The sequence below is a fragment of the Phallusia mammillata genome, chromosome 1 (assembly GCF_965637545.1).
Source record: "Phallusia mammillata chromosome 1, kaPhaMamm4.hap1.1, whole genome shotgun sequence".
NCBI classification, from domain to species: Eukaryota; Metazoa; Chordata; class Ascidiacea; order Phlebobranchia; family Ascidiidae; genus Phallusia; species Phallusia mammillata.
In genome coordinates, this window is record NC_137252.1 from 712341 (window position 1) to 784429 (window position 72089).

Sequence of the window (72089 nt, forward strand, 5' to 3'; positions counted from 1 at the left end):
AAAAAACAGTACAAAATAAACTTTATGTTTCACATTCTTTTTAATAGACAATAAGTTATTTTTCTGTTTAACCACTTCTAAAGTAGCTGACCTGGAATTCGTAGAAAGTGGAGTAAGTAAGATCTTCTATATACGTGGAATTGTCTGAATACGGAACAGATATTGTCAGATTAAAATCCCTGACGCGAATCTCGACCTGCATGTTTGTGACATATTTTTCATTTGATAAGAAACAACGACAAAAATGTATGTTTTACTACCTGAGCTGTTAGATTGTTAATGTTGATGAATTGGTCAAGTCCAGTCCAACTGACAAGCACAGTAGAAGCGTTGCATGGAAATATCTTTGCAGTCGCGTTTACTATGAACAACGTTGTTAAAGGTGGAAGTAGTAAATAGTTCCTTATAAATAATTGGAATTGAATATTCAACATAACACGTTGGCTTGCACAGAATCGCTTACTAAAACATATTTCCTATGCATGTTACTAATTTTAAACGAAACTTGAATCCATAACAGTAATAGGAAAACCACAATCCAGGCTGGGTAGTGAGCGATTACAGGTTTTGTTGTTTTATAATTACTTACGTTTTACTTGACAAGCGTAGTAAGCCGGTTCACCACTGCAGTTCATGCTTGACTGCTCCCATCCGATCCCATAATGCAATGCTCCTTGCTGGCAAGTTGTAACGTTGGAAACGGGAAAGTTTGCCGGAGATCCGTCGCCCCAATACCAACCATTTAACGAAGTGTTGTAACGAGCTCCGATCAGAACATTGATATCTTAAAAATGCTTGTGTTGGTGTACCCAAATCATCATGGTTGTTTTTGCGTTTTTTTTTAAAAATATAATCGCTTACTTGGTGTCAGAAACGATCCTTTGGAAATGTTAAAACTTTCATATGACGCATTAACACTTCGCAATTTATACGAATTTATGCCACCGTTGTAGTTAAATATTTCTTTTTGGCGTTTCCTCTTGGTAGTGTCGGAAAACAAAGAAAACTGTAAGGTCCATCCTGCAAATATCACATATTGTAACAAATGTGTCTGTTGTTGCTGACTAAATGAAACAGCTAAAACTATTAATTTGCAATCGGCTTCTTTGCGATATCTAAAGTAACTGATTTGTTTCAACTCACACCGTTCCATTTTCCTTCACTATCCGGCCCTTCACATGTTGTCCCAATATCTACTCTCCACTTGTAATCCGGTTCTGTCCAAGCATCGCAGAAATAAATGGATTCCATCGTATTTTTGACATTACTGTTGGACAAAAGTGGTTGTGTTAATTTTGACAAACAAATTTGAAACATTATTTGTCGTCAAATAATCTGATAAAGTTTTTAACCTTTCATACAAATCGAAATACCACAGATGTCCAAGAGATTTTGTACTTTTCCAAGGATACACTTCATTCAAATTATACGAGTATTTGTATCGCCTATTTTCGTCTTCGTAAAAAATATAAACCCGCTGTAAATCTGAAACAAATGTTTATTCAATATATTAAAAATTACAATTAAAAATGTTTTTTTATTTATAAAAAGCCACCACAAACCTGTTGTGTATTTGTCTGTCATGAGTTTAGTGAGAGTTGCGTTGATCTGTGGGTCATCAGTCATTGCAAGATTTCCACCCAGCAAAGAACACTTCTCCTGTGCAGTGTTTGCATCCACAAGATCGTCAGATAATATTAACACACTGTCTTTCACTGCCTCCACAGTGTTATTGCAAGCTAAAAAATCAATTCGCGGTTAGTTTACATTTTTCCTAAGTAATGATTATGTACTTTGTAATCCAGAGTGATTACGCTCTGAAGCAAAAACACAAACACTATTTATGATTTTTACTGTTACTAAGAAGGACGAACGTGACTTTGAACAACAATACTATGGTCCATCCCAAACTGTAATTCGGAAGCAAAGATACTTCAGATGCTTTTGTATTTGTTTCATGACACCAAAATGCGTAACGTTGGTTTCGTGAGCAAAACGTTTCTTTGTCGACCAAGTTAAATGTCCGATGTCTATTTTCATAATAACTTTCTTTAGTTTGTTTAGAGCTCAAACAGGGCTGGGTTACGCAACTACCGTACGATGATTTATAACAAGGATGATTTTAACAGATGTAACCAACTTCCATCGATGTAATCAGCTGAATTTAAAAAAATCGCAAAACTTTTGCTAGAAATGCCAATGCCAGAAACAATTCATTTTTGTTGGAGAACATTTGTTTAATTCCTGAAGTATGAAAGTAAAACACTATTTTTGTACAGTAAAAAATACTTCAAAAAACTTTTATTTCATGTATTTAACGCTAGTAGGCTACTTACTGTTTGCTTGTCCCGTCGAATACTGAATAAAAGTTAAAACCAAAAATGTCCTCAAGTCATTACTCTTTATAGCTGAGAGCATTTTATTCAATTCCCTGGTGAACAAGATGTTTGAAAAACAATTTTTGCGTAAATCAAAGCAAACTTCATTTATGACAGATGACAAGTATTTGTTTCTTTTAGAAGAATAGGTTATTCCTGAGATCGCCTGAAATCTTTTTCACCTTCCAGCAGTCTTATTTAACTGACCCCATACACTGCACATATGCAAGTTTGCTACTCCTGATTAACAATGCCTTGTTGCTTTGCCTCTGAGTCATCGTCTACATAGCAGTTTCCTGTGCCTAGTTGAAATCATCTAGTTGCGTTGCACAAGGGCTACGTGGAAAGCATGACATAATGCTGCATTTATATTCAAACGTTTATCCATCATTAACTTCGAAATGAATTTATTACTTGAATATGCTGTAAAACTGCATTGTTAAGCACAGTTTAGTGTATACTGGTGAAGACATCACAACCAACAAGTTAACTTCGTATTTCCTACGTATTTCTGTGCAGCAACATCGCATAGTGTGCTTTATGACAAGCGTACTTTTATAGGCTGTAGGCAACTATTTCCGGCTTGGTAATATTTTCTGTATAATTGTTCTTCCATGTTTTTTCACCAACAGAAATAATGCAAACTAAACTTAATCTATTGATCCCACTATCCCACAATCTACTTGTCTAAGTCGAGTTTCACTAAATTCTCTCCCATGCAAGATTTCGACAAACAACTCATTGCAATGACGATGTTGCTGCCACGCTTTTTGTCACGATCTAGCAACTGTGGCTTCCACTTTTCTCGCTTTCCAAACTTTAAGCTTACGGGTCTGGTAATTGCTTTAGTGAAATTTTGCAACAAAACCTGACTTTCATTAACTGCTCTTAGTGTATCTGTTTTCAAAACACCATCTCCATCCCTACTGTCTGTTGACCGGATATATGGTCAATAGTTATAAAATGGATTCATTGATGACAACATCGGTCGGACAAACCCGTTTGTTTGCTTACAGAATGAAAGTGATTTAAAACAAATCTTACCATCTGTGATTTCTGGCCCAAACTAAGACGATAATTAAAAGTAACAGGAAACTGAAAGTGGCAGTGGTCATTAGAATCTGGCGATCATCAAATAAAAGGACGATTTGAAAAAAAAATGCCGATGACGATTATGTAACGGTGTCATGTGAGATGTCAAATACAAAAGAAGGTGATATCAATATGATTTTATCTTTTTCATGTTCTATATCGTATTTTTGATGGTGATTGGCGTCAAGCAAGCATGCTTGCAATACGTCAACTTTAAGTGGAGTTCACTTAGCTAATCGTCTACATTAGATTCCACTTTCTTTTTTGTGTAACACTTTATAGTTTAAGCGTAAACGTACTGTTTTATTGCAGGAAATTTTATATTTTGGTTCTAAGCGTTTTCGGCTATCAGATTAACTGGGTTTTCGAGGAAACGTTCATTTCTATTTGAATAAGGTTGATGTCGGCATAGGAATTTTAAGCCATAAGCTCTAAAGTATCAAATTAATTTGTGCATTTTGAATATCTGATTTTGCTAAAAAAGAAATATGGGAGGATCAACAACTGCCACTAAGATGGACAAGATGTTAAAAGCTCTGGAGGAAATAAAGATTCGCCAGGACAAGTTTGAAACCAAAATGGAACAGGTTGAATCTAACCCCGCTACTACTTTTTCAAAAGGTGCTCCTGCGGAAGATCTGCAAAAGGAAGTGAAGGCAATGCGCTCTACCCTTTCTGCCCTCGAACAGGAGATGAAAAGCTTCAGAGAAGTGATCTCAGACTGCCAACAAAGTGTTGACGACCTGGAGCAATATGGAAGAAGGAATTGCCTAATCCTTCATGGAGCTAAAGACATACCCAAGGGGAGTTACTCTGACTTGGTAGAATATACTTTAAAGTTTTTTAATACAAAACTAAAACTTAAGTTCCAGGTAACTGCCATGGACATTGACATTGCTCATGTCCTGCCGGCAAAAAAGGGTACTCCATTGATAATTAAATTTGTCAGAAGATCAGTCAGAAACTCCATATTTTTTAGTAAACGACAACTTGCTCGAACCGGGTTTACCATCACTGAGTCGCTGACGAAGAGACGGCTACAGTTGCTGAGAAAGGTCCAAGAAAAGGTTGGAATGAGATCAGCTTGGACCAACAATGGTACAATTTTCATTTGTGTCAATGACAAAAAAAAGGTAATACGTAGCCTAGATGACTTACAATCCGTATCCTAAAATGTCATACTAATATATCAATGTCATATCGAAATTAGCACATAGTGTGGTATTTTCCTTCCTTTTATGTAATAATGCACTGATACTGTTACAAAAATTGAGCTCTGGCTACTCTGTATGCTTACAAAAAGAACGCCTAAAAAACCTCAAGGAAACGCTCAATGTAAAGAACAACCTATCCCCTGTAAAAAATCATTGGATACAAACACCCAACTGCCATATTCCTCCCTAACACATATCGAACTGTCTAATCTATTTGCCACCCATGATACAGACACCATCAACTCTATTTTTAACTGCAATGAAAATTTGAACCCTGTTGATCAATGTGACAATGATTGCCTAAATGAAGAAAACTCTTCTGCCTGTCACTATGTTTTATCAAATAGTATCCCAGCAAATGCTCCTTCCAAAGGTAGTTTCTCAGCAATGTGTATTAATATTAGATCATTAGTAAATCCTAGAAACTTTTCAAAGCTTGAATGCTTGATCAACAACATGAATATTAAACCAACAGTCATCTGTGTAAATGAAACTTGGATTAAGAAAAATGCTCCTGGTGTTCATTGTAATCTCCCTGGCTATAATTTTATATCAAACAGTCGTACCATCAGCAATGGGGGAGGAGTAGGTTTATATGTTAACAATAATGTATCATATTCTATATGTGATAATCTTACCATTATGAAAGAAAAAATATTTGAATCTATTTTTATCCAAATTGCTTTTCCACATACAAAAATCATATGTGGAACCATTTACAGGTCACCAGGACAGGACCACAAAAGCCAAACTGACTTTCTGGATACATTAACTACGTCACTTTCAGTAATACACAATAAGAAATCTCCTACTTATATACTTGGAGACTTTAACTACAACTTACTAGACGCAAACAACAGTCATGTTGATAGTTTTACCATGTCACTTTTTGATAAATCATTTATTCCTCTGATCAACAAACCTACACGAATTACAGACACATGTAGTACATGCATTGACCATGTATGGACAAACAACCACAAACACAAAACCACCAACAGTATATTGCTAGATTCCGTGTCAGACCATTTGCCTGTCATAACGTGCACAGATATAAAAACAATAAAGAGTGCGGAGGCCGCTAGACAACGAAATTTTTGTAAGAAAAACATTGATAGATTTAAATTGCTACTTGAAGAAGTCGATCTTTCACAACTTATGACCCAAAATGACCCCAACATTGCTTATAGTTTATTAACTGGGATAATTGACAAACATTTTGCAAGTTGTTTTCCATTTAAATTAGCAAAACCACCACATGAAATCAACACATGGTTTGATCAGGATCTACACAGTTTACACCTTTTTAAGCAAAACTTATACAGAAAGTACATGAATAAAAAGACAGATTGTAGAAAGGAAAAATACAACAAAATACGTAACATTTACACACATATGCTGACTAAGAAAAAACAGGACCACTATCACACATTGTTTTCTACTATAAAACAAAACAGCAAACAGACATGGGCCACAATCAATAAATTGCTTGGGCGGGTCAAAACAAAATCATCCAGTCCAATATTAATTGATGGATATGCTACTACTGAAGCCAAGGAAATAGCCAATCACTTCAACCAATACTTTGGCACGGTTGCTAAAAATCTAGCCGCAAAATTAGATCCCCCAAACAAACCATATCATTCTTACATGACAAAAGTCTGCCCGGATTCCATGTTCTTATACCCAACCTGTCCTGGTGAACTTGGTCAAATCATACAATCCATGAAACCTAAAATGAGTTGTGGCTTCGATGAAATTCCTGTAAAAGTTATAAAAAGTTTTGGTGAAAATGTAAAACTTGGACTAAGCCATGTTTTTAACTTGTCACTCCGGTCTGGTACATTTTTAAGTGGTTTTAAAGAGGCAAAAGTAATTCCAATACATAAGAAAGGTGATAGGAAACTAGTATCAAACTATCGACCAATAAGCTTGCTCTCAAACCTATCCAAAGTACTAGAAAAACTAGTTTACAATAGAGTATATTCTTTCTTAAGGTCAACAAACTTTTTCACTGACTGCCAATTCGGCTTCAGAAAACAACACTCAACTTGCCATGTTACAACCAAATTAATAGCGGATGTTACTGAGAGTTTAAACAATAAGCATCATACCATGGGCATATTCCTTGACTTATCAAAAGCTTTTGACACAATTGATCACAATATAATGATAAATAAACTGTATTCTTGTGGGATTAGAGGTGTGGCACTGGATTGGTTTGAGAGCTACCTTAATGGTCGATCACAACGAGTTTTTTATAATGGTTCTATATCATCTAATAAAATGGATATTCCACTAGGAGTCCCCCAAGGCTCTCTGTTAGGTCCCCTACTTTTTATTATATATGTCAATGACCTTCCGAGTTGCTTGCAGTATGGCTCTCCTCTAATGTTTGCTGATGATACGACTATCATAATAAGTGCAAAATCTAAAAATGAACTGGAAAAAAGGGCTAACTTAGAAATGGAAGCTATATATAATTGGTTGGTTGCAAATAAACTCACCCTAAATATAAGCAAAACCAAAACAATGGTGTTTCATTCAAGTGGACATCATACTGTAAATGTGGCCATCAAAGGTAAAAATCTTCAACAAGTACAATCTCTGTCATTTTTAGGTGTAATCCTCAATGAAAGGCTGTCTTGGAAGGAGCATATTAATAAACTTTATCAAACATGCAAGCGTAACCTTGCAATTGTGATAAAAATCAAAAACTATTTGAATAGAGACACCTTGTTAAGTTTGTACCATTCACTGATTATGCCTCACATTCGTTATTGCATAACAAACTGGCATCATGGTCAATCTGTACTAATTTCCAAATTACAGGGTATCTGCAGTAAATTCATTAAAATCATTTTTGGTGTTAGGGGCTCTCACAATGTCGAAAATGTGATGAGAAATAATGGCTTGCTCACAATTAACCAGCTTTATATGCTTGAAATATTAACTTTTATGCACAAGCATAACAATAACATACTTCCAGCTATTTTTGCTGATTTCTTTAAGACCAACGTTACAACTATTTCGACACGTTCCAATTCTAACTATTTGAAACCTTTTGTTAGTGGTAGTGTCCATCAGCAATCTATGCGATATATTGGCCCAAAAGCCTGGAATGACATTCCGTCAGATCTTCGAAATGCCAGTTCAACAAGACAATTTATTGCAAACGTCACTTCGTTTTGTTCACACGAGTTTTAAATATCACACTACCCTAGACTCTCGCGCATCTTAACAATTTCAGGCGACTAAATCTAGAGAGTATTTTTAGCCTGTTTTCACATCACAGTAACTTAACTGTCTATTCATAAAAATACAGCGTCATGATTTTGCCAACGCCGATGCCTTGCTTGGTGCACGTTTTTTTTTTTCTTTCTTTGTTTGTTTACAAATCCACTAGCACCGGTTCTGGTAGCGCTGTCTTCATGCATGTTGTATGTGCACTAAAATGGATTGTATGCCAATATTAACCACTCACACTCACAAGTTTGCAGTGTTTTTGTTTTCATTAAGATTTCACAAGCTTTTATCACATTAGTTTTAGACAAACACAGCAAATCGTAAAGTAATAAGTTAGTCTTGTATATGTGCTGATTTATATTGCATAGGCTACAACCTGGAACTGGTAAATTGCTGCCGTGTTGTGTTTTTTATTGTTGCAGGGTAATTACAAGTTTGAAGCGTCCTTTTGCCATGCGTCCCGAGTAAGCTGGGCTGACAACAACCGATTCAAATGCATTTCTTTCGGCATTTTTTCTTTTTTTTTCTTTTTGCTTTTTTGTGCTTATTTTCTGTTCTTTTTTGTTTATTTCTGTTTGTTCTTGATGTGTCTCATGAATAATGCTTTTATTACCATTTCAAATGGTTTAAATTATTATTAATCCTCATTTTCTGTAAATGATTTAATTACTAACTCTGTTAAAGTAACAAACTGCAGTTAGTTTAAAGTATACTATTACTGTAAAGTGTTATTCCCTATGTGTGTGTGTGTGTGTGCTCTTCCTTCCGGCGCTTGAAACTATCCGGCAGGGTTTCTTTCGGTGGTTTCTTTTCCTGTCGAACCCCACCCTCCTTCCTAACACGGGTGGTTAGATTCTAGGGCCCCCTCGACTGGTCCCACCAACGTTCCCCCCCCCCAGTCGTGTTATACTCACAGTGCGCCTAACTCACTTTCTGGTGAGCTCCTGCCACATAACGCCTTATAATACGGTGTAGCTGCAGCGCGTTTAATCATGATCCACCAATTGTGCCCTCCACTTTTTTGCGCCCCATAACGTCTTAACGTTGCGCAGCTATTTCCGGCTTGGTGATTGTCTTTAGTGCAATTGTGTCGCTATGTTTTCTTTTCACCAAGCGAAATAAACTCAACTCAACTCAACTCAAACAAAGATGCTTTACTTTCTACAAAAACAGCTTTTTATACATTTGTTTTGCAAAATAATCAAATTTATTTTAAAACTTTTACGAGCTACTACCCAGCGGAAAAGCTTTCGGTACAAACACTACAGACAAACTAAAAAACAATTTTAAAGCATTTATCATTTTAAGAAACTAAATTGACAATTTTATTGAAGAAACTAAGTGGATACAACTGATAACAAATTAAAAATTAAACTAGTTATGTTTTTGTTTCGTATGTAGGGTTTTCATTTGTTGCTCTGTAGTTTTCGTATTCATGTTGATCTGTAGTTTTGTCGTCAGAGTTTGCTGCAAAACAGATTGTAAATTCCATTGTCAACAGTTTGAGGCTTTTAACTCATACAATAAGTTATTGGATGTGTAATGTGTTGGGTTCAAACTTTGTACGATAAACTTGAGTCTTTGCAGCAGAAATTTTTCTTACCTTCGTTACTCTGATGTGGAAACTGTTCCTGAGTCGCTTGTTTTTTTTAGATGCTTTACTATTTGAAGTTCTGTGGAAACAAATTTTGCTTATTATGGTGCTCTGTGGGAAAAACGAGTGTTTGGAATTGAAATTAAGTTGGGACAGCAATCGGACCTAGAGTTTGTGGTTCTAATCTCTAACTGTTTCGAGTTTAAACAAAGTAAACAAATTGCTCAGCTGGTGGAACAAAGGTAATTAAAACAGCTGCGATTGCAGGCACCTGCGTCTTCGGCGAATAAACATGACTATTAGCCCAACCATGACAAGGAGCAGAAGCAAGAGGCCGATCGCCAAACCAGCAATCATTCCAACACTCGTTGCAGGTAAACCGCACGAAGGGGGATTACCTAAAGTGGTTACTGTCAGATTGGATGTGATGTTTGTGTTGATTGAACCAGTGATAATTACTGTGACATGCAATACAAAGATGTTTTGTTGTTGTACGTGATAAACTATAATGGCATGTGTCAAAAACCGACGGATTATAATTCTACAAAAAGTTACTTACAAAAATATGGTATGAAATAGAAAGCAAGAGATCTTGAATTATTGTCGTGTTATCTGAATACGGGACGGAGATTGTTTGATTCAAACTCATGACAACAATCTGAACCTGCAGCAAGGTATAAGTTTGTTTCAACAATTTATGTTTGTCGACTAGAAATCAAACCAAAAGCAACACACAATATATTTTGTACCCGTGCTGTTAAATTGTTGTTGTTGATGAATTGGTCAAGTCCAGTCCAACGAACAAGCACAGTTGAAACGTCGCATGGAAATGTCTCCGCAGTCGTGTTCACTACAAAAATCGTTGTTAAGGTTTGGACACGGTAAATGTTTCCTAACTCTTGGAATTTAATATACCACACAACACGTAGCACGCTTGCTTACCTGGTGAATAACAACTTGATGGAGGCTTTCCAAAAGTTGTTACTGTTTTCGATGTTGAGACGTTAGTGTTCAAGCATCCGGTAAGCATTGTAGTGATCTGAAACGTTTAAGCTGTATCACTTAAATTATGCCTTCAATTGAAGCATTCAAAAATTAAGAATCAAGGTCTGGACTTTTAATTTTTATAGGCACTGATACGATGCTCTAACTTGACAAATAATTTGTACTTCTACTATACATTGCTTACGGTAATGTAGTAATTAGTTGCTAAACTTAGGTTTTCGATGGTTGTCGACAGAATAGCATATGGTGCAATGAATTTTCTGTTCATTTCCAAGACATAAATTTCAACCTAAACGAAACATTTGTTAAAATCAAGAAGTTAACGGACGTATATAAACTGTATGTCACTTCTGCATAAAGTTTATTGTTGCGGATGAATTGATCAAGTCCAGTCCAACTGACCAACACAGTTGAAGGGTTGCATGGAGTTGTATCCATAGTCGCTTTAACTAGAAAAAAGTTTAAATTAAATATTCATGAAAAGCATATTGTCTAGCGACACGATATAAAAGTATGTGCAAACATATTTGCAAAAAGATCATTGGAACACAAATTAATGTCAAGAAGACATTTACTTGTTTTTGCTGACTGATTTACTTGAAATTACTCACATTTCACTTGACAAGCGTAGTAAGTCGATTCACCACTGCAGTTTATGCTTGACTGCTCCCATCCGATCCCATAATGCAACGCTCCCTGTTGACAAGTTGTAACGTTGGAAACGGGAAAGTTTGCCGGAGATCCGTCGCTCCAATACCAACCATGTAACGACGTGTGGTAACGAGCTCCAATCAAAACGTTAACGTCTGAAAAAGAAATGGCAAATACTATTTATGCACAACGATAGGTTTTGCATGTCTGGTGCCTAAATGTTGTTGGGTACCCACTTTCCGCCAAGAACGATCCCTCATATATGGTGAAGTTTTGAAAAGTTTCGTTGACACTTCGTAACTTGCTTGAACGTTTTGGTTTTCCGCGTCTATAGTTAAATACTTTTTTTCGGCTTTTTCTGGTGTAAGTGTCGGAAAACAAGAAAAACTGTAATGTCCATTCTGTAAACAAACATAAATTAATCAAATAACAATAAATGAGCCTGAGATCTTTTTTATTGACATGGCAATAGGGTAGAAATCAAGGTTTGAAACATGGCAGTTACGTTTTGTATTGAGTTTTCGTTCTTTGTGAATGGCTGTATAAACAAACCCACTTTTTACGTACCAGTTTGTTATTATGAAAAATAAAACATTTTTTTTTTAAACAAAAAACGGTTACACACAAATTTTGGGTTATTTTTCATACACACATTTTTTTAAATACATAGATTTGACATCTGCCTTATATAACGGTTAACTAAATTACTAAGTTTATTCACACTAACGGTTCCAATCTCCATTGGGCGCGAGGCCACTGCAATTTCTTCCAATAGTGACATTCCACCGCTCATTGACAGTGTTTCTCCCATAGTCGCAAAAATAAATTGGTTGACTTTGGTTTTTAGGATTGCTGTTGAAAAAAATAAAGTAAATATATGTATATATATTTACATATGTATGGTTACGATTTCCATGGTTGCTGTTAAATGTGTTTACTTGATTAGCAGACCGAAATACCACAGATGTCCGAGAGATTTTGTACTTTTCCAGAAATCCTCTTCAGCCGAATTGTTTGAGTATTTGTATCGTTCATGTTTGTCTTCGTAAAAGATATAAACCCGCTGCAAATCTGTTTTTTGAGTTTTTTTTTGCAATGCAGTTCAACATGAGCATTTTTCAACAAAAAGTAACTACGCATTTACAGCCTTTCACGGGTTTTGAGTGCCGTTGAAGCATATCTGTCTGAATAAACATAAGTGCAAACCTGTCGTATATTTGTCTGTCATGAGTTGAGTGAGAGTTGTGTTGATCTGCGGGTCATCAGTCATTGCAAGATTTCCACCCAGCAAAGAACATTTCTCCTGTGCAGTGTTTGCATCAACAAGATCGTCAGATAATATCAAGTCACTGTCCTTCACTGCTTGATGAGTATTTGTACAACCTGTCAAAAAGCCTTTTTTAGAAAAAAAAATTTTTTTTGGTTTTTATAATAAGTTATATTTGGTTTCGATGTAACTTACTGTTGTGTTGAGTGTGTGAGTAGTGAACAAGAAACAACAACACCACAATCTTGTGACCAGATATCATGACTAACATTGACAGACCGAAATATCAACAAATGACTTTTAGGTTTTAAATTAAGCAATCTATTCTTCAATCGTAAAGCTTTTTGTTAGGCACTCTGTGATTATAATTTTTCAAATAAATACAAATTGAAAAAGCTTAAACGCTCCCTTGCTTCTGAACTTGAAACACTGAAAAGCATTGCTCAATTCGCACTGACAGAAGAAACGAAAGTCCTTGTGTTTCTTAAGAATCGTCCGACACTTTGGTGTTTACCAACTCGTTAAAGCGCTTTTATGTTTTACTGCAAACATTGGCACCTTCACCTTAATGGAAGTCATAAAGCACTGTCAAGTCAAGTGATTTTTTTGCATGGGCACTATATCATAACAATTCCGTTTTTGTTGAACAGATACGTAAAACGCAAGGACACGGAAAAAATCTATAGATTATCGAGTCAAGTGTTGGTTAAATTTGGTTTTCTGGGTATGTCGTACCGTAGAATCGCAACCGACCGCACGATCCTGGCAGGGTACGTCCTGTTGCATAAGACGGTAGTTGAACTCGCGAGTTTTGTTGGCCTAATGAAACCCGCCTTAACAGGAAACTTCAGCGCGGTTCCTCGGAACGTTTCCTTGTTACTGTTGCATTGGATGTGATGTTTGTGTTTATGGAACCAGTGACAATCACTATGACCTGAAATCACAAACATACCTTTTGTTTATGTACATGTTAAGTTACGGTCTCCGGAAAAGTTTATTAACGTTATTTCGCTGCTAAAACAGTGCTTGTTCAATTAACAAAAACACAGGCGACAGGCTTTTACCTCAATGACATACGAAGTAGAGTGAGTGAGATCTTGTATTGTTGTGGAGTAATCAAAATACGGAGCAGAGACTGTTTCATTCAAACCGTCCACTTGAATTTTAACCTGCATGTATAGTGATATCAAATAACCGTTTAGTTATCGTTTAGTTCAAACTTGGTTTAAACCTGAGCTGTTAGATGGTTGTTGTTGATGAATTGATCAAGTCCAGTCCAACTGACAAGCACAGTTGAAGCGTTGCATGGAAAAGTCTCTACAGTCGTGTTTACTGCAATGTAAATAGGAAAGAAGCGTTGTGTCAGGATCTTAAAATTTGTGTTTGCTTAAATAGTTTTCTCACTTTTGCGTAATTGTGGTTGCGAAACAGTGATATGTTTTTTAAACTATTTTTAATTTCCATAACTTCAGTGCTACACGAAACCAAATTACATTTCTTTTCTGCGATAATTTTTACCTTTTGGGTAACAGCTTTGGGGGGGATTGCCCGGAGTTGTTGCTGTCAAACTGGATGTGATGTTTGTGTTGATTGAACCAGTGACAATCACTGTGACCTGGAATACACAAACAACGTAAATACATGAAAATGTAAAACAGAAGGTGTCCTGAAACTACTTCGAATAACTCAAATAAGAAAAAAATGTTTTCACCTGAATTTTATAGCATGTTGAATACTCTAGATCTTCTATCAAAGTCGGATTGTCAGAATATGGAACAGAGATTGTCTCACTTGAACCCTCGATTTGAATCACAACCTGCATGTAGTTTCGTTTTGAATGGTGGTTTAACAAACACAAACTTGGTTTAAACCTGTGCTGTAACATCGTTGTTGTTAATCAATTGATCAAGTCCAGTCCAACTGACAAGCACAGTTGATGCGTTGCATGGAAATGTCTCTGCAGTCGCGTTTACTACAAAAATCGTTGTTGAGATTTAAATTCAAATTTCTGTACGTGGCTTGTTCGCTTACATGTAGGATAGCAACTCGATGGGGGATTTTCATATGTAGTTACCAGTTTTGATGTTGATACATTAGCAGTCAGACAACCAGTAAACATTGTAGTGATCTGAAATTATGAAATGGATTTAATTTTACTATAGTTATCAGCCCATGTTCTTTATATAGAGTTCCTGTATAAAAATCTAAGTTTGATTACGTTAAACCGTTATTGCACATTTGTTTTGACCACGTTCTTTGGAAAATGAAATAATTATTTGGTACCTGCCGCCAAACAGCGTACTGTATTTGAATAAAAAACAGTAGCGATTTATAACATTAAGATGTGATAAAATTTATAACATACTTACAATCATGTTGTACTCTGTTTCAAAGCTCAGATTTCCAATGGTTGTGTTTTGATCTGCATACGGTGCTAAGATTCTCTTGTTTATTTGCAAAACATAAATTTCAACCTAAAAAAATATGAAAGAGTTCATACCAAAATATCCAATAAACTTGTTGCGATGAAACATTACCTCTGCATCAAGTTTGTTGTTGTTAATAAATTGATCAAGTCCAGTCCAACTGACAACCACAGTTGAGGCGTTGCACTTAAATTGCTCCACGAAAGCTGTGACTAAGAGCGAGACATAAGTTTAATTGCGAATGGCTGGAGAAAGTTTTAAAGTTAGCAACTTTTCCCTTCACATCACATCACAAGTAATACACTGTATCACTAAATCGCAAAAGATTGTTTGACTTGTGCCTAAGGTGTAATTCGAAACAAATGTTTGGATCAGTGAGTACAAAAACAAATCACATTAATATTACAACTCAGACTATGGTTCAGCTAATGTTAATAATTTTGGGTTGTAATTACTTACACTTTACTTGACAAGCGTAGTAAGCCATTTCGCCACTGCAGTTCATGCTTGACTGCTCCCATTCTATCCCATAATGCAACGCAGCCGACCGCACGATCCTGGCAGGGTAGGTCCTGTTGCATAAGACAGTAGTTGAACTCGCGAGTTTTGTTGGCCCAATGAAACCCGCCTTAACAGGAAACTTCAGCGCGGTTCCTCGGAACGTTTCCTGTGATCCTGTAAACAGGCCTGGGTGCACGAGGACATCCTTTAGCGCGATGAAAATGTTGCCATCGAGCATCTATTCCCCACGGTTTGTAGAATCGAAGGCGAGATCTAGTTCATTGTTATAATACAAACGAGTAAAAAGAATAAAAGTGAAAGAACGCTAAGATAAAACTAAAACAGACATAAAAAACAGAAAAAGGTAGCTAAAATTAGGGTAATTTTTGGCATAGAAAATCAAGCTGTATTATATGTATTCTGGTATGAGAACTGAGTGGTCATATTGCCTCAATAAATGCAAGCAATACTTTTTGTTTTGAAAGAGGACGAACGTGGCCGAGACTTTATATCGTGTGGTAATTCTTGCCATACTTTTGGACCTCGATGGCAAATTAATCGTTTGATAGACGTGGTGTTAATGAAAGTAATTCTGGTTTTCAGCCCTTTGTGTGTTGTAATACTGTACTGACTCAATAGGTGTGAAAAGGGTGTTGTATGTGAAAGGCAGTCGTGTAATAGTTTGGCTACTTTAAGCTTGTAAAAGTCTTTAAAAATTAGAACACGCAAGTCACGATATAGTAGGGTAGCGCGACAGCGGCAAGTGCTGTGAGTAATTCGCCGCGACGGCGTATTGCAGATAGGAATACGCAAAGGAGTTGTAAATAATACAGAGAAACTTTTGTCCAAAGTAGTCACGCAACTTACGATTATCATGAGCTTGTGACAAAAGGTTTGTCCGACCCTCAACATTTTACAGCAAGTTTTACTGCATGGAAATCGACTCAACAGAAAATGCTTCACTGTCGTTGTGTCGGCTGCTTGTTTTGTAGATTCTTTTTTACTACTTTACTTAACAACTGAATAACACCTGTTTAAATATCTCACATATTTAACTTGAATTTAGCAACTAACGACAAGCATAGATTTTAGTGGGTTTATTATTGTGTAGGCCTATCTTTCAAATAACGCTAAAATTAATTGCTTATTGTATTCTATGTAACAGAATTTTTCCAGCACAATTTATCTTTTTTTGGATGATAACGCAGAAATGATTTAAGAAAAAATTCTGGGAATTAAAGTTTCAACAAATCTTGCACATAAAATTATTTTCGGAAAACGGGGCAACACACAAGCAGCTGATTGCAGATCAGCATGATTAAACAACAAATGCTTCAAAAATGACAGAAAATCTATTAACGAACAAAAGCAAACGCTCAGATTTCTTAATAATTCCGTTGTCTGTTTGCAGATCATTGGAAGTTTGAATAAGTGTCGAAATCAGACAGATATTGCATGACGACCGAGTAGCAGTATTTGTACAGTTCCTGTCAAAATAAACTTTATTTGAAGAGATGTCTACTTATCTCGCCTTAGCCCAAAGAAAAACGTTACCTTGTTGTCGACCATATTCGGCCTCATATCTCTCAGGTCTTTCACAGTTCGGAATACATCCACCCGCTTTTGTGCCTTCAAACGTTCGAGAATGCTGACCAGAGCGATGAAGGTTCCAGTTCTTGTTGATCCGTTGCTGGAAACATATCAATATATATTTATCTTGTCAACATATTTATGATTTAGAAACTTTCATTAGCAGTCCACTTTTGACTAGATAACAAATAGTTGTAGCGAATCTCCTTGTCTTGTGTCAACTGAAAACATAATTTTACCTGCAGACAACCAGCACATATTGACAAATCTGTTTGGCCTTTAGCCGTTGCATTTCCTCGATAATTTTGATGAAATCCATTTCTTTCGGGGGTCGTTCCACGTCATTCCATCCCTTGACTTGCAGAAGCATCAATTGAGTATCAGCCTGAAAACAATTAAAGCTAAGTTTCATTATGCATGTTATAAAACTGGTGTTTAAATGTTAAAAGTCGGTATGTTGATCCGAGCAGTTACGCAAATTTTGAAATAATGCTATGTTGTGAAAGGTATTTTTGGGTTGTTTTTTGATAGATTATGTACTGATATGTTTTCACACATTAGACCACCACAAACTTTGTAGTTTAGAAGCAATGCTGTTCTAAAGTTTTTAACTTACAAAAGCGTTGGTTGTTGACCAAACGTCAACAGTTGTCAGATTGTGGACATTGCTTTCATTTACATCACATACAGAAACCGAAATATCTTCGTATTGTAAAGCTGCATTCACTGGAATCTAAAAACAATTTTATGTTTTAATACGTAAAGAAATTGTGATTTGAAAAAATGACAGTCTTACATTAATGCTATTTTCCAAATCAATGACAACCATAGCTTTTTTCTCCACAATCATCTTCCAGAAATTTTCTTTTTCTCCAGCAGCAGGATTTTTTGCAGCAATGAAACATTCTGAAGATCCTTGTTCCTGTATTTAAAACTGGATTAAAGTAGACTAAAAGAATCAGCTAATAACAATGTTTTGTCACAAGTGCAAAGATCATTTAAATTCTGCCGTGCATGTAAAGCATTAAAAATTGTTGACATTGTACCTGGACGGTTTGCTACTGATCTATGAGTGTAAAAGTATTGATACAATACATACGCCACCAATTGAAATTGAAACCGTGATGTGATTTGAAACATTCTATTTTGTATTATCACCTGAATATACGAGGCATCCAGTTGCTGTATAATCTCAAGTTTTTTGTTCCAAATTTTTACTGCTGTGTTCTTATCTGAACACAATATTTCATGTGCTTTAAAGGTCAAACATTGTGACAAATTCACTTACATGTTCTTAACTGTGGGTGATTTTCCTGCCATTCCTCGCCAAATCGCCACACTGACAATGTTTTGAATTCTTGCTCTTGCATCTTCGTGCTGCAAAACAAAAGCCTAATGCGCGCTCACATGTAAAAGCTGGTAGCAGTTTAAACAATAAACTCAACAAAGTGACAACTACCAATGTGGTACACCCACAAAATGCTTGCAAGGAATTAAAATTGTATACTAGTAATGAGCCATGTGTTGTGATTAAAGAACAACAAAATGAGTTACATTTCACTTGAGGTCATCGATTGTAGTTCTGTCACATCTTTATCTGTTTCAATTAAGTTCTCACGCTCCGTGAGAAGTTTGTAGACGTACATGTATTGTTTCTGAAGAAAAACAAATTTAGAAAAAAAAATCTATGATTGACGTTGCTGGTCTTAGTTGCATCATATGCCCCCCCTCTAGAGCAGTTAACATGTGGAATTTGTGCCCAATTCCTTCTTGTCGTTTTTTTATAGTTAAGTTAACGTTGGCAGCACATTACCGAGTTTTGAATCATGTCTGTTCGGTTTTCTCTCATTCTTAACACAGTTTGTGGCACATCAACTGTTCCTTTGTCGTCAAGTTCTTGAAACAAAGTGTCCATCGCTATGTAAGTACCTGTGCGTCCCACTCCAGCACTGCATTTAAACGTTGGGTTTACTGATTGGTCAAAATAACACAGGGTTTGTCAAGTCTTTACCTGCAGTGCACAATGATTGGAGCATTTGTGTTTTGCAAATCATCGACCATGTTACGCAGGTGGATCATGTTGGATGTAGTTACTGGAATTCCATGATCGGGCCAAGTTGTAAACTGCAACTGTGTTATGAAACGTTGCTCCTGAGAACGAAAACAAGTAATTGCATCAATTATTACGTCATTTTTACTGAAAAAGGAACGTGTCACCCACACGCCGTGCAATGTGTGAGTCAAGAAAACATTAGGTAACGAAATTTTAGGAAGACAAATACTAGTTTGTTGATCATTTACGTTTTATGGTTACATTTTCGTTATTTACACAAACCCTGGTTGTGGATAATTCGAACTGTCGATATGTGATTCCTCCGAGACTTGTCTCATGTTGTGTTCGAACTTCCAGATTCGACGACAATTTGATTTTGGAGTCCATATCAGGCCAATATTTTTCACACTTTGTCTGCAGTTAAAATATATTTTGTTATTTCTAGACCAGTGGTTCTCAACCCGTTTCAGGCCATGGACCACCGACGCAGCAAAAACAATATCGTGGACCATTACATTTTTAAGCAAGATTGAAGTAGGCCTATAAAATAATCATGTTTGCTTGAAACATAATAATTCAAAACCTATTTACAATAACATAAAAGTTATTGTCCACGATCACTGAGTCAAAACTTATTCACTAAATAAATAATTAGGAAGCAAATGCTTTTGACTCAAATTCAGTAGACACTGAAAAGAAGTGAGATTAAATAACTGACAACAAACACGCTGACCGTTTTTCAAAATACAATATGCGAAAAACAGTTTTTCACCAAGTTTAGTAGACGTCCTGTGGACCACCCAAAAACTCTTCGTAGACCACTAGTGGTCTATGGACCACGAGCTAAGAACCACTGGTTTAGACAAACAAAATACTCGTTTTCCATTAACTCCGTGGCAGATTTGATTTTGTCAATCAATGAATATTTGCCACATAACAAACTCAACTCTTCCTTTTTCCACCAAGCCAGTAAGCATTACGATGATGTTGGAGTTTTCCTGCCAAACCATCAACCAGAAATCGTTGATTGTCTCCTTCTTCGGACCCTGAGTGGCGATGAACTTCCTCGCGTTATCGTAACCCGGTATATAAGCGGCGTTGATGTAATCATTTTCACCGCTTCCTTGCAAAACTACTCGGGCATGATCGTCTATTGAACAAACGCCATTAATACTGAGATTCATTACACCTGCAGAAGTGTTACAACAAACATCCACTGTAGCCAATAAGGTATCACATTAAACTAATACAAGTAAAATAGCAAAACCAACTATCCTAATAAAAATAATAAAAACAAAACAAAAAATGAGGATGTGAATTGTGTTATGTCGCGGAAACAAATGTGCAACAGCTATGCCAGTAATAAATCAAGGGATTTACAACACAACAAAGTGACTTTTCCCGAGACTTTGATCAATAGGAAATCAGCCAATTTCATATACTAATTTGTTAAACTCATTTGTATTTTGTATTTCAATACTTACAAGGGAAAATATTCTTGTAGCGGTTTCTTACAGCATTTTGCGGCAATTGTGACACGTCCCTTGTTCTCTGGTTGTTTTTGCTTTGGTTTTCGACTTCCTGAAATGGTTAAATCCAGTGAAAGGAGTTTTCAAGGTTTGATTGTTTTCTTGTTGAATTGCTTGGACGTAAATGTTGATTATAGTTTTCTCTAACCTTAAATTCGTTGACAAATAGTAGTCCTGACTCAACATTTTTCTTGAACACTTCAAACAATTTGGTGACTCTGCAGTTTTTTGAGGGGACAACAGAAGGAGATAGATTTTCGTATATCACGGGTCCTGTTGAAACCATTATGTACATTTCAGCATGGCTCTATGGTATTGTTTTCATCAATTTTGTGAAACTCTATTAGTTAATTAGCAACTTTCGATAGAGAAAGTTACCTGCGGGTGACATTTGCGATGAAAATTCCACGTGTGAAGGCGGATCTTTATTATTTCTGCAAAAGCAGAACAGCTTTGAGTTAAACTTTTTTAGTTGGTCATGTTTCTATTTAATTGTTCTAAATTTCAGTTCTGAATAATTCGTGATCTAAATTTCAGTCGGTGGTAAAAATTTGGTTACCGGGCATCATGAGCAGAAGAATTTTGTCCAAAATGTTTTGATCAAAAATATCTAAAACATATTTATGTTTTGTGAGCCAAATTAGTTAATGACAAACCTGTTTCGACGTTTAATCATAACCACCAGCACAGCAATGACAAGTACCAGAAGCAACAGCCCGATCACCAGACCAGCAATCATTCCAACACTAGTCCCAGGATTTGTTCCAGGATAACAGTTTGGAGGGGGATTTCCCAGAGTTGTTACTGTCAGATTTGATGTGATGTTTGTGTTGATTGAACCAGTGACTATGGATGTAATCTGTGATACAAAAAAATAATTTCAGTTTAATTTTCAACAAAACGATTTTTAAGATTTTTTTCTGTTTATTTTTGCTTGGTCAAATATGAAAGAGAACAAGTCCTTACCAATATTTCATACAAAGTAGAGTGAAGGAGATCTTCTATCATAGTTGATTTATTGCAATAAGGAACAGAGATTGTTTGATTCAAACCCTGGCCTTCAATTTCAACCTGTATGTAATTTGGATGCAATGATGAATTTAGTTTTTTTTTCAGCAAAATTGTCACACTTTCAGGTTTGTTTATCAAACAATGAAGACTCAAAAAACAACAACAAAGAGTTTCCAATAGACCTGCGCTAACAGATCGTTGTTGATGAGGAATTGATCAAGTCCAGTCCACCTGACAAGCACATTTGAAGCGTTGCATGGAAATGTCTCTGCAGTCGAGTTTACTGGAATGAAAAATTTACTGTTTCTGTTTTACAAAACTTGCAGTAATTCAACAAATATTGCAGGCGTTTTAAATATCGTGTTTGTTAATCACTTGTCTGCATTTCATATGTCTGTTTAATTTTACGAAAAATGTTACCTGCAGGATAGCAGCTTTGCGGGGGAATACCCGGAGTTGTTACTGTCACATTAGATGTGATGTTTGTGTTGATTGATCCAGTGACAATTACTGTGACCTGAAAGACATCAAACACGTAACTAGTCTTGTAGGTTTCACCTTAAATGTGTTAAATCAACTCTCAATGGAAAAAAATTCACCTGAATCTCGTACAACGTTGAGTGACTGAGATCTTCTATTAAGGCCGAATCGCTAAAGTACGGAACTGAAGTTGATTGGTTTAAACCCTCGATGTTTATCTGAACCTGCATGTAGTTTGGTTACAAATATTTGTTTGAGAAACACACAAACTTGCTGTCAACCTCCGCCACGAGCTCGTTGTTGTTGATGAATTGATCAAGTCCAGTCCAACTGACAAGCACAGTTGAAGCGTTGCATGGAAATGTCTCTGCAGTCGTAATTACTGCAATACATAATAATAAGCCACTGATTATGGATTGCAAAGTTAGAGAAACACTTTGCCTGTTTCTTACAAATTGGGGTCGCTAAATACTTAAAAAATTGCATCAGTGTTTACCTTCAGGGTAACAACTTGAAGGGGGATTACCCGGTGTTGTTACTGTTGCATTGGATGTGATGTTTGTGTTGATTGAACCAGTAACAATCACTATGACCTGAAATCACAAACATACCTTTTGTTTATGTACATGTTACGTTCCGGTTTCCGGAAAAGTTTATTAACGTTATTTTTCTGCTAAAACAGTGATTACTCAATTAACAAAAACACAGGCGACAGGCTTTTACCTCAATGACATACGAAGTAGAGTGAGTGAGATCTTGTATTGTTGTGGAGTAGTCAAAATACGGAGCAGAGACTGTTTGATTTAAACCGTCCACTTGAATTTCAACCTGCATGTATACTGACATCAAATAACCGTTTAGCCACATACAAACTTGGTTTATACCAGAGCTGTTAGATTGTTGTTGTTGATGAATTGATCAAGTCCAGTCCAACTGACAAGCACAGTTGAAGCGTTGCATGGAAAAGTCTCGACAGTCGTGTTTACTGCAATGCAAATAGGAAAGAAACATTGTGTCTGGTTTTTAAAGTTTGTGTTTGCTAACATAGTTTGCTCGCTTCTTCGGAATTGTTGTTGCGAAACACTGGTATGAACTATGATTATTTTCCATACCTTCAGTGCAACACTAAACCAAATTACGTTTGGTTTCTGCAAAAATTTTTACCTTTAGGGTAACAACTTTGGGGGGGATTGCCCGGAGTTGTTACTGTCAGATTGGATGTGATGTTTGTGTTGATTGAACCAGTGATAATTACTGTGACCTGAAATACTCAAATTACGTAAATACATTCCGATAAAAAAGTAGTTGATTGTAAATAAAAGGTGTCCTGCAACTACTTCGATTAACTCAAATAGGAAAAAAGTGTTTTCACCTGAATTTCATAGAATGTTGAATACTCTAGACCTTCTATTAAAGTCGAATTGTCAGAATATGGAACAGAGATTGTGTCACTTAAACCCTCGACTTGAATCACAACCTGTTTTAGTTTCGTTTTAAATGGTGGTTTAACAAACACAAACTCGGTTTAAACCTGCGCTGTTAGATTGTTTTCGTTGATGAATTGATCAAGTCCAGTCCAGCTGACAAGTACAGTTGTAGCGTTGCACGGAAATGTCTCTGTAGTCGCGTTTACTACAAAAAGGTGTTGTTAAAGTTTAAAATTCAAATTTCACAGGTGACTTGTTTGCTTACATGGAGGATAGCAACTCGATGAGGGATTTCCATACGTTGTTACTGATGTGGAAGTTGAGACGTTGGCGTTTATGCATCCAGTCAGCATTGTAGTAACCTGTTTTTATGTTTTCTAGTTAAGCTATTTTTGATTAAAGTATTTTGAAACTGTTTTCGTGTCCGTTATTTTCTGGGTAAATTAGAAAACTAGGTTGTAGTCCAATAACTTAATTTATATTTAGGTATACTACAGGTTAGAACATTCTGTGCAAATATAATAGTACAATAGCACTTGTCGAAGCGTAATCATGTTTTGTACAAAAATTCTGGCTCTGATTTTTTTTTGTTATTGAGCTGGCCATTCATACTCAACAATTAAATTTCAATAAATTGTGTTAAAATACTTTCAAACACACTTTACCTCAAAATTATATTGTGTTACAAAACTTAGGTTTCCAATGGTTGTTGATAGATTTGCATACGGTGCCATAATTCTTCGGTTGAGCTCCAAAACATAAATCTCAACCTAAATACAACATTTACAAAATGTTCAAATCGGGGATATTAGAAAAACGATTGCGGTATTGCAACTCTACAGAACAGTGATTGTCGAAGGCCTCTGGATTGTGCCAACCTCTTCCTCATAGCTGATGTACTATCTCCATTCTCGAAGATTTGTTTCAGTATTGAAGCGATATTTAAGAATAAATTAACATGCAGCTCTGAGTCCATTAAAACAGAGCATTTGTTTATTCGCAGGAACTTGCTTTAGCCTCGCTTGACCCCTCCAAACACAGCTCCTATCATAGTTGTGGACAAAACTTACGTAATTTAAATTGGGTAAACAAAACGTCTTGACAGATCCGCTGGGTGGAGCTCTGTAGCGAATCTACATACCCGCGATTGTGCCTTTTTCTCGCATTATCTCTTTGATCGTGTTTGTCGCGCGTAAAGTGTTGTTCTTTTTTAATTTTGCCTATAAACACCGAACTCTCGCCATTACGGTATATAATCTGTTACCTCTGCGAGTAGATCATAGCTTTCGATAAACTGATCAAATCCAGTCCAATTGACCACCACAGTTGAAGCGTTGCATATATATTTATCCACAGAAGCTGTGACTTAAAAGTAAATCATCTGGTCAAATGTCTATTTCGAAAGAAAATCAAATTAGATTTCAAAATTTCAAATTAGCTATAATATTACCAGGGAACATCGCAACATAATAGACGCTGAGTTTCAAATAAAGCAAATCAACTTAAACAGATTGTTTGAAGTTTGCTCTCAATTTCGAATCAATTAAATACTTACATTTTACTTGGCAAGCGTAGTACGCCGGTTCACCACTGCATTGCAGGCTTGACTGCTCCCATCCGATCCCATAATGCAACGCTCCCTGCTGGCAAGTTGTAACGTTGGAAACGGAAAAGTTTGCTGGAGATCCGTCGCTCCAAAACCAACCATTTGACGACGTGTTGTAACGAGCTCCGATTAGAACGTTAATGTCTGAAACCATTTATGCGATGAATTTTTATGACACGAGCGACAGATTTTTATGGTTGCAAGTTTTTGAAACCAAACGCTCACCTGGTGCCAGGAACGATCCATTATAAGTTGTATAGGTTTCATACGTTTCGTTAACACTCCTCAACTTGTTTGCACGTGGTTTCCGTTCATAATTGAATATATCTTTTTGGCGCTTGTTAATGTTAACATCGGAAAACAAGGAATACTGAAATATCCATGCTACAAACGAATAGATAGCCTTATACAAGGTTTTGTTTTGACTAAAATAGGAATATATATGAAAAAAAAACGTGTAGGTTAGTGTGATGTAGATAGCAAACTCCTGAAAAATAAATGTTTAAAAACCGGTTGTTTCATGGAATTTTCGACTGCCGAACTTTTATTCGATGCTTGACACCATGACCACTTCACAACGCTGTTTGTTCTCCTGCTTTTGTTATTTTTTTGGTAACCACACAAGTGCTTATTAGCCCTCTGTTCACTTATATTCATGTAATAGTTCTAACGCTTTGTTACGGTCCTTAGGTACAAGATTCATTTTTGCGGTTGCCCAGTTACATTCCGCTATGTGGACATAATAGTCTTTTTTATTGTGCGTTGGTAAAGGTACTTGAAAACGTAACGTTGGTGGTGTGATATACTAGCAAGTGTTTAGCGCCGAGCATTTATTCTATATCGCTATCCTATGGTACAATCGGATTTACTCCACGTTGAATTCTCAAACCTATTTCTGCTGGTGTGGATATTGCTCAGTTCAGAATCAATAAAATCAATAAAGCGTGGAAAACGACTTGTTATTTCCATGTGTTAATGACCTCGCGTGCCAACCTTTTTTCAATATAACAATGGTTCGAGCCAGCTGATATCAATAATAAAAAGAAAGCAGAGCGTTTTGTGTATGTAAAGCTAAATTTTAAAAGTCGAAAGCCTTATTACTTACAGTGTATCTCACAATCTTCTCCAACAGTTACAATCCACCTCTCATCATTAGGACCACTTCCAAAATTGCAGAAGTAAATTTGTTGCATGGTGTTTGTAGTATTGCTATTTAACAAATTGCATGTTTTTATGATCAGGTGTGTTAATGTCAAAATCTATTACCTCTTATACAAGTCGAAATACCACAGATGTCCGAGTATTTCAGAACTATTCCAACCTTCTTCAATCGAATTAAATGAGTATTTGTAATACGTGTTGTAAAAAATATAAATTCTCTGCAAATCTGAAACGATGTTTGTTTACTAATTTTTATCACGAGTATCAAAATGAAATGTGCAGCCATGAGTAAGGTCGTTGATGCAATAATGATTTAATTTTTAAAACCTTTTTTGTTTAATAAGTTTCTTTTCAGATTTGGAGAATACCAGTTGGGGTACTTTCATCTGCCCAAACCTGTCGTGTATTTGTCAGTCATGAGTTGATTAAGAGTTGTGTTGATCTGTGGGTCATCAGTCATTGCAAGATTTCCACCCAGCAAAGAACATTTCTTCTGTGCATTGTTTGCATCCACAAGATCGTCAGATAACATCAACACACTGTCCTCCACTGCTTGCATGGTTTTGTTACAATCTGACAAAGAAATGAATGAATGTCATAGCGTTGCTGTGATTGTTTACAGTATTCTACTTCTTACTTGCAGCTGATGACCATTGCGCAAGCAGCATCACGAAAAACGCCACAGTCCTGTTTATCATGTTAAAAAGTTCTGTGCTTCCAATGGTTTTTTATTCATGCAACAAACGACTAATGAAATAAATGACACCACGAATTAAACTGAAAATTACTACTAACTTTAAAACAGCCCAATTACATTAAACTGTTTCGCGTCAAAATAAAACGTCAGATATAAGAAATATCTGGTGCAAATTAACCGGCTAGTTTCAATTGTCTACTACCATAGTGACGCTCATTGTATGCGAAATCCTTCTGACAAAATAAAAATCCAAATGAACAGATGAAACTCGATTTTAAAGCTGTCCACGTACCGTTGCACCCACAGAAACGAAAGTGATTTGGCATTTTCCGATGTTCGCATTGACGTTGTCTGTTTACCGACTTGTTTAATCGCGTGTGACCTACCGCAAACATTATGATGGCGAGTGATAAATCTTTACTGAAGCTAAAAATAACGGGTTCGTTTCACTTTACGACCTAAAAGCTCGTATTGTGTTTTGGCCAACGTTTGTTTCGTTATTCATTAGCATCAGATAAACAATCGTAAAAGCAAGTCTGCACACGACAGATTTTTCTTTCCTTTTACAAAATACTTTCCTTTGTTGGAAGTCTACGAACATCACGTATTAAGTAGCATGAATTAGATACAGAAACAATGTAAAATGTAAAACGATTCAACGTGAAACAGTCATTATTTTATCTTTTACAAAATACGAATCAAGCATTTAAACGTGAACAAGAACAACCAAAAATGCTCGAATATTCCAATACATTTTTCTTCATAACTTTACAAACTCTTGCTTAAAATATTTGCTATTTAATAGAAACTATGCTTGTTACTCCTGGTATGAGTGCAGTTTGCTATGCGAATTAAAATTCGACATTGCTAAAGCTTGCATAATTGATTTTCTATGATGTGAATTTAAATATGATGCTAATGAGAAAAAATCTTTCGCCTTATAGCTATTTTACACATGTTTTGACTTTGAACACCGCAGAGAAACGCAGGTGGTTTTCTGATTCGGCCATTGACGTTGCTTGTTTATTGACTGCTCCAACTTAGTTTGTTGGCTTTGTACAAACAATTTGTTGCTGAGTAATAATTTTTTACAGCAGCCGTTACTGATTTTTGTTGAACTAGTGCTGCATGGCTTTCAGCCTTTTATACTCAATGTGCTCAATGTAGTTAATGTGGCATATTTCAATGCGGCATATTATTGTCACCAGCATGCAGAGGTTGCTTATCATTTATTGCTTTAGTGCTTTTGTAACTTAACACTCCTGCTTATGATGCATACGTGGATACTCGAAACTTGATTACTCGTTTAAAGTGTGGTCCTGAGCGCTTTTTTCGTTTTAGGTTTTGCACCGTTGCGAGGCAGCGATCAATTGTAAAATGCAAAACCAAATGTTTTTGTTTGACTCGAATCACAGATCACATGAAAAACAATAACTTCCCAAGCCACTCTAGACTGGTTCTTTGCTGCTAGCCTAACTGAACCAATCTCCATGATAAAATTGACAACAGCAGTTGGTTGTATTGTAACTAAATGTGTCATATATGTTTGCTAAAATGATAAAACTGTTTTCTGTTGTTTTTTGCACCACCAATCTTTTAACACTTGAATGACCTAAAAGTCTTGTATGATAAGCTTCACAACATAAAATACAGCTTTAGAAGGGCAAATGTTGGAAGTGCTTTCAAAGGTAATAAAAAAAAAAAAAAAAAAAAAAAATAAAGGTAATATGGGAATTATGTTTCTGGTTCGAATACTGAAAAACTGTTTTGAAGTGCTTAAAAGAAACGTAAAATGAACTAAATAAAACATACAAGACGTAAAAAGGCAAAACGCAATGGTCAAATTTGACAAAATTACTTTATGGTTTCGTATGTATGGTAAAAGAGATTCTTCACACTTCATACGTTGCAAATATTAATTATTTGTTTCTATCCGCACCAGTGGTCTATGTGGCTATAGTTTGAATGTCAGTTGTGCATAGCCTTTGTTTGTGTTCATATCGTGGTCGTATATTCAAAAACCACATTTCCCTTTTCATTCTTACTGTTCTTTGCACCAACTTTACTGCTTTTTTTGAATCGACGTCGACTAACTAGGCCATCAAAGCGTGCGAGTTTGCGCAAAGGCTGACGTCAACCTTATGCAATCAATACATCGTTGGCACAAAGGTTGGTCAGAGCGCGAATGTGTAACAATGCGCAAACACAACTTCTAAAATCCGTAACTTAATGTACGTGTGTACTGGAATGTTTATTTTTAAAATTATGACGTCAAGCTCTACACACCATTCGGGGTAATTAGTTGTTTTTAACACATTTGTCGTTCATTTGGTGTAATGTTAAGCATAATACTAGTTGTTTTCAGAAACTTATATTTTTGCTGACATTTCTCTCACCAGAACGGTAGGACTGCGAGTAATGAATAATATCTTGCGAGCACACAGACAAAAATGCGGATAACTATTATATCCAATTGTTGGTGGGGAAGTTGGACGCAATAAACGGCAGAAAACTGGGTTTAGGCCTTTGTCATCTATGTGATTTTGGACCTTCGCATTTGAGTTCATACATCAACTTTCAAAGACCAACCTCTTCAACCTATTGAGTTCCTGTTTCAAAATTTGGGCATCTTCCCAATTAATGCAGTGATCAAATTCCAAAACTTGTTCGCAAAATGCAGACTTTTTAGCTTCGATATTCCTGACAGCCACTTCGTGTTCTTTGAGGCGTGAATTTAGATTCCGCTTGGTTTGGTCAACCATATCGCAAACACGGCAAGGCACCTGGCAAATAACTCCTGTACGATGTTGTGGTATCTTTTTGTTTTGGTAGTATTTGCCCAATTTTTTCAAGAGGTTTCATTTCCACGTTTACTCCAGCATCGTTCAATATAAAACCTCGATAAAGACTTAACGCGGGTTTATGGATATACTTGTTACACGCCTCTAAGTTTTACAGCTGGCTGTGTGCAGTTAATCAACGCCACCACGAGACAAGGCCACTCATACCAACCAACATTTACGTCATAAGGCACTTTGAGTTAGCTGAATCGAAACAAATGCGAGCATTTAGGGTTGTCGCTAACCAATAAAGACCGCATTCGGTCGCGGGGCAGACATTTTTACTCAACAACAAACAAACGCTTTGAGTAAATTCTTAGAAAGAAACGTATTAAGTGGTTGGTGACAATCTGCCAAACTCCCATTCAACAAAACCTTTTTCCAACACAATACTTTTGTTTTCATGCAAATGCGTTTTTTTTCTCAGCCGCTCGGAAGACTAAATCTGAAATTATAAGCGGCATCTAAATTGGGGCCCAAATATAAAACTACAAGCCTGATTCCGAATTTGTTCAAATTAAACCTGCCTACCTTCGATTAACTACCTAAAGTTGGAAATTTAGAAGTGAAAAAAGTCCGAAATAGCTATTGTGCGAACTTTTGTCGAAAACGGGATGACCGCGTTTTTTGTTGTGATTTCTTTGTAAATCGCTGCTTTCATTTTCCAGAACCCATCTCAACTTTGCCTAACCTGAAACGCAGTTTTGTCCTGAATCGATCCCAGCATAGAGTTACACAAAGCGAAGTTACTTGTGGGCTAGCACAAAGTACAAACAAACGAACAACTTTAGTTTTGCAGATTTCTAATTTATTTTGTTTAACAATTTGTTTGTTTAACAACCAACGCCAGGCCCATTGAAGGCGCCACACCGAATCAGCCGGTCAGGCATTCACAACCACATGGAAAGGCGTAGGCTAAAACAATCTAGGTGGGATCGCTGGTCTGCATAGACACTTCAGGGCTGCTCCCAGTAATGAGTTTATGTTCATCTTAACTGATACTGGTCAATCTGGTGATCCCCTACTACGAAGCTGAAATGTGCAGCGTACGAGGCACGCAACGGTGCTTGTGATTCGACTTTCGGCGGACTCCCCACTGAGCCTGCGTAGCTGAGTTGGTAGAGCGCAAACCCCGGAAAGACTCCAGTCGTGGGTTCGCATCCCACCGCAGGTTGTATGTTTCTAGCCTACAGTATGCCTTGTCATGTGGTGGCGAATGCTTGCCGACCGGCTGATTCGGTTTAACGCCTTTAATAGGCCTCGCGTACTGTGATTTATACATGAGTTTGCCGTGATCGCTGGTCTGCATAGACGCTTCAGGGCGGATCCCACTAACGAATTTTTGTTCATCTAAACTGAAACAGATTTATTAATGAAAATGCAGCAGTTTTGACAGTTTCAACTACAGCTTGGCACGGTTTTTACCAACCTGTTGTGTATTTGTCTGTCATGAGTTGAGTTCGAGTTGTGTTATTCTGTGGGTCATCAGTCATTGCAAGATTTCCACCAACCAACCAACATCTCTCCTGTGCAGTGCAGTCTGGTGAATCCACAAGATCATCAGATAATATCAACAAACTGACCTTCACTGCTTTCATTGTGTTGTGGCCATCTGGTAAATAAAACAAGCAGGTGAAGTGAAAAGTGCTAGCCCAAATTACCTAATAACTTGCATGTTTGGCTCTGACATATAAGTGACCAAAATAATCCCTGGTTAATGTGAGAATGGTATTTAAGTCGTTCTTTAGCATAATCCATATAAGTGTACGGAAATGGAAGAAGCATTGTGCATCTGCGTAAGCATGTTTGTTTCTGTTAGTTTGCGACAAATATAAATTTCTGCTTGGCTCAAAGAATGTAACACGCAAACAGATCTCAATAATACATGACAAATTACAACCATAAACAATTTAAAAGCGAGCGATTTTAGTAAAGTTTTATTACACTTCCGGAAACTGCTGTAGTTACAATCAATCAGCAACACATCTGCAAGTAAAAATGCTGACAATTTTTGACATTAGAACTGCGAAAAAAAGAATTTAGTCAAATTAAACATATCGATTTCTACGGATCTTTGATACTTAGCGGAAGAAGAAGGGTTTTTGAGACTTAGTGGCGTGAAGAAATGTCGTGTGTTCTGTTGTTTGGACTGCTACGTTAACTTTGTTCGGTCTTTAAGTGTAGACGTTTTTAAGGTTGGCGAAAACCACACTACATATATGCAGGCGGAAAATACTTGACGTCACTATTTCCCGCAATGAATTTTTGCTTGAACAATTGATCCAAAGGCTAAATTAGTCAAAGTAGGCATGTGTACAGGGCATAAAGGGATGTAGAAACCGCAAAAAAATCGTTTTGTACATGTTTGTTTGCTTTCTATGTTTTGTTTGCTTTTGTACATGTTTTGTTTGTTGCGACCTACACTCATTGTCCTTCCGGCAGTCATTTGTATGACTTAAAACAAACGGCGAAAGGGGAAGGAATGGAAAGAAATATAAGGATTGGAGAAACCACAACCGACATTCAGTGCCTGGTTTTATGAACCTGGCGCGTCAGAGAAGCTATTATCGGATGGTTTGTGTTGTGGGAGTCTGTCACGTAACAGCACGCGTCACAATTCTCAACTTAGGCACAACCCAGGAACACATCTTTGTGTACAACATATCTTGCATTAATACAATTACAGAGTTTACACCGAAATTTAACACATCAACCACTACCAATGTATGATGATTGGAGCATCCGCATTGGTCTGTTTTACAACCACGTTTTCAATTTGACACAGCGTAATGTGGGGGTTTATTCACAAAACATGGAAAAACAAATAAACATAACAAACAAGAACGTATTAAACTTAGTAAGTTGATGTTAATTGTGGCTTACTCTCAGTTTTTCCTTTGAATAATAAACTAACAACAGGGTAACAAATGCCAAGCAAGCTTTTGTCATTTTTCTGTGTCTTGTCTGCAGAGGCGGCTCGTGCTATAGGGTGCTGCGGAGCTGCATGCATTTGCAGTGCTAGCACTAAAAAGAAACAAATAGTTTCTTAGTTGTCATTCGGAAATCAAGAAAGAAGCTATCAATTATTTTGCCCAAACTATAACTTTATGTTACATTTTGGTTGTAAAAAGGAAGGTTTAATCATATGGGTTAAATTTAAATGAGAGTGTTGTAAATTTCAAAGCTTGGAGTAGTATTGCACTTTGAAAAAAGGAATTATAAGCAAACTGAAAGACAATAGTCTGTACACAAAAAATTAAAGAAAAGGTGTTTAAATAACCAAGTTCTGACACAAATGTAATGTGGTTGTTAAATTTGTCAGTTATGATACCAATAAAAAGCTTTATGGCTAGTTTTTTGTGTGACAATAATCTGTGAAGTGTCATGAGATATAATATGTTGAAACAATGACTGTGACTAAAATTATTTAAATGAAACATGACCATATTAATGACTGAATAGCAAATGTGTTAGTTAGTGGTCATTGTTATAACCAGTTATTCTTAAATGTTGTCCAACTGAAATACTTTTCGACTCATTTATTACTCATTACTTTTTTGTTCGAGACATTGTTGTTGTGTTTTAACGTATTTACATCCGCTTTGTTTCGAGTCTGTGTCAGGTGTGTTTTTATGCCACATTGTTACCGCGTGTTATTGAGTTTGACCCGTTGCCAAGCAAGTAAACGAAATTCCCCAATGATACTGTCTGTTGTTTACACTTGTATACATTATTGCGTAACGAAAATTACGTCACAATGGAGTTACTAATTAGGATTTGTATTACCGTATTTACTCGATTATAAGCCGCTCTCGTTTATAAGCCGCCCTCGGTCGTAAGCTTCACGCTAGAATTTTTGATACTGCTGTTTCTTAATACATATTTCTGTTGTTATATGGTATAAATATTAATATATTGCCCGTATATCGACGTACAATCTGTACATGCATACATGTTTTGAACTCCAAATAATTTAAAACGTTGGAGTGTAGCAATTATTTCGGTATAAAATTAAATTGTAAGCCGCCCTCAAATATAAGCCGCACAAACGACAACTAAAAAACAATATTAGCCGCGGCTTACAATCGAGTAAATACGGTACTTGTTCTTCTACACAAAACAATGGCTGGAAATCTAGAAATGTGGCTGATCTATATATTGTCAACTTAAATATGTTCAATAAAGGCTATAAAATATGGAGCAGCACCCCCAGAAATTTCAGGCACGAGCCGCCACTGCTTGTCTGCATGCTTACTATTTGCAGCATAACATACGAAGTTTCTAAGCCCTACTACAACTGTATGCTAGTATTTCACTCATTAAGACATTATTTTGGCAAATATCAATTGTGTCCATAGCCGCCTACACAATCCTGCCCCATTTTGAGTGTTGCCTAAATATAAGCTTTTATTGCACTCAACAGTAGCCCGCCTTATGTTGTAAAAGTTTTGAAATTCAGTTTCTTTGCATTTTCACATGGAGTCAATCCCAGGTCAGTTATCCTTTGAAAAAGTGCTATAATTGTTCAAATGAAAAATGTGAACAGCCAAAGTAACAAGCAGTTAAATTTTAAACGTTTATTTTAGGTTGCGAAAATTCTGTGGTTGGTTCTTATGTATTATTTTACTCATGTTCACATATACGCGCCAAGTTTACTAATTGCAGGTGCAATTTGTACCTTTTTAGAAATTTTTGTTTTCTTTTGCATTAGTGGTGCACTTTGCTGATTGATTAATTTTCTCGTGTTGGTTGATAATGGCTTTAAGGTTTGGTGGCAGCAAACAGCTGCATTTCTTAAATCCTATTGTTTAACTATAAGGTTTCGTTGTAGCCGCACTGAAAGACGGTACACAGTATAGTTGCAGCCTAAGAGGAAAGTCAGCCTAAGGAAGTAATGTTTAAACAAAGAGGTTAGTAGACATGGTGTTGTTGCAGTGTTCTTAGCTCTTAGTTATTAGGTGTCTTACTTACAGTGAAACACGAGTAAATACCTTGACAGCACAAAATTTATTGCACGACCAATTCACAAAAGGCGTAAAAGGGCGCACTAAGTAGAAGTGTGATTACATATTAATGTTTTTAATGCATCAAAAGCAACACAGAGCAAAGTTTAGCAAAACAATAATCTAAAACATGTCAGTACATGATTTGTGTGACCTGCTGTGAGTAGTGTTGTTTCCATATTTAGCCATTATTGTAAACGAAGTTAAAAAACTTCCGCATTCTTATGCATAAGTTCGACGTAAACAATCCCGCCAGTATAGGGAAGAAGTTTATTTTGAAAGACAATGCAACCAGACTTGCAGCATCGAAAAGACAGATACGTTAGACCAGCGCTTCCCAACCAGTGGTCCGCGGCCCACTGGTGGGCCGCGACGTTCTTTCTCGTGGGCCGCGAAACTTGTCAAACTTTTAACATACCAAAATAGAAGTTTAAAAGTTATACAGTTCGTGTGAACATACTTTCAAGTTTAACTATATTCTCAAAAACAAACAAACAAATTACTCACTTTAAAAGCTGCATTAAGGTTTCACGTTAAACAAAGATTTTATTACACACCCTAACCGCAATTGTCGCGTCACAACAGTAAATAAACTGCAATTGTCGCGTCACAACAGTACTTGTATTAGTTGTAAAATCTTGATGTCAGAACTCTATTTGTTAACTTCATTTGGACCCAGAATACATCAAATACGGTTTCATAAAGGCAGGAAGTAAATTTGAGGCCAAGGTACAATGTGTTAAAGCAGTGGTCCGCCAAAATTTTTTTCTTAAAAAAGTGGGCCGTGAGCTGGAAAAGGTTGGGAAGCACTGCGTTAGACAATCTGTTTGCAGAAGCACCTAGGTTCGCGCTTTGATTTTGACATGACGTAGTTGCAGTAGACAAATAACCATCAAGCAACAAGGAAACAATAGGACCAGTATCAGTTACTTTGTTCTAAGTAGTTGTCTACGTTTAGGCTGCATTTTCCAGCAGCGTTATACATATAAGTTTTAGCAATATTTATCTATTTGGACGACTCATAACCGTTTGTGTTACTGAATTCAATTCCATTTTTATTTGCAAGAAATTTTTGCACAAAAATCAAACAATAAAACGAGCAAAAATGTACAAACTGCTTTAATTTTAATATTAGCGTGAACAGCCAACAATATGACAGGAAGCAATATTTTTGTAATATTGCTATTGGTTTATTATTCAAGGGGACAAATCAACAGTGAGTACAACTTTGTTTCCAATATACAGTGAAAAGTTTTCTTTTTTGTTTGTACCATCGATTTTGAATTCAGGAGTGTCAAGTGAAAACGGGCCTCGGTTTTTAATCTTTGTGACTTTCATCTTGGATTTGGTAACAATTATATCTACAGTGCCAAACATTATTTATCCCGACACTTGAAAACAAATTTCACTCCGTGAATACGAAATAATTGTTCGGCTGAATACGAAATAATTGTTAACACATCAATTTTGTGGAGTCTCAACAAACATTTCATACCTTTACGATGTTTTGCATCGTTACAAACCTTTATCTTCTGCAATATAGTGGTAAAACTTCGTAAAAGAATAATTTCATTCCTTGAGTTAAATGTGCTCAGGTTGAGGTTTTCACACCTGCGTTGAAGGAGAAAATCTGCGTTCGGTATTCAGACAAATCGGCAACTGTGCGAAGTTTAGCGCCTTCTACAGTCAATATTATACACGTAAGTGAGTTTCATGCTAATACGAGACATGTGTAAGACTTTTTGCTCACCTTAATTTTTTTTACTAATGGCTTTATCAAGTCCATCTTATTACATTCTAAGCAGTAATGTAAGTGGTGAATCCGCTTAACTTGTTTGAGGTTTTAATTGTAATTAGATAACTACACGTTTATCGAAACCCTTTCAGAGTTTCAGTACGTCATATTATGATACCGTGACGCATAGCTTTCTTCCGGCAATTGTTAACTCCAATTAATAACGATGCAGGTTTTTCAATGTTCGTATTAAGTATCACCAAGCACTGTTCTAAACAAACCCACCTTTTTTGCTTCAATATTTTGTAAACAAGACAAATTTGTCCTGTTATTTATTCCAGGTCACAGTGATTGTTACTGGTTCAATCAACACAAACATCACATCCAATCTGACAGTAACAACTCCGGGAAATCCCCCTCCAAACTGTTTTCCTGCAGGTAAAAAAACAATTCGTTCTTGTGTAATGTGTAATGAGCAACAGAAATTGCCCAATAACTGAAATTTGCTGACATATATATTGTAAGGTTACAAAAAAACATAAAACAACAAGTAAAAAGCACTTCTTCACACATTTAGTTTCAAAAGTGTTATTGTTTCCAAACACAATTCTGGGCCAAGGTGCTTTTGATTTTGTGCTGATGTTTATTCTTTAGCAAACGTCACTGACGTTGTTTCACTAAGAGAAATTTTAGCAGCTATGTTATGTGTGTTTTTTTGGACCATAACTTTTTCGTTATGCATCAACAGTTGTCACCAATACCACGACCTTTAAATGCAATGCCTCATCAGTTGTTGTCAGTTGGACTGGATTGGATCAGTTCATCAACAAACACAATTTAAATGCAAAGGTAAAGGAATTAGTTTCAATACATCATTTTTCGTTTGAATTTCCTAACATAATGAATGTTACGTTTCGATTTAATCAGTTTGCGCTAGTTAGAAAACGTTCGCTGGGCAAAATGCAGTAACAACGAAATCCTTGTTGTTTCTAACAGGTGGAAGTCTATTTCACGAAATTAAACAAGAAATTCCACGTTCCGTATTCAGACCGTTCGACAAGACTAGGAAGTTTGGGGCATTCTACCGTCTATAATATACAAGTGAGAAACGTTTTACTCTTTACAAGATGCAAACTTTTGTTAATTAATATAGTTCGACGTTGCCGGTTTTTGTATGGTTTGTCTTATGGTTCCGCTTCGTGTATTTTCCTTAAGGAAGTGAATCGCGTACACGCATTCCATAGTCACGTGATTTGGTAATTGTACCGCATTCATCACTCTTTTGCCTGTGGTGATTACTATTTTTCTGTGCTAAGTAGATTGGCAATTATCCAAGCTATAAATGCTTGTTTCATCTATTCGTTTCATATTTTATTTTACTCTTCGAGCAAACAGTACAAAGAAATACAACAGCTTGCATATAAAAAAAGTGAGCTAAGTGTTGTTGTTATTTATTCCAGGTCATTGTGATTGTCACTGGTTCAATCAACACAAACATCACATCCAATCTGACTGTAACAACTCCGGGTAATCCCCCTCCAAACTGCTTTCCTGCAGGTAAAATAACAATTGGTTCTTTTGTAATGCGTAAGTAGGAACAGAACTTGCCCAATACCTGAAATTTGCTGACATACATATTGTGACATTCACATCAGTAGAAATAAAATAGGGTTTAACCTACATTAAATTACAAAAAAAATCCGTAAAACAACAAGTAAAAAACACTTATTCACACATTTAGTTTTGAAAGTGTTATTGTTTCCAAACACAATCCTGGGCCAAGTTGCTTTTGATTTTGTGCTGATGGTTATTCTTTAGCAAACGTCATTGACGTTGATTTTAGCAGCTATGTTATGTGTATTTTTTGGACCTTAACTTTTTCGTTATGCATTAACAGTTGTCACCAATACCACGACTTTTGAATGTAACGCCTCAACAGTTGTTGTCAATTGGACTGGATTGGATCAGTTCATCAACAAACATAATTTAAATGCAAAGGTAAAGGAATTAGTTTCAATACATCATTTTTAGTTTGAATTTTTCAACATAATGAATATTACGTTTCGATTTAATCAGTTTGCGCTAGTTAGAAAAAGTTCGCTAGGCAAAATGCAGTAACAACGAAATCCTTGTTGTTTCTAACAGGTGGAAGTCTATTTCACGAAATTAAACAGGAAATTCCATGTTCCGTATTCAGACCATTCGACAACACTGGGAAGTTTGGCGCATTCTACCGTCTATAATATACAAGTGATAAACGTTTTACTCTTTACAAGATGCAAACTTTTGTTAATTAATATAGTTCGACGTTGCCGGTTTTTGTATGGTTTGTCTTATGGTTCCGTGTATTTTCCTTAAGGAAGTGAATCGCGTACACGCATTCCGTAGTCACGTGATTTGGTAATTGTACCGCATTCATTACTCTTTTGCCTGTGGTGATTACTATTTGTCTGTGCTAAGTAGATTGGCAATTATCCAAGCTATAAATGCTTGTTTCATATATTTGTTTCTCATTCTATTTTACTCTTCGAGCAAACAGTACAAAGAAAAGATGTTTGTTGGATGAACTCTGACACATTGTTTAGTGTTTTTGTTTGTGTTACTTTACCTATTTTCAAATTTTAGCACAATTTGATGAAAACTTGTTCATTTTTGAATTGTTAGCGCCTCAAGTTCAAAACCAAGTCTACGAAAACCCATTTCCTGAAACCGCGGCGTCCAACTGCAGAGCCACCAAATTGTTTGACTTGTACAAGAAAAACGTGGAGTCAGGATCTCTTTTCTCCGACGAGTTTAAGGTTGGTCACTGGTCTGAAATTTGTTAATCGAATACACGTAGCTAAACCCGGAAGGTTCATTCACAGACTATACGTCACAATCGAAACCAGGAAACGTCACAATCAGTAGAATGATAAATCGAGGGGAAAATTCATGTAATCAGGCGTTATCATATTGCACCAGAAAGAACATAATTTACAGAGGAATTGTTTTTACTGTAATGTCACTTGAATCAGCTTTAACAGAGAAAATGATCACATGTCACATCAGAATAATGCTGGAAAATCGGAGTTTTAAACTATTTCATATTTGGATATTTTGCTGTTCCAGAAAGTCGAAAACCAAAGCAAAAACAACCAGAGAACAAGGGACGTGTCACAGTTGCCGCAAAACGCTGTGAGAAACCGGTACAAGAACATTTTCCCTTGTAAGTGGAAAACGTATAAATACCTTAGATTCTTGCGCGAAAAGGTATTTTTTAAGTCACCTAAGCAGAAAAGCAATGACATAAAACACTAATCAGCAAATCTGTTTTGGTAATGCTACCAACTATATGTCGTTGTTAAAAAAAATTAACCAGGCGCCTTCTTGACGAAAAACTAACAAACAGATTACAGATCAGTTTATCTTGTGAAAACCTGATCAGCTATTAGCTTCTTGATTTGTTTGTTCAATAGACGATCATGCTCGAGTGGTTTTGCAAGGAAGCGGTGAAAACGATTACATCAACGCCGCTTATATACCGGGTTACGATAACGAGAGGAAGTTCATCGCCACTCAGGGTCCGAAGAAGGAGACAATCAACGATTTCTGGTTGATGGTTTGGCAGGAAAACTCCAACATCATCGTAATGCTTACTGGCTTGAGGGAAAACGGAAAGGTTGGTTATTTCTTTCCTTTTTCACTAATAAACATTTATGAAAATAAACCTTCATTCGCCAGGGCACTGTGGTTAAATCAAGGAAGTGTTCAGTGAGTAATCCACTGTGGTGTGATTAATGACCAAGTTGTTATCAGCATAATGCGTAGCCATACTTGGGTTTCGAGTAATACGTAACTTATAAGATGTCATGATTGGTTACTACAACGACCATATCATGCCACATAACATATGTTTAACCCATGAGTGCACAACCTGCGGCCGAATAGACGATTTTGTGCGGCCGTGAACATGTTTATTAAAATATATGCTCTGGTGGCTGTGACGTAAATAAAACTCCTTTGCTAAATATGTTGACTTTCAAACTGCTTTAAATAGATTTTGTAAAACTGTAAAGAATATTACCAGCCCAGTAACCCTGTGCATCACACTTACACACGCCTATTGTGTGCAAACAATGCTAGTATACAGTCACCTCTTGCGTCGCAATATAGATTATAACGTCATAAATATAGCTCAGACTGGTTGTCATACTGTTTAGCTCAATCTGTGGATCAAGTTTCAAATTATCCGGGCTTTTTGGACGCCATTAGATGGTTTATGTATGTAGGACAAACCCTATTTTCACATAATCAATTTAAAAACAAAAACAAGCAGGTAGGTTAATTGGCGGTCGTTGAAAAAATATCTGCGATGCGGCCGTCTTAGCGAAAAGGTTGTGCACCCCTGGTTTAACCCATTATACGCGAAAGCAAGCAAGCGTAAATTATTGTACAGTTTGCACTAATGTTGCGAACCTTGTTTTTCGACCAGTCAAAGTGCGAACAATACTGGCCTGACGTTGAATCTGAAAGGGAATTGTCGCCAGTGCTTACAGTTCGAACACAACGTGAAATAACCATCGGTGGCATTCTTCAACGACAGTTGGCTTTATTCACAAACAGGGTAAGTACAAAGAACAAAATATCAAATCTGTTCCGAACAGTCTAACAAGTTTTCAAAACCGGTTTGGTTCATTGAACACAAAAGCTTGGAATACAACGAGGCTTGCCTGTTGATTAATTGAACTGAAATCTGATCTTTCAATCAGGGTTTGGCGTAGAGAAAAAGGCACGAAATGACTGCAAACGAGCTGCAGCAAATACAAAGTGTCTATCAATAGAATGTCTTTGAAATCCACTAGCTCGAGATTGGATAACCTTTTAAGTTCTCACTAAAACCGCTTCATGTAATTAAAATAACATAAACTGTTTGATGCTAGATATAATTTGATTCAAGTTCGATTGATTGCCCATAACCTTATCAACCACTTTCTAGGTATGTTTCCATACCGAGCAAAATAATAAATAAACACTTTGCAATATCGAAGTAAAATGAAAGGATTCCCTGTTGCGGTGACGTATAAAAAAGGCTATTATAAGTTATGCGGGTATGTTTCCCAGGAGCAACGAACCATAACACAGCTGCAGTTTACAACTTGGCCCGATCATGGGATTCCAGTAACTACATCCAACATGATCCACCTACGTAATATGGTCGATAATTTGCAAAACACCAATGCTCCAATTATCGTGCACTGCAGGTAAAGACTTAATCAACCACATGTTTATTTGATCACTCGAATGAAGCATATGTTTGTATGCAGTGCTGGAGTGGGACGCACAGGAACTTACATAGCGATGGATTCTTTGTTTCATGAACTTGACGACAAAGGAACAGTTGATGTGCCGCGAACCGTGTTAAGAATGAGAGAGAATCGAAAAGACATGATTCAAAATGTGGTAAGCTGATCATCACCCAATTGTACTTGATACATTAATCATATAGTTTCAATAAACCTAACTTTGAACGGTAAGCTTTACTTACATTAGACTTTAGTTGGCCTGATGTTATGAATCGACTTGACTATAGTTATGTTATTGCTGTGTATTTTTATCTTCAATACACAACTTGACACTGAAAACAGTTACGTAAGTATGGGGCCTCATGTTAATTCTCGCCGTCAATGAACGTGAAACATTTGCGCATGCACGGGTGAGGAAGCATTGTAAACCTGAATATGAATCTTAAGCATTACTAACATTTGTGTTTACTTGACCATAATTTGGACTAAATTTGATTAAGATTGTTCGTCTGCCGTTTCATTACAACATTTTGGTTTAGCGAATGTGCTGGCAACAAATTCCAGTATCGCCTAAATCAGTTCAATAATATATATTTTCTACAGAAACAATACATGTACGTCTACAAACTGCTTATGGAGCGTGAGAGTTTGGAGGAAACAGATAAAGATGTGACCGAACTCCAGTCGATGACTTCAAGTGAAATGTGACTAATTAGCTGCCAAACGTTTTATTTTGTTAGTTTGGATACAGGGCTGTTACCCTGTTAGTAGTTGTATTATCTTGTATCGTTTAAAAACGACTTGCACCCAAACAGATTAGTAGTATGTTAGATAGTAGGATATTTAAGCACTTGACCAAACCGGTTGATCCTTTGCTATTTATAAGCCAATGTGACATACGATTGTTTAGGCATATTGTACACATATTGTTTTAGTAGTATTTGATAAGATGAAACAGTAAAGGTTTCTGTTCTAGTAAGAAAATGCAAGACAAGCAATTCAACACGCTGTCATCGTGGAGATTTGGCGAAGAATGGCAGGAAAATCATCCACAGCTCAGAACATGTAAATAATTCACTAAAAATTTAATATTTTATGCTATCGCACACAATATTTGTTTTTAGACAAGAACACATCAGTCAAAGTCAACAACAATAAGAATAAAAGCATACAGCAGTTAGATGCTTCATATATCCAGGTAATAACTTTCGAGATGTGATTTTTTTGGAGTCAGAATGCTTTAAATGCATTTAATTACCATTCCACTAAAACCAATGAGGATCAATCGAATGCATTTTGGAGTGTGGTCAATCAAATGCAAAGGTTTCTCTTTACAGGAACATGGCTCTTCAGACTGCCTTGTCGCAGCAAGAAATCCTGGTCCAGGAGAAAAAGAAAACTTCTGGAAGATGATCGTTGAACGAGGAGCTTCACTTGTCGTTGATTTGGACAACAGCATTCAAGTAAATTTGACAGTTTATATCTTTCTATAATAGGCCTTTACTATATGTCATACATCTTTTTTAGATTCTAATCAATACAGCCATACAATATGAAGACATTTCGGTTTCTGTACGTGATGTGAATGAAAGCAACGTTCACAATCTGATAACTGTTAACGTTTGGTCAACAACCAACGCCTTTGTAAGTTAATAACTTCCGAACAGCACCGATTGTAATACGTTTTTTGTATGGAGAGTATTTTGGAAAGGTTATTGCAGGTTGGCAAGGAGAGTTTGGGTTATGTATAACAATATCAATTATGGAAACATGTGTACTGTAATGGCCTAAGTTTCAAACAGGAATTTCGTTTCAATTCTTTACCGTTTGGCAGCAAAAAAATATCTTACACTTTTTCGTGGTGAATTATTCCTTATCTTGCAATTAAAGAAATGACAAAGTCAAACCACACTAAAGCTTTCTTTGTTTTCAACAAAACTATAGTTGTTTTCACAAAGTTGAATAAATCCCTTGTTTTGTGTCAGGCTGCCCAGCAAGTGATGCTTATGCAAGTCAAGGGATGGAATGACGTGGAACAACCCCCGAAAGAAATGGATCTCATCAAAATTATCGAGGAAATGCAACGACAAAAGTCTAAACAGAATTGCAAGTGTGTGTTGGTAGGATGCAGGTAATGTTTTACTTGGATACCACGTCTAAATATTTGTTTGCGGAAACGCACAACAACTAATTAGAGGCGAAATGCCGATTTATGCCGGTCTCATACGGACGTTTATACGAAAAAGCGAGTGGAAGAAAAGTCCAAACTCAAGAAATTTGCGATTCAAAACCGCGACAGCAGCTCATTAGGAGCTTACGCTTTACTGTTGTCAACAGTAATTGTTTTTCGGGCAAATTTTTAAACGAAATTAAACTCAAATCTGAGCTGAGAAACCAAGTCCTGTTGAACTACCCCAATTAAGTTTGATTTCAAACAATATCAACATGTTTTGACATATAACTACGAGTTCCTACTCATTTAAAACCCATTTAAACTAGTGGGTGCGAACCATTCCTTTAATACAGTGGTTCTCAAACTTTTTTTGTTGCGACGCCTCTGGAAAAGTTTTTCTGGACTTGCGACGCACCAGCAAATAAAAGTTAATGAGGAAACTTATCAATAAACAGTTAAGTGCACCCGGAAATTACGTGCGGGCTTTTGTTAATTGTTTTAATTATTCCGCACAATTGCATTGTCTCAACAGCATCAATAACGAATTGCAGTGAAAGTAATGTCTTAACTTACGCACAATATAAACTGATGCACAAAATTTACTGCTGCAACTCATGCACAAGAATCACTTAAAAGTTTAGCTAACAATTATGCGTTATAAATACCTCAAGCATTTGCTAGAAAAGTCGACTTTGTTACTGCCCGCCAAACGTCGCCCCAGACACGCGCCCATCACGCACTTGCTGCTTGTACTGTTTGGCCTCGACGTACATTAACGGACAGCCGCGTTTTTAATCAAAAACTTTTGAGGTAAATTTACGTCAATCCGCACTCTTCGCAAAAAGTATTTGGACGTAGATATACGTTAACTGCACTGAAACCTCATTTTTCTGAGATAAATTCAGAGTTTGAGAACCACTGCTTTAATATCATCTGGGGGAAAACAAATGCCTAAAGTCGTTTTTCTGGTCTGAACGCAAAATACCTGATTCTGTAATATTGATGTGTTTACAGCAATGGATCAACAAGAACTGGAACCTTCATCGCTCTGGTGAACATTCTCGAACGTTTGAAGGTCCAAAAACGGCTGGATGTATTTCGAACTGTGAAAGACCTGAGAGATATGAGACCGAATATGGTCGACAACAAGGTAATGTTTTTCAAATCCTGTTTGTGGTTCCGCTATAATTTTAATCATTACAAAAAAAGTATTAAAGCAGTAATTATCAAATTGGGCGTAAGTGACCTGATGGGGCGTTGCACTGATAACGAAACTATCCAACATGGTTTGTTAGGGTGATTTCTTTCCCTCTTGAACCCCACCCTCTTTCCCTAACAAGGGTGGTTGGCTTCTAGGTCCCAACTTGACTGGTTCCACCAACGTTTCCCCCCAGTCTCGCTGTCCAAATGCGCCAACTTCACATGATGTGAGTCCCCTTCACATAACGCTTATAATAACGGTGTAGCTGCAGCGCGTCTACCATCCCTCCACCAATTGTACATTCAATTTTATCGCGCATTTTACCGTCTGAACGCTGCGCAGCTATTTCCGGCCTGGTAAATATTGTAGCGCTTTTGTGCTGCTACGTATTTGCCCGGCGAAATAAACTCAACTCAAATAAACTCAACTCAACGAGAGTGCTGGTGAATATTTTGGGGGCTGAAATAAACACTGTCCAGTTAGTGAGTCTTCAAATAATGTCTGTTTGTTGTTACAGGAACTCTACAGATACTGCTACTCGGTCGTCATGCAATATCTTTCCGATTTTGACACTTATTCTAACTTCAAGTGACTTATACGCATTTATTGTCCACTGTAAACTATTTTGAAAAATACTTTTTATCGTAGGGCATGTGTGTGTTTCGTTTATTGTTGGTTGTCAAAAAACTTCTAGCTTCTTTTAAAAACAACCATTAGAGACTGCTTTAAGTTCAAGAGAAATCACATTTTTGCGTAATTACGATTCAGAAACATTTCTATTTTCCTGTATTAACGTTTTTCGTTGTTTTTCTGTAATTTCTGCTGAATGTCTTTGATTTCGTGCTTCGTTAATTTTTGTCGATCTATGATTTCACTCGTGGGTATATTTTTTGGGGACTAATATCGAAATGCTCTGGGGAACAATTTTGAATTCCATGAATGTAAAGGTATCAGTGTGTTGAAAAAACTTTAAATTCAGAATCTACTGTCCCATTTTTGAACAAAACTTTTGTGTCTTGATATTCGCATGCCATAGATCGTGTCGTAAACGTAGGACTAATGCAGTTGAACATATTAACGTAATCGTTATGACACGTAACCTTTTTTAAAGACTTGGCTTAAGCACGTCACCAAATATATAAACACAAAACCGATTCTAAAATAGATTACTTATTCAATTGGGGTGGACCAAACAACAAAAAGGCGCGTTTCTTTGCAATACAGCTGATTTTGTTTATTTTTCACGTAACCATTTTCGGGGATTTATTTTGAAAAGTTTCGTTGTACCCGAAATGCTTATTTTCGTGATGTGCGTATGAAGATATTCTAATATTAAAATGACTGTTAACATTACAAAATGATGACAAGGTATTGAGAGGTTTGGTTTGGTGTTTATATACCTCATTAAAAAATAAATAATATGCAAGCCAGCACTGATCAGGGTATTGAAACTATTGAAACAGTTTTGCGGAAGTTTTTCTCTGTTTGAAAGTGAATGCAATGGGTCAGGAGAAAGTTATTTGTACAATTTTTAAGCAAAGAAACGCATTGAAAACATTTTTTGATTGGTATCTGTGGTGAGCGGCTTTTCATGCGACATTTTCACTCAGATGTGCTTCACACAAACAAACGAATAAATTGAGCGCACGTATACAACAAACAAACAAACAGACAGATCAAGTAAGCACAAGTACGTATAAAAACAATAACCAAAGACGCTTCTTGTGCGAACTTACGTAATACAATTTGTATAATGGATAAATTTTGTCCCGTTTGTTATGCTAGGTATTTTTTGGTGTATGTCACTTGAAGTTTGAATAAGTGTCGAAATCAGACAGATAATGCATGACGACCGAGTAGCAGTATTTGTAGAGTTCCTGTAAAAACATAAACATTGCTTGAAGACGCAATCTTTATTTCTGAAGCTTACGTAAAACATTACCTTGTTGTCGACCATATTTGGTCTCATATCTCTCAGGTCTTTCACAGTTCGGAATACATCCACCCGCTTTAGAGCCTTTAAACGTTCGAGAATGTTCACCAGAGCGATGAAGGTCCCAGTTCTCGTTGATCCGTTACTGCGATAAAGAACAAGTCGTGTTGGAAAATGTAGCGAAGGTGGTCTTCAGGTGTAGACACGATTTGTGTTTAGGGTTATTGAAAATTATGGCTGACACGAATCAGTGCGGTACAGACACAAGGTTTACCTGCAAGCAACCAACACACACTGGCAATTCTGTTTTGCCCTTATTAGTTGCATTTCCTCGACAATTTTGATAAAATCAATTTCTTTGGGCGGTCGTTCCACGTCACTCCATCCCTTGACTTGCACAAGCAGCAATTGCTGGGCAGCCTATAAACAAGTTAAGCTACGTTTTGAACAGCACTGTTACTTAGTGACTTTTTTATACTGCCCAGTGCCACGTGGATTTGCATCAATGGCACAACGTACATAAATCATACTCACTTTGTACGATGGCCTAAAAAGAAATGTGATTTAAAAGTTAACAGTTAATTAACTTACGAATGCCTTAGTTGCAGACCGGAGGTCGACGGTAACCAGTTTGTACAGGTTGCTTTCATTTACATCGCATACGGAAACCGAAATAGCTTCGTATTGTAAAGCTGCATTGGTTGGAATCTGATAACAGATGTATTGCATGAAGGCGTGGTTACTGAAAAAAGAAAATGGATTAAAATTGACACACTTACTTGAATGCTGTTGTCCAGATCAACGACAAGTGAAGCACCTCTCTCCACGATCATCTTCCAAAAGTTTTCTTCTTCTCCTGGAGCAGGATTTCTTGCTGCGATGAAGAATTCTGAAGAGCCATGTTCCTGTATATTCAAAGAAATTGCGTTTTTAAAATTGCTCTGATTTTTCGGAAATACGCCAAAATCGTTGTAAGAAGCTTTGATGTTATTTTATATGTCACCTGAATGTAAGAAGCATCCAATTGCTGGATCATCTCACTTCTATTGTCCCAAACTTTTACCGAAGTGTTCTTGTCTTAAAACAATATGTTTGTATTTAATTTGTATATCAAACAACAAAAAGCGAAGCATGGTCCGTTAATTTACATGTTCTCAGCTGTGGGTGATTTTCCTGCCATTCCTCGCCAAATCTCCAAGATGACAATACATTAAATTCCTTCTCCTGAATTTTGTTGCTAAAAAACAATAAAACTTTCGCAAATGGGAAATCAACTGTCCGTTACAAAAAAGCAGATATCAGATGTACTATAAAATGCAGTCAGCACATTCGTACAAGTATTAAAGCCCAAAAGTTTCTTTGCATATTTTCTAGCTATCATGCCAAACTGATAGCCAACACTTGCTTATAGTTTGCTAATAATATAATTGTTTACATTTCACTTGAAGTCATAGATTGAATTTCAGTCACATCTTTGTCTGTTTTCTTCAAATTCTCACGCTCCATTAGAAGTTTGTAGACGTACTTGTATTGATTCTGTAAAACGCGACCTTCAATACAAAATTAAAATAAATTTGAATTTAAACTTACCGCATTTTGTATCATGCCTTTTCGATTCTCTCTCATTTTTAGAACAATTTGCGGCACATTAACTGTTCCTTTGTTGTCAAGTTCATTAAACAATGTGTCCATCGCTATGTAAGTGCCTGTGCGCCCCACTCCAGCACTACATCCAAACATATGGCCATTGGTCGATCAAACTAACAATAGGTGTGTCAAGTCTTTACCTGCAGTGCACAATGATTGGAGCATTTGTGTTTTGCAAATCATCGACCATGTTACGTAGGTGGATCATGTTGGATGTAGTTACTGGAATCCCATGATCGGGCCAAGTTGTAAACTGGAGCTGTGTTATGGTTCGTTGTTCCTGTGTATGTACAATCAACTGTATCAGGCTTATCAGGCCATATACAAGCAACCAATGCTTAGAATCATAATATCGCAGCAATGGAAACAAACTCAAAACCAAACTGCATGATACAAACGAGATACTTACTGTTGTCGTAGATATAACAAACTGTCGTTGCACGATTCCACCGATGGCAATTTCTAACTGCGTTCTAACTTTCAGATATGAGGACAAGTTGATTTCGGTTTCAACATCAGGCCAGTATTGTTCACATTTTGCCTGCAGGAAAAGAACGATGAATAACGTTAAACGCAACTAGACTAGTGACTTATATAATTTACAAGCAAACAAAATACAAGTTTTACAATGCAGGTTCACTGAGCCAAGTGATATAAACGTAATACTTAATCGTCAAAATCAAACCTAAGCATTTGCAGTAAAGTTCACACCACACACTACACCAAGCTGGTAATTAACAAAACTTACCTTTCCGTTTTCCACCAAACCAGTGAGCATTATGATGATGTTGGAGTTTTCCTGCCAAACCATCAACCAGAAATCGTTGATTGTCTCCTTCTTCGGACCCTGAGTGGCGATGAACTTCCTCTCGTTATCGTAACCCGGTATATAAGCGGCGTTGATGTAATCGTTTCCACCGCTTCCTTGCAAAACCACTCGGGCGTGATCGTCTATTAAGGAAACACAGTAATGCAGGATGCCAGTTATACGTACTACTGTTTGCACAATCGTATCACTGATTGTAAAAAATTTCTTATCACAATGTGTTCTTTATCCACGGCTTTGTTGTTTTTGAGTCAATGCTAATGAATGCATTTGTCAGTTTAAGAAAACAGGACCTTGTTTGACTACTCTTCTCTATAAGTGTAAAACAAACCGCATCTGCTTATCTTTTGTGACACGGTTTATTTGCATTCCTGGTTTACTGTGAACATGCAAAAGACAAACATTGCAAATTTGTTTCTGCATACATTGTTTTACACATGAAAAAATTAGCCACATTCCATAACCTTATTTAATTTAACTACTTTACATTTTGTATTTGAATACTTACAAGGGAAAATATTCTTGTAGCGGTTTCTCGCAGCATTTTGCGGCAACTGTGACACGTCCCTTGTTCTCTGGTTGTTTTTGCTTTTGTTTTGAATTTCCTGAAAATGTTTTGAAATTGGTCTGACTTGGTTAGGCTGTGCTTACAGCATGTGTGAATTATCATTAGTAACTTACTCATGCGTGTATGTGATTAGCATGTAACTTCCAAAGTCTATTATAATTAAGTTTTTTGTTCGGTAATTGATGATTTTTCACGCTGTTAAATTACGATTTTTGTGCGCATTTGGACTTTTTTGAAGTCTGATTTGATTATAAGGTTACAAAACCGAATCTGCGTTGGAATTGCACAGGGAAGGCACTACAGTGTGCTGATTAGGACCTAACGTGAATTTGTTCGACATAGTTAACACAACAGTTCTACCTCAAATTCGTTGGACAAAAGAAATCCTGACTCAGCATTTTTCTCGAACAACCAGAACAAGTTTTTGTTTGACTTGGATTCATGTTCTACGTTTTGATAGACACAGTCTGGAACTGGAACAAGTTTTTGATTAAACTGGCATAAATAATTTTAAGTACACTACAAAACGCTTAATGTTCAAATTTTTACCAACTAAGCAAAAGAAGAAAACATGTTGAAAAAAAAACGTTTTCGAAAATGCGAGAATAAGTTTTCCGTGAAAATAAAGTACCTAGGCCCTAATGGAAATAAGCCCCACTGCTTATAGTTTTAGTATACTATAAAAAAATTTTACTTTTTTACCTAATATTAAGATTTTAAACGTGATTACAACGATTTACAAGTTTTCAGTTATGTGTACTAGTTGATAGTGTTCGTTTACAACTTTTCAAACGTTCAAAAAAAATTGGCTGTAAAAATATTAAGTTGTTGTTGCCAAAACATATCAGTCATTTAGTTTAATTTAGGTGGGCCAATGTAATTTGTTTTAAGCTATATTCTGTCTATTTCTGTCAAGTCATTTGAAATGACTTGTTGTATTTTGTACTTTTTCAAGTATTTTCAAGCTCTTACATAAGCAATCTTAAATACATGGGCAAGTCGAGTTTAACAAAGGCACCTTGAGGTGATGCAAGAATTTGAGGATTTGAAACTTCTGGTTGTGAAGGTTGATCTTTGCTGTACCTGCAAATACGTAAAACATATTTCATGTTTAAGGTTTTTATTTATATGAAAGGAGTTAGATTCCTTCTTATCAATGTTAACTTAAATTACTTCCAGATTTTTGTTTACAGTTTCTCTGCACTTTGACAAATAGCTACAATATAAATCCGAAGTTTAAAATCAAACCCGTACCTTCGACGAATAAACATGACCAACGGCACAACAATGGCAAGCAGCAGAAGCAACAACCCAATCACCAGACCAGCAATCTTTGCAACACTCATTGCAGTATTGGTCGGGATGTCTTCACGAAAACAGCTTGGAGGCGGATTTCCCGGAGTTCTTACTCTCAAATTGGATGTGATGTTTGTGTTGATTGAACCAGTGACAATCGCTGTGACCTGGACGTACAAAAATGTAAGTTAATTCCAGTAAAAGATACATAGTTTTCAACCAATGAAAGGAAACTACGGTTACCTTAATATCATGCAAAGCAGAGTTTAAAAGATTTTCTAATGTCGCGGAACTGTCGGAATAAGGAACAGAGATTGTTCGATTCCAACCCTGGACATCAATCGCAACCTGCATGTATTTATGATAGAAAATTCTGGTTTCTTTGGTTTATTTGTTTTGTTTTTCCTACTTTACTTCTGTTTTGATGTACATAAAGCAAATATTACAGATTTTGCTTCATACCTGCGCTGTAAGTGCGTTTTCGTTGATGAAATGATCGAGTCCATTCCAACCGACAAGCACAGTAGAAGCGTTACATGGAAATGTTTCTGCAGTCGTGTTTACTAAAAGAACGTGTTTTGAGGTTTATACAAATAGCAGACGTGACACATTCGCTTACCTTTTGGATAGCAACTCGATGGGGGGATTCCATATGTTGTTACTATTTTGGTCGTTGAGATGTTAGCTTTTAGGCATCCTTTGAGCATTGCTGTGATCTGTTCATAATAAAGTGGGTAAATTTATTTGCAAGATGCTTTCAAATTTTTGTAGAAAAAATTGGAATAATTTAAAACATTATAAAGAAGGTTTGAAAAACAAGACTGTAGGAATTAACACCAGATATGGAAACAATACAAGATATTTGTTCGCCGACAATAAAATACTGTTTACTTCAATGTTATATTTTTTTGTCAAACTTAGGTTCCGGATGGTAGTCGACAGATCTGCATACGATGCCATGACTCTTCTGTTTGTTTCTAAAACATGAATCTCAACCTAAAGACAACATCACAAACAAATCACATTTCTTAGATGTTAGAACATCGTTATGTATGATTAGTCTATACTTGCGCTGTTAGATTGTCGTTGTTGTTGCTGATGAATTCATCAAGTCCAGTCCAACTGACAATCACAATTGAAGCGTTGCATTGGAAAGTTTCCACAGTAGCATTGACTTAAAGTGATTCCAGACGTTACAGTAAATGTTTAACAAAGCTAAATAAGGTCGATTATCTTTCCAATAAAAACAAGAACTTCCACAGAAACATTTCATAAAGCATTTGATATGTATTTTTGATTGGCTTAGTAAGTTTGTAATTACTCACATTTCACTTGACAAGCATAGTAAGCCGGTTCACCACTGCAGTTCATGCTTGACTGCTCCCATCCTATCCCATAATGCAACGCTCCTTGCTGGCAAGTTTTAAAGCTGAAAACGGGAAAGTTTGCGGGAGATCCGTCGCTCCAATACCAACCATTCGTAGTTGTGTTGTAACGAGCTCCAACAAACACGTTGACTTCTAGAAATACAGTAAATGCTTTTTTAACATTGGGTAGAAGTTGTACGTTTTAAGACCAAACGCTCACTTGGTGCCAGGAACGATCCACCATATTTGGTGAAGCCTTCAAACGATTCGCTGATACTTCGCAATTTGCTTCCACTCATTAAACCGATGCTTTCATAAATAAATATTTGTTTTTGGCGTTTTCTTGTTTTAGTGTCGGAAAATAAAGAATATCGCAGATTCCATCCTGCAAATATTTGTAAGTGCGTTCAAAGAAATTAAAAAAAAGTTTTTGTTCCTGACAGACCTAAACCATAAACAGTAGAAATAAGTTTAGGTTTCAATATAATATTGCGATCCAATCAGTGTTGTTGATCTAGGTACAACGCTAACCAACCGTTCCAATCTCCATTGCCGTCTAAGCGTGCACAATTTCTTCCAATGTTCACTTTCCATTTCTCCAGCCCCCTGTTTTTCCATGCCTCACAAATGTAAATTGATTCCATCGCCTTTTCAAGATTCCTGTTCAACATAATTAGGTTTAATTGATAGTGACAAATGTGTTCCTTTTTTTCACCTTCTGTACAAGTCGAAATACCACAGATGTCCGAGAGATTTTGTACTTTTCCAGAAATCCAGTTCAGCCGAACTATATGAGTATTTGCATCGTTCATATTTGTCCGGGTCAAAAAAAATATAAACCCGCTGCAAGTCTAAAATAACGCTTTGTTGAGACAGGCAGTTGGGTCTATATGTTGTACTTTGTTGCCAAGCCTTAATATCAGATGCACATATGCCAACCTGTCGTGTATTTGTCTGTCATGATTTGAGTGAGAGTTGTGTTGATCTGTGGGTCAGCAGTCATTGCAAGATTTCCACCCAGCAAAGAACATTTCTCCTGTGCAGTGTTTGCATCCACAAGATCGTCAGATAATATCAACACACTGTCCTTCACTGCTTGAAAAGTTTTGTTGCAACCTGGAGAGTACCTCATTGTTAACTGATTTCTGCAAATATTTTGCCAAATAAGTTGTTTAACCGATTAACACGTTAAGTTTTAAAAAATTGCAGTGGATTTGGCACAATTGATAGCAAAAAAATAAATAAATAGCCCTACAAACGGATAAAGTGACACTTACATTTAATTTGTGCGGTTGTAATATAAACCATCATAATAATAATCACAATCTTGCTGGTGTAAACCCAAGTCATTACGTCTGGTTTGTCACAATGAACAAAATTAAGGTCACTTTCTGCTTCTGCTTGTTGTTACCATCGGCTGCAGAAAACAACTTGATTTAAAAAGAAATGCAGAAAACAACTTGATTTGCCGCAATTGAGTATATCGGCCAACACGGCCAGTGTATTGTTACCAACTACACTGACGAAACCTTATCTGTCTGCAGCTTTGAATAGCCATCGTTTTAAATTGTATAGTTACTGTATCATACTTGGACTCCTTGCGGTGCTGCTTTGCTCGCATTTGAACCGAGCCTTATCTGTGCTGAAGCTGTGTAATTAAAATAAGTATAAGTTCATTTACAGCAGAACACTTCATTTGATAAATGTACCATACAATGTGCTGTACAGAACAACGCACGCCAACGCTTGTTCTCACCTTTTTATCAATATTCAAATTTATAGAAACGTGTGTAACTGATGGGGACTCTCATATCTCTGATGGTGGCATGAGCATTTAGTATTTTTTGTCTGTTAGGGCCGTTATTTTCATCATTAGGTAGACAACATGTACGCAAATCTACCCCTGATTCTCATGCTTCAAGATGTTAACCTTGCATCAGGTATGACTACCCACTGCACATCTGCACAATCGACGGTACTGGCTCATACCATTGTTGATTAGCTTCAATGGAGTTTTTCTATACGTTATGTAAATGAACAGCTTTGTCTGAACGATAAGAACGCTGCGTGGGAAAGCAACGCTGTCTGTATATCTCATCATCTATTTGTTTTTTTAATTCCTATAACCTGTAGCAGCGGTTAACGTAAAATACACCAAGCATGCAAGAGGCGGTTTACGTAATCAACTTCATCCTCCAGGCATTTCCGCGAGGTAAGCGTAGGTAGTGGATCTGACGCTGCGTGATTTATCATGGAGCCTCGGTATTGTGAATGCACATAAACGCTATGGGGAAACTCCTAGTCAGAAACACTATTTGTAGGCTTTGCTTTGATAACATTCGTTGAAAGTGAATAATACTGTACTATTTCTTATGTCCTTCCTAATGGTGAATGTTATACTAATGTATTGCTTGTGTTTTTTCACTTTCGATTTTGAATTTCTACACACTTGGCTCAACACACTTTTCGATTTTTAATTTGAATTCAGTCAAGTATTTTTACACTTTGGCTGTAAAAATAGGTTTTCCATCAGCAACGGAAATCTCCAGGCAAGCAAGATAAGTAAAACAATACCGTAAAAGCATCACGGCTAGAAAGACATGCCTTATCCATTCTGTATAAATGACAAGGCCTGCAATAGGTATGCAATAGGTAAGGCATGTATAGCCTGTTACGCGCAACGAACTGGAGTTCCTTCGGATGTCTACACTGCCCAAAACGGACTGTCTCTTGTCACCAGCTGCACTAACAAGATCGTATTGGTCGAAACATTGTGCACTGTCTGCAGCTGAAAGCAACTTCTATTTGCTAAATAGTAAATGTTAGAAACATAAATTCTTGAAAGTTGCAAAAAAGTGGTTAAAACCGTCGTACCTTTATGAAAGGAGTTTTGCTTTCTTTCAGTAAAACATCGGTTGGTAATTGCTGTGTGAGGCTTGCTACCTGTAGGTGAATGGAACTTAGACAGCATTGAATCAGTTTTGGTTGTAAGCACAATGCCTGTACTTTGGACCAGGTCGTAGCCTGACACGGTAGTAAACTACAAAAAGTTCTTTGTGTAAACAAATGCCTACTTTACCTTGTTTCCTACTTTACCTTGTGACAAAATATCTAAATATATTTTTGTACTACCAAATATTTGATCCAAAATTTATTTTTTTAATACATTTTCAGCTACGTGTAGGAAGGTCTAACCCACTTACAAGAAAAATGTTTAAGGACAAGAAATTGATTTCTGTACAAAACTGTTTTCAATCTTCAAACTTCTCCATACACGATGTCCGTGGAATCTATATTGAGTTACTTCTCGAATTATTTGCGCAACACTCTACCTGGCTGATTGATCTGGCTGCAATCTACTTTTATAAATAGTTTTGCTGATCTGCGGTTGAAACATTTTTTTGTGTAACATTTGAATTTTATATCTGTCGTAGTTACGTGTGTGAGGGTAGCTCAATATGCTGACCGGATATGCGGTGCAACGGTGACTTATTGTTCCAAGGAAAAAGTCTGAGATGTGAGTTTATCATGGGACTGCTGTTAGTATTACCAGCGACAGCATGCAAACTAAATGAAAGGGTCTAAAATCACTAACGTTTGGGAACCGCTGGTAAAATGTGATCACTTATATATGCAAGAAACAAAACAACTTTACGGCACAAATTTTCCAGACACAAGGTTTCTAGTGTCGTCCGCCAGCTGTGGAGTTTCGCCGGATGAGCGAACGCGCGTCGCGCTCGATTGCGTGTCGGATGAGCGGCGCGTATCGTGCGCGCGGCGTTTCGAATGCGTAATCCCGGTAGAGATTGTTTTATCGGTTTACACACACACACACACACACACATCGTTTGCCCGGTAATTACTTAAAAAACAGTCTACTAAATCGTCAAGCGATATGTCACGCGCCATGGCCATAAGAAACAAGATCACGTATTAACAGAAAACGTTTGCCAAAAAAGCTGCAGATATACAAAGTTTTATCGGTTCAGCTGGTGACAACATTTGGCTGTACTGGCCGTAGTCAGATCGCAGCACTCCAACGCGTCAGGAAAACAGGATAAAAACCCACAGCCCAACTGTTCGTTCCATATTTATGTTGCAATTGATGGGTTTGAACTTTAAACATGGCTTGTCTAGCAGCAAACACAGCTTGTCTTCTCCATCAGCAGCGAATAGTAGAAACAGGTAGAAAGTCACCATATATTACATCAGCACGATTGTGGTTATTTTAATGATGGTTCGGGTTATAACCGCACAAACTAAATTTAAGTGTTTGTTTTACTTTTTAAAAGTGTTAATATCTGATTGCTTGGTTTCTATTCACGGTGAGTCAACTTTTAATAACAAAACTGTTAATATCCGTTCGATGGGCTATTTAATTTTGCCTATTTTTGCAATTTACTCTGCCACATGCACTGCAATTGCCCAAAATCAAGCGTGGTAATGCGTTGAACAATTTATTGCATAAAACAATTACAGTTTAACAGCGAGGTGTTTTCCAGGATGCAACAAAACGATGCAAGCAGTGAAGGAAAGTGTGTTGATATTATCTGACGATCTTGTGGATGCAAACACTGCACAGGAGAAATGTTCTTTGCTGGGTGGAAATCTTGCAATGATTGATGACCCACAGATCAACACAACTCTCACTCAACTCATGTCCGACAAATATACAACAGGTTTGTAAAAAAATTACATTTTCAAAACAAACTCTTAAGATTATTAAATGCAAATCAACTGGATAGAAAAAAGAAAACTTGTTTAAATAAAGGTTATGAAACAAACTTTCCTTTAGATTTGCAACGGTTTTATATTTTTGATGACCCCGTCACATATGAACGATATAAATGCTCAAACAATTCAGCTGAAGTGGATTTCTGGAAAAGTAGAAAACCTCTCGGACATCTGTGGTATTTCGACTTGTATAAATGGTGAAAAACAGATAATTATAAACTGGTAATTACCGATTGGATCAGCGGAAAAATTGGTTTAAATTCACTTGTATGAAAGGTTCAAACCAGATATTTCCAAACTTCTCACTCTCAGTTAGACCAGTGGTTCTCTTTTGATACTAGCAGGCTAATCGCGGACCCCTCTGAAGGTGTTGGTATTTTTCACACATTTTTTATAACAAGCAACCAATACATGACGCATAAAATACCAACCATGTTTGGTCCAGGACCAAAATGTCAATCCCTTTTCTGGGCTGCGACGTCGGACCCCATAAAATGAGAGCCAATGCATTGTGATGTGACGTAGTTTGCCACTGACAATTTACCTCTGGTGCATCACAATGGGGTTAATATATCATAATGCATTTTGGTTTGTCGCCTTTGAAGAATGTTTTTAAACAAGTTTCATGCTTTTTTGAAACGCTAAAACATATTTTTTCATTTGAGTTTATCAATCTCGTTGTCTGCAAAATTTGAAAGTTGTCACGGACCCCCCGAAAACGCTTTGCGCGGACCCCAGGTTGAGAACCACTGAAGTAGACTGAATTTTCACAGGAATCCCGAAAACACAATGAAACCAATTTATTTCTGCGAGGCTTGTAAACACAGGAAAATTGAAAAGGAGAAGTGGAATGTAACAATTGAAAGAAATTGTAACGACTGTCTCAACAAAACCTTGTTTCAGATTTGCAGCGGGTTTATGTTTTTTATGATCAATCAAAAGAATACGAACGATACAAATACTCAAACAATTTGGCTGAAGTGGATTTCTGGAAAAGTATAAAATCTCTCGAACATCTGTGGTATTTCGACTTGTACGAAAGGTGAAATACAGTTAATTACAAACTTGTCACTATTAATTAGACTGACTTACATTTGTTAGGAGTCTTGAAAACACGATGGAACCAATTTACTTCTGCGAGACTTGGAAAAACAGGGGAATGGAAAAGTGGAATGTGACCATTGGATGCAATTGTGAAGGCCTTAACAACAAAGGAAATTGGAACGGTTGGTGTCCTACTTACCTCAGTAACGTTTGTTAGATCACAATAATATATTATAGCCAAAACCTTTTTCTACAGTTTATGGTTTAGGTTTGTCAGGTTTTTCACTTCGTAACGATGATACAAACTCCTTTTAATTTCATGCGTTGGATATCACTTATATTTGATATTTGCAGGATGGAATCTATGAGCTTAAAATCCTGATTTACTTCCTAACATAGCTGGGGCTCCGTCTGTGCAACACCCACACAAGTTTTTCCACAAAATATCTTCGGATTCAAAGAAAGAAGAAACTTTTCAAATACGTCAACAGCCTTCGTAGTTGTTTCGAGACAGGAACAAAAAAGAAGCTCATCTTTGAATGCATTTGAATGGGCATACTTAACAAATACCATTAACTAGGAACACGATGCCACATCAGTAGATTCATCCAGTAGAATCGAAAATAAGCCAAATGTAGCAGACTTAATCTCCTGTAAAACTCGATCGTTTATATCTAAAGTCATGTCTTCAATCCTTCTCTGGACTGTATTATCTGAGTTTCCTCTGCGGTTCAGGCCCAGTTGTGGCATCGAACAAAACTGGTGACATAGATTTTTTCTGCCGGTTACTTCGAACATACTGAAGTAACAAAGCAGTTAAATTTTACAGGTTCATTTTAGGTAGCGAACATTCTGTGGTTGATTGTGACATATTCTTATACTCATGTTCACATAAACGCGTCAAGTATACTAACTGCAGTAGTCATTTTTGCTATTTTAGGTATTTTTGTTTTCCTAAACCGCGTTAATGTTGCACGTTGCTAACTGATTAACTTTCTGGTGTTGTTTTACGATGCTTTTAACGTATGGTGGCAGTAAAGAGCTGTATTTCTATTGTTTAACTATTACGCTTTGTTGTAGTCGCACTGGAACCTGGAAGTATAGTTGCAGCGTAAAGAAAAGTCAGGCTAAGGAAGCTTTGAGAAATGTTGTGTAAATTTCTTGTTCAAAAAGCAAGTGGTCGAGACTGGTTTAGATCCATTAGCATGTGTTATCAACAGATCATTTGGTCAGCTTTCCTGCTCCACGTTTTGTACAGCTTTAAAATCTGTGCGTTGAATGTTGTGATTGTTTATGGAATATTTGTAATGCTGTTAATTGTTTCGATGCTTGATCACTTAAACCTAATGTTTAGTAGTTCCAGACCTTTCATAATTTTGTCAGAAACCTTCTTACCGTGTTTAGTTGACATGATGTCGCAGAACTGACAGCAGTGTCCTGTTAATCACATTTCAGGCCTTTGCTTTTAGCAACGAGTAACCCCTGCAAGACCCTTCAGCAAATGTCACAGTTGACGTGTGACAGTTGCCTAAAAATGCTGTGAAAAAACGCTACAAAAATGTTTTTCTTGTTAGTATTGAAATACAATTAAACGGGGGATAAACTTTCCTACACGTAGATTGAAATATATTTGAAATATATTTAGATAGAAGATTTGGTCACAAGGTAAAGTCGAAAACGGCATTTTTACTTAAGAACTTCTACTTTTGTGTTTTTTCTTCTGTGTTTGGCTACGACCTAGTCCAAAGTCGGGACTTTGTGCTTACAATCGAAACTGATACAATGCTGTCATAGTTCCATTTACGTACAGACTAGGAATTTTCAGATAAAAAGTACGTCAGATTCAATAACTACGCTTACCTCGCAGAAATACCTGGTAGACGGGATTGTTACGTTAACTGCCTTTTGCATGCTCGTTTTTTTTACGTTAACCGCTCCTGCAGGTTAAGAAATGCAACAAAAGCAATTGGAGGATGAGATATACAGGCAGGCAGCGTTGAGTCATGCTTTCCCACGCAAAGCTCTTTTATTCAGCCATTGTGCTAATTTCGACAACATACAGAAAAATCCCTTGAAGCTAATCAACAATGTGTTATGAGTCAGTACCGTCAGTTATGCAGATGTGCAGTAGGTAGCCATACCAGATGTAAGGTTAACATCTTGACGCATGGGAATCAGAGGTAAATTTGCGTACATGTGTTGTATACCTAATCATGAACATTACGGCCCAAACAGACGAAAAATACTAAATGCTCATGCCATCATCAGTGATATGAGAGGCCCCATTAGTTACACCCGTTCATATAAACTTAAGTGAATTAAAAGATTAATAAAATGGTGCAAACAAGCGTCGGGCAGAGACGGTTGTTTTGTGCAGCACATTGTTTTCATTTAACAAATAGAGTATTGTACATTTTAGCTAGACTGCTGTGAATGAACTAATGTTAGTTAGAAAGCTTAAGTACAGATAAGGCCTAGATAGATGATGAAAATAATAGATTATGAAAATACAGAAATAATTCAGTTAAAGTAAATTTCTACAAAAGTACAAAATCTCTCGGACATCTGTGGTATTTCGACTTGTTCAAAAGGTGAAAATGAGATAATTATAAACTTCTCACTATCAATTAAACCGAATTATATCAGGCAGGAATCCTGAAAACACGATGGAATGAATTTACGTTTGCGAGGCTTGGAAAAACAGGCAAACGGAGAAGTGGAATGTGTATTTGTTAAAATCTTCGGGTCCTGTATCGCATTGGCCGATCCGTTTTTTGTTTTATTTTTACAGCGCAGCTAAAGGGCGTATCGTAAGTTGATTTAATCAGGAAACCCGCAAGTCTGGCAGGCGTTAGGGAAGTATTTACTGCAGCGGGTTGAAACATGAACCAACGGTTTCGGAAAAATATTTATTTTGTCGAGCGCAATAGCAAGACCTTACACTAGCAAGGCGCACAAGAAACTCAGCGGCAATTAACTCGATATTTCTTTTTGGCTCGGCACTGAAATAAGCACAAAAGAAATATAAAAGATTACGACTTTTACGTCAACGTATTGTAGGTGTGCAGGAAACAAACAAAGGTTGTAACATAAAAGTTGTGTAATGATTTTCATGACTTGTAAATTTTAACCTGGTTGGATTAAACAAATTGTGCACATCTAAGAGGGAACGCAGATTATCACATTTGGATGTTGAACTTCCGTCTATCGCCGAACCTGAACCAATTTGTTACGATGACTGAGAAAATGAAATTTGAAATACTTGTATGTTTGCTGTTGGTTTGTTACTCGAAGGGGCAAACTGCCAGTAAGTATGGCAATCTGAGACATTATAAAATAAAAATCTTAAACAATAATGTTCTTAATCAGGTTGTAACAAAACCGTGAATGCAGTGAAGGACAGTGTGTTGATATTATCTGACGATGTTGTGGATGCAAACACTGCACAGAAGAAATGTTCTTTGCTGGGTGGAAATCTTGCAATGACTGATGACCCACAGATCAACACAACTCTCAATCAACTCATGACAGACAAACACACAACAGGTTTTTATAATGCAAAATATTGATATTGTAAAACTGGTTTATAGTTCAACAACAGACCATGTTGTAACCATAGTTGAGGATAAACTTAGCTTTAAATCAACACATTGTACATAATAAACAAAATAAAGTAAAAAACAAATAATCGTAACATTTTTCAGATTTAGAGCGAGTTTATATTTATTACAATGCCACCGATCCTAAGCGATACAAATACTCAAAAAATCCAGCCGAAGTGGGTTGGAGCAGTACAAAATTTCTTGGACATCTGTGGTATTTCGACTTGTACAAAAGGTGACAATTTTAAATACAAACAAATTGATGCAAACTAGTTAAACAGATTATTCTCTGATAGCAATCTTGGAACTGATAGCCAAGAAATTTACTTCTGCAATTATTCGAATGGCAGAGACACGGAGAGGTGGAATGTGACCATTGGAAGAAACTGTAGGGTTCACGGTTAGTGTTTCACTCAGATTAGTAATTGTTAACGTTCCACAACAAAATGTTTGTACTAAAATGTCGAAAATTTTGAATTAAATATACCAATGATGCCTAAATATACTTAAAACATTACCCAAGGCCACAAGCACACTACGGTGTCTAAAGTCCCCTGCATCAACCAAAAACAAACTTATTCATCAATTTCCGTGTAGCTTTCCAATAAAAATACTATTGTGATACTATGTTGCTGTTTATCCCGTTTTGACTAATACGTTCTTTCTTTCATCTTTATTACTGCAGTCAAACAAAAACCTTCTACATAAGTTTGACCTACAACGAAATCTGTACTCTTTTCAGGATGGAAATTCCAGTATTCCTTGTTTTCCAAAATTAACACCTTGGGGCGCCAAAAACAAATATTCACCTATGGGCGATATACATATCCACTTTCAAGCAAGTTACGCAGTGTCCATAAAACGTATGAAACGTTTACCAAATATGGGGGATCGTTTCTGGTACCAAGTGAGCGTTTGGTTTTAGACATACAAAGAAAATATTTTTTGATCGTGTTATTTCTATTTATAAATAACACTCGCAAATGTTGTTCTAGACATTAAGATTCTTATTGGAGCTCGTTATAACACGTCGCTAAATAGTTGGTACTGGACGGACGGATCTCGGGCAAACTTTCGCGTTTCCAAAGTTACAACTTGCCAGCAGGGAGCGTTGCATTATGGGATCGGATGGGAGCAGTCAAGCATGAACTGCAATGGGGAAGTGGCTTATTACGCTTGCCAAGTGAAACGTGAGTAAAGTAATCGTGAGTAAAAACAAAACAATTCATCTTAAAATAAACAATACATATACAATCAAGCATAAAGTGCAAAAGAAAGGCCTGCTACGCTTATCAAGTAAAACGTGAGTGATATCGCGAGTTGGTTGGCTGGAGTTTAGCGCAAGTTAAATATATGAAACAAAAATTGAATATCGTATACATTCAATTGTTAGTTGCGGTTTGTGAAGTTGTTTCTCCACAGTTTGTCTACATTTATGGCTGTAAGTGTGTCTGAAATTTGACCATTACCTGGAAAGTGTAAGCCCGATGCCGAATTGGTATTGAAAAGCTGGTTGAAATTCGAAAGTTTGTTTGACAGATCCATACATGTCCTACAATAAGTACAGCTAAAAAGAACAACACGTAGAGAAGGCATACATTATGGGCAAAAATAGACAATACCTTAAACAGGACGTTTTCGGTTTATTTAGCACGGTTGAGTGACGTTTTATCACACTCGAAATTTCATCACCCGTATACGACATTTAATCATACATCAGTTATCACCCGCTGCTTTATGATATGTCTATTAATCATAACGACATTTTTTCACCCTAACCTTAACCTTATGAGATTCGTGGCACCGTTTGGCACCGGGTTAAGTCCAGCAACTAACTATTTATAGCTAGGTAATATTATCGATACAAAAGTTGCAGACAAATACCGTGAAATTAGGCCTCAAAAGTGTGCGATGGCGGTTTACAGTCATGCCCATATTACTTCTCCATTCCTTGGTTATGATTTAATGCGCGTTCCAATTTCGTCGTTTGCCTAGCCAGCAATTGGTGCCAAATAACAAAGTAGCCAACTATAGACCTATAGTATCGAACATCAAAGCACGCGACTTAGAATCCAAGGCAGTGTTAAGTAAATGCGGTAGAAAAATTGACAGAGATGGTGGATGAATATTCCTGAGGCTGCAAAGCAATAAAACCAAGTTAAACATACAGTGCAAAACGGCTGCGTCATTTGAATTAAACTGGTGATCTCACTTTTAGTCAAAGCTACAGTGAAGAGAGATGCATGCAACGCTTCAACTGTGGTGGTCAGTTGGACTGGACTTGATCAATTCATTAACAAAGATAATCTCAGTGCAGTGGTAACATTTATCCAAAGCAGGTTAATTTTTTATAGTTTGAAAAATGTTTTGTACTTAGGTTAAAATCCATGTTTTGGTACTGAACGAAAGACATACAACACCGTATATAGATGGATCGACTACAATTGGAAACCTAAGTTTTGAAACAAAATATCAGTTAAAGGTATCTATGTCAAAAATTGCGACCATTTCTATTATACATGATAGGATAATGGTTACCATCGACATAAACTAAAACAGCAACAACACGAAGTAGTCCAACAGCGTAATACGCGGAAAATGTGCAAAATTATTTAAAGCAACATTTAATTCACAGGTCACCGCAATTCTTTCTGGTTGCGTTAGATCTAACGTCTCTTTCACCCTTGACTTCAAAACATTTCCTAACCCACCATCGAGCTGCTATCCTCCAGGTAATAAAAGAATCATTGTGCGGGTAAAAGGAATAATTTGACATTCTTTTTAAATTTTGTGACTATGCATCAACAGTTGTTACCAACGCAACGACTTTTGAATGCAACGCCTCAACGGTTGTTGTCAGTTGGACCGGACTTGACCAGTTTATTGACAAAAACGGATTAATTGCAAAGGTGAAGGGACCTTTATAATCCACAATATAGTGACAAAAGTTCGAGAAAAAATAATTTCATTCCTTGAGTAAAATGTGCTCAGGTTGAGATTTTCACACCAGTATTGAAGGAGAAAATCTACGTCAAGTATTTAGACAAATCGGCAACTGTACGAAGTTTAGCGCCTTCTACCGTCAATATTATACACGTAAGTGAGATTCATGCTAATACGAGACATGAGTAAGACTTTTGTGCTAACTTTAAGTTTTTTAATATATTATTTTTACTAACAGCTAGATCAAATCCATCTTATTACATTATTAGTAGAGATGCAAGTGTTGAAATCCGCTTAACTTACGTGTTGTTTTTATTGTTATAAGATAACAAAACGTTTGTCGAAACCTTTTCAGTACGCCATATTATGAGACTGCAGCGCAAAGCATTCTTCCGGCAATTGTAAACTACTCCTAATTAATAACGATGCAGGTTTTCAGTGTTCGCTTTAAGTATCTACCAGCACTGTTCCAAACAAACCATTGTTTTTGCTTCAATATTGTCTGAACAAAATAAATTATTTATTGCAGGTCACAGTCATTGTCACTGGTTCAATCAACACAAACATCACATCCAATCTGACAGTAACAACTCCAGGCAATCTCTCTTCAAGCTGTTTGCCTGAAGATAACACGGCCAATCCTGCAACGAGTGCTGGAATGATTGCTGGTGTGGTGATAGGGCTGTTGGTTCTGGTACTTGTCATTGTTGGACTGGTGGTCATCTTTATACGTCGAAGAAAAAGGTTTGTCTGGAACTGACCGGAAATTACGTTTCAACTCAATAGATAAATTAGTTCTGCTTTCGCTACAAATAAAACTAGCTGGGATAATCAACACAAACACGTTGTTTTTGCGCGCTAGCAACTAAACTCAGCCATTCGCATTGAAATTTTCTACGCATGCTTCATGATCAAATACAAGTTTTGTTTCGCTTGTGTTTTCTTCAGCTGGGTTGTTTGTCCAAATCGAAGCTCAGCAATTAACCAAACACATTTCTCACATTTCCAGATTTGAACCATCAATTATATTTTGGTTTATTTTTTGCAGAGCAACACACGGTGAACCATCTGCTAATTCAGTGGCAAATGCGCGTTCTCAACAACAAAGAACAGAAGGTAAGAGAAACGTGCACAATAACATGAGATGGTTTTGAAAGTTGTTTTGACTTTTGCAGGGCCGTCTACCGCTGGAAATGAAGATCAACATGAATATGAGAACTTCAGAACTGAATATGAAAACATGAATGTAACAGCAACAAACGCGCTGCATACGAGGAAATACAATAATAATTAAACAAGTTGTCTCTCTTCTAAGTACTTTGTTTGTTTCCTTTTCTTTACTTTTCATTGCTTGTAAGACAAGTCTCGAACATTAAAAACACGTTTCTAGTCTGTATCAAAACTGTAATAACGAAATATTTCCTAATCCATCCTCAAATTCTCCTGGTGAATCTGTCCAATGTCTTGTTTGTTTGTTTCATTTTATTTTTAATCTCTATCCTGTTTTCAATTCATTGGATTTTATGTGTTATTTAGTTGACTGTTGTGGGTGACTGTCACTTGCATATAAACGTAATCATTTTCAATCAGCAGTTCCTCATTATTAGTAGCTACAGACTTTTCAGCTTGTTTAGTTTGCATGATGTTGCAGGTAGAACTAATTTTAGTTTTTTTCTTGAGAAAATAGATCTCACGAATTGAGCTGCCCTCACGTAACTGCAACAGATATAAAATACAATCGTTATACAACAAGCAAGTGTTATTATCGCAACCAAACTAATTAGCAGTAGATTGCAGGGAGATGAATCAGCCAGGTGGTGTTGTGCAACAATTCGAGAAGTAACTATATAGATTTCATGGACATCGTGTATGGAAAAATTTGGAAGTTGAACATAGTTTTGTACAATTTAATTTCTTGTCTTTAAACGGACATCACATTCCGTTTTAAATCAAATCAAATTGAATAAAAATGTGAAAAACGTTTACTTCTAGTGTTTGTGATTTACCACATTTAAGTTGAGAAAATCGAAAACCAAAGCAAAAACAACCAGCGAACAAGGGACGTGTCACAGTTGCTGCAAAATGCTGTGAGAAACCGCTATAAGAATATTTTCCCTTGTAAGTATTGAAACACAAAGTTTAAACGGGGGTTAGACCTTCCTAAACGTAGGTTGAAATATTTGGATCTAAGATTTGGTCACAAGCTGAAGTCAGGAACGGCAACTTTACACAAAGAACTTCAACTTTTGTGTTTTACTTCCTCGTTAGGTTACGAACTAGTCCAAAGTACAGGCTTTGTGCCCACAATCGAAACTGATACAATGCTGTCTAAGTTCCATTCACTTGCAGGAAGCAAGCCTCATTAGTTAAATAGCAACCGATGATTGATTGAAAGAAACCATAATTCCTTTCATAAAAGTACGCGATTTTAATCGCTTTTTCACGACTTTAAAAAATTGATATTCGAACATTTACTTTATTTGGAAAAAAAGAAGTTGTTATAAGCTGCAGAGAGTGAACAATGTTTCGAAAAAATGTTTCTAAAATATCTTATTAATGCAGCTGGTGACAAGTGCTAGGCTGTCTTGGCTAGTGTAGCCATCCAACATCACTCCAGTTTGTTGCAGGCTATAAACCAATGTCTCTCCTATTGGATAAAGCCTTGCCACTTACACAGAATAGGTAAGTCATCACTTTATAGCCGTGATGCTTAACGGTGTTGTTTTAATTATTTTGCATACCGAGTTCAGTTGCTGAATTTAAATTCAAATATACAAGAACGAAGGCACCGGATAATATACAACACTAGAAATGGTAGAAGGAAAAGTGCAGTTACATTCACTTTCAACGAATGTGACCGAAGCAAAGTCTACAAATTTAGTGTTGAAAAAAAGTTATGTGCAATGGGATTTTGCCAGGTTGACTATAATCATCGAGTAAGCATTTCTGACCAGGAATTTCTCCACAGCCTTTACGTGTACTCACAATAACGCCGCTCCCAGATGAGTACGTCAGATTCACTAACTACGCTTACCTCACGGAAATACCTGATAGACGGGATTGATTATTTTAACCGCCTCTTGCATGTTCGGTGTTTTCTTTGCGTTAGCCGCTCCTGTAGGTCATAGGAATTAAACAAACAGTTAGAGGATGATATATACAGGCAGGCAACGTTGAGTCATGCTTTGCGACGCAGCGCTCTTTCTTTAAGCCATTGTTGTTCATTTCTACAACATACAGAAAACTCCATTGACGCAAATCAACAATGTGTTATGAGTAAGTACCGTCGGTTTTGCAGATGTGCAATAGGTAGTCATACCTGTTGTGTTCACTTGGCCCAGAAGCAAAGCAGTAAGGTATATAATTAAAAACATTTGCCAAAAATCTGCAGACAATTAAGGTCTTATCAGTTAAGCTAGAGACAATACATTGACCGTATTGCCTATAGCCAGATTACAGAACTCCAACGTGCCAGGAGTAACAGACTCACACTCCAACTGTTCAATGTTTGTGCTTTTTTAAACATACCGTATCCTGCATCGAATAGCAACAAGCAGAAGTAGAAAGTCACAGTATATTTGTTCATTGCGACGAACCAGGAATGATGACTTGCGTTCACTTCAGCAAGATTGTGGTTTTATTCATGATGGTTTATATTATAACCGCAAAATATACTCAAAGAGAGCGGCAGACGATCAGCGTCAGTGTAAAGTTTTAATTGAAACAGACAGATCTGTCGGTCACCACCCTGTTACAGAGGCTGATTCCTGTAGTCTGTTATGACATTACACTTACTTATTATTATAACCGCACAAACTAAACGTAAGTGTCACTCATACTAAGTTATTTAATTTTGCCAACAAAATGTACTGAATGTACTGCAATTTCAAAACTAACGGGGAATTTGGCAAAAACAGCTGCAGAAACAACATCTAACAACGAGGTGTTTTCCAGGTTGCAACAAAACGATGCAAGCAGTGAAGGACAGTGTGTTGATATTATCTGACGATCTTGTGGATGCAAACACTGCACAGGAGAAATGTTCTTTGCTGGGTGGAAATCTTGCAATGACTGATGACCCACAGATCAACACAACTCTTACTCAACTCATGACAGACAAATACACAACAGGTTTGTAAAAAATTACATTTTCAAAACAAACTCTAAAGATTATTAAATGCAAATCAACTGGATAGAAAAAAGAAAACTTGTTTAAATAAAGGTTATGAAACAAACTTTCCTTTAGATTTGCAACGGTTTTATATTTTTGATGACCCCGTCACATATGAACGATATAAATGCTCAAACAATTCAGCTGAAGTGGATTTCTGGAAAAGTAGAAAACCTCTCGGACATCTGTGGTATTTCGACTTGTATAAATGGTGAAAAACAGATAATTATAAACTGGTAATTACCGATTGGATCAGCGGAAAAATTGGTTTAAATTCACTTGTATGAAAGGTTCAAACCAGATATTTACAAACTTCTCACTCTCAATTAGACCAGTGGTTCTCTTTTGATACTAGCAGGCTAATCGCGGACCCCTCTGAAGGTGTTGGTATTTTTCACACATTTTTTATAACAAGCAACCAATACATGACGCATAAAATACCAACCATGTTTGGTCCAGGACCAAAATGTCAATCCCTTTGTCTGGGCTGCGACGTCGGACCCCATAAAATGAGAGCCAATGCATTGTGATGTGACGTAGTTTGCCACTGACAATTTACCTCTGATGCATCACAATGGGGTTAATATATCATAATGCATTTTGGTTTGTCGCCTTTGAAGAATGTTTTTAAACAAGTTTCATGCTTTTTTGAAACGCTAAAACATATTTTTTCATTTGAGTTTATCAATCTCGTTGTCTGCAAAATTAGAAAGTTGTCACGGACCCCCAGAAAACGCTTTGCGCGGACCCCTGGGGGTCCGCGGACCCCAGGTTGAGAACCACTGAAGTAGACTGAATTTTCACAGGAATCCCGAAAACACAATGAAACCAATTTATTTCTGCGAGGCTTGTAAAAACAGGAAAATTGAAATAGAGAAGTGGAATGTAACAATTGAACGAAATTGTGAAGGCCTGTCTCAACAAAACATTGTTTCAGATTTGCAGCGGGTTTATATTTTCTTTGACCCGGACACACCTGAACGATGCATATACTCAAACAATTCGGCTGAAGTGGAGTTCTGGAAAAGTAGAAAATCTCTCGGACATCTGTGGTATTTCGACTTGTACGAAAGGTGGTATACAGTTAATTACAAACTTGTCACTATTAATTAGACCGACTTACATTTGTTAGGAGTCTTGAAAACACGATGGAAGCAATTTACTTCTGCGAGACTTGGAAAAACAGGGAATGGAAAAGTGGAATGTGACCATTGGATGCAATTGTAAAGGGCTAGACAACAAAGGAAATTGGAACGGTTGGTGTCCTACTTACTTCAGTAACGTTTGTTGGATCACAATAATATATTGCAGCCAAAACCTTTTTCTACAGTTTAGGTTTGTCAGGTTTTTCACTTCGTAACGATGATACAGACTCCTTTTCATTTCATGTCTTGGATATCACATATATTTGATATTTGCAGGATGGAATCTATGAGCTTAAAATCCTGATTTACTTCCTAACATAGCTGGGGCTCCGTCTGTGCAACACCCACATATTTTTTCCACAAAATATCTTCGGATTCAAAGAAAGAAGAAACTTTTCAAATACTTCAACAGCCTTCGTAGTTGTTTCGAGACAGGAACAAAAAAGAAGCTCCTCTTTGAATGCGTTTGAATGGGCTTACTTAACAACTACCATTAACTGGGAACACGGTGCCACATCAGTAGATTCATCCAGTAGAATCGAACATAAGCCAAATGTAGCAGACTTAATCTCCTGTAAAACTCGATCGTTTATATCTAAAGCCATGTCTTCCATCCTTCTGTGGACTGTATTATCTGAGTTTCCTCTGCGGTTCAGGCCCAGTTGTGGCATCGAACAAAACTGGTGACATAGATCTTTTCTGCCTGTTACTTTGAACATACTGAAGTAACAAAGCAGTTAAATTTTACATGTTTATTTTAGGTTGCGAAAATTCTGTGGTTGATTGAGACATATTCTTATACTCATGTTCACATAAACGCGTCAAGTTTACTAACTGCAGTAGCAATTTTTGCTATTTTAGGTATTTTTGTTTTCTTAAACTGCGTTAATGTTGCACGTTGCTAACTGATTAACTTTCTGGTGTTGTTTGACGATGCTTTTAACGCATGGTGGCAGTAAAGAGCTGCATTTCTATTGTTTAACTATTACGCTTTGTTGTAGTCGCACTGGAACCTGGAAGTATAGTTGCAGCCTTAAAGAAAAGTCAGGCTAAGGAAGCTTTGAGAAATGTTGAGTAAATTTCTTGTTTAAAAAGCAAGTGGTCGAGACTGGTTTAAATCCATTAGCATGTGTTATCAACAGATCATTTGGTCAGCTTTCCTGCTCCACGTGTTGTACAGCTTTAAAATCTGTGCGTTGAATATTGTGATTGTTTATGGAATATTTGTAATGCTGTTAAAATTGTTTCGATGCTTGATCACTTAAACCTAATGTTTAGTAGTTACAGACCTTTCATAATTTTGTCAGAAACCTTCTTACCGTGTTTAGTTGACATGATGTCGCAGAACTGACAGCAGTGTCCTGTTAATCACATTTCAGGCCTTTTCTTTTAGCAACGAGTAACCCCTGCAAGACCCTTAAGCAAGTGTCACAGTTGACGTGTGACAGTTGCCTAAAAATGCTGTGAAAAAACGCTACAAAAATGTTTTTCTTGTTAGTATTGAAATACAATTAAACGGGGGTTAGACTTTCCTACACGTAGATTGAAATATATTTGAAATATATTTAGATAGAAGATTTGGTCACAAGGTAAAGTCAAAAACGGCATTTTTACTTAAGAACTTCTACTTTTGTGTTTTTCTTCTGTGTTT

The 72089-nt window shown here is 36.7% G+C and overlaps 5 protein-coding genes across 5 annotated transcripts; 3 read left to right on the forward strand and 2 right to left on the reverse strand.

Moving 5' to 3' along the window:
- The first annotated feature begins 3922 nt into the window (after window positions 1-3922).
- On the forward strand, window positions 3923-8053 carry LOC145209014 (uncharacterized). Its single transcript, XM_080079263.1, has one exon. The coding sequence runs from the start codon at window positions 3959-3961 to the stop codon at window positions 4640-4642; it is 684 nt and encodes a 227-aa protein (XP_079935389.1). The 5' UTR covers window positions 3923-3958; the 3' UTR covers window positions 4643-8053.
- Window positions 8054-16778: 8725 nt separating this feature from the next.
- LOC145219308 (receptor-type tyrosine-protein phosphatase alpha-like) lies at window positions 16779-20150 on the reverse strand. Its single transcript, XM_080086690.1, has 12 exons — window positions 19965-20150; window positions 19300-19431; window positions 18976-19115; window positions 18778-18913; window positions 18519-18619; window positions 18253-18341; window positions 18123-18196; window positions 17761-17886; window positions 17581-17697; window positions 17204-17349; window positions 16929-17064; window positions 16779-16861 (listed from the first exon to the last, which is right to left on the reverse strand). The coding sequence occupies exons 1-12, from the start codon at window positions 20025-20027 to the stop codon at window positions 16787-16789; spliced, it is 1335 nt and encodes a 444-aa protein (XP_079942816.1). The 5' UTR covers window positions 20028-20150; the 3' UTR covers window positions 16779-16786.
- Window positions 20151-31540: 11390 nt separating this feature from the next.
- On the forward strand, window positions 31541-37728 carry LOC145204265 (uncharacterized). The gene is made up of 6 exons (XM_080076753.1): window positions 31541-31564; window positions 36367-36471; window positions 36848-36944; window positions 37255-37355; window positions 37503-37607; window positions 37660-37728. The coding sequence occupies exons 1-6, from the start codon at window positions 31541-31543 to the stop codon at window positions 37726-37728; spliced, it is 501 nt and encodes a 166-aa protein (XP_079932879.1).
- Window positions 37729-40042: 2314 nt separating this feature from the next.
- Window positions 40043-45861, forward strand: LOC145219281 (receptor-type tyrosine-protein phosphatase alpha-like). Its single transcript, XM_080086667.1, has 12 exons — window positions 40043-40164; window positions 40978-41109; window positions 41607-41746; window positions 41810-41945; window positions 42392-42492; window positions 42765-42853; window positions 42913-42986; window positions 43126-43251; window positions 43316-43432; window positions 43774-43919; window positions 44976-45111; window positions 45680-45861. The coding sequence occupies exons 1-12, from the start codon at window positions 40102-40104 to the stop codon at window positions 45752-45754; spliced, it is 1335 nt and encodes a 444-aa protein (XP_079942793.1). The 5' UTR covers window positions 40043-40101; the 3' UTR covers window positions 45755-45861.
- A 583-nt stretch (window positions 45862-46444) lies between these two features.
- On the reverse strand, window positions 46445-49687 carry LOC145219291 (receptor-type tyrosine-protein phosphatase epsilon-like). The gene is made up of 12 exons (XM_080086675.1): window positions 49491-49687; window positions 49152-49283; window positions 48883-49022; window positions 48686-48821; window positions 48531-48631; window positions 48244-48332; window positions 48099-48172; window positions 47875-48000; window positions 47687-47803; window positions 47370-47515; window positions 47105-47240; window positions 46445-47039 (listed from the first exon to the last, which is right to left on the reverse strand). Exons 1-12 carry the CDS (start codon window positions 49551-49553, stop codon window positions 46965-46967), a joined length of 1335 nt encoding a protein of 444 aa, XP_079942801.1. The 5' UTR covers window positions 49554-49687; the 3' UTR covers window positions 46445-46964.
- Window positions 49688-72089: the final 22402 nt, after the last annotated feature.

What these genes read in the sequence shown, in the direction of transcription:
- LOC145209014 (XM_080079263.1), top strand. Translation starts at nt 3,959, where the DNA reads ATGGGAGGATCAACAACTGCCACTAAGATGGACAAGATGTTAAAAGCT.
- LOC145219308 (XM_080086690.1), bottom strand. Translation starts at nt 20,027, where the DNA reads ATGGTTTGGCAGGAAAACTCCAACATCATCGTAATGCTTACTGGCTTG. An exon ending in TCGAATTATCCACAACCAGG is followed by an intron (nt 19,116 to 19,299) that starts GTTTGTGTAAAT and finishes TTTCGTTCTCAG; the next exon opens with GAGCAACGTTTCATAACACA. An exon ending in GGTCAACAACCAACGCTTTT is followed by an intron (nt 17,350 to 17,580) that starts GTAAGTTAAAAA and finishes AATTGTTTTCAG; the next exon opens with GCTGATACTCAATTGATGCT.
- LOC145204265 (XM_080076753.1), top strand. Translation starts at nt 31,541, where the DNA reads ATGGAAGAAGCATTGTGCATCTGC. An exon ending in AAGAAGCATTGTGCATCTGC is followed by an intron (nt 31,565 to 36,366) that starts GTAAGCATGTTT and finishes AAATGTGCTCAG; the next exon opens with GTTGAGGTTTTCACACCTGC. An exon ending in TCCAAACTGTTTTCCTGCAG is followed by an intron (nt 36,945 to 37,254) that starts GTAAAAAAACAA and finishes ATGCATCAACAG; the next exon opens with TTGTCACCAATACCACGACC.
- LOC145219281 (XM_080086667.1), top strand. Translation starts at nt 40,102, where the DNA reads ATGGTTTGGCAGGAAAACTCCAACATCATCGTAATGCTTACTGGCTTG. An exon ending in CCAATTATCGTGCACTGCAG is followed by an intron (nt 41,747 to 41,809) that starts GTAAAGACTTAA and finishes GTTTGTATGCAG; the next exon opens with TGCTGGAGTGGGACGCACAG. An exon ending in TCATCCACAGCTCAGAACAT is followed by an intron (nt 42,854 to 42,912) that starts GTAAATAATTCA and finishes ATTTGTTTTTAG; the next exon opens with ACAAGAACACATCAGTCAAA.
- LOC145219291 (XM_080086675.1), bottom strand. Translation starts at nt 49,553, where the DNA reads ATGGTTTGGCAGGAAAACTCCAACATCATCATAATGCTCACTGGTTTG. An exon ending in TTGTTATATCTACGACAACA is followed by an intron (nt 49,023 to 49,151) that starts GTAAGTATCTCG and finishes GTACATACACAG; the next exon opens with GAACAACGAACCATAACACA. An exon ending in CCAATCATTGTGCACTGCAG is followed by an intron (nt 48,822 to 48,882) that starts GTAAAGACTTGA and finishes GTTTGGATGTAG; the next exon opens with TGCTGGAGTGGGGCGCACAG.